This window comes from Clytia hemisphaerica, unplaced genomic scaffold (assembly GCF_902728285.1).
Source record: "Clytia hemisphaerica strain Z4C2 unplaced genomic scaffold, Clytia hemisphaerica genome assembly, whole genome shotgun sequence".
Lineage (NCBI taxonomy): Eukaryota > Metazoa > Cnidaria > Hydrozoa > Leptothecata > Clytiidae > Clytia > Clytia hemisphaerica.
The window spans coordinates 344,238-416,326 of NW_027104471.1; the positions used below are offsets into that span (position 1 = coordinate 344,238).

General features: G+C 35.8%; 1 protein-coding gene and 1 long non-coding RNA gene across 2 annotated transcripts; one reads left to right on the forward strand and one right to left on the reverse strand.

The window, feature by feature from the left end:
* The first annotated feature begins 28,091 nt into the window (after positions 1-28,091).
* On the forward strand, positions 28,092-40,911 carry LOC136821260 (uncharacterized). Its single transcript, XR_010848712.1, has 4 exons — positions 28,092-28,253; positions 37,191-37,449; positions 37,612-37,856; positions 40,742-40,911. It is a non-coding gene; the product is annotated as an uncharacterized lncRNA (long non-coding RNA).
* On the reverse strand, positions 38,906-40,301 carry LOC136821210 (uncharacterized). Its single transcript, XM_067077444.1, has one exon. It carries the CDS (start codon positions 40,223-40,225, stop codon positions 38,906-38,908), a length of 1,320 nt encoding a protein of 439 aa, XP_066933545.1. The 5' UTR covers positions 40,226-40,301.
* Positions 40,912-72,089: the final 31,178 nt, after the last annotated feature.

Genomic DNA, 72,089 nt, shown 5'->3' on the forward strand with positions numbered 1-72,089 from the left:
GTACCTTGTAAATGGATTTTTTGTCAAGTTTTTCTACCATTTTTAGTCCAAGTCTACCATTTTCAATAACGTAGCCTTGGAAACACTCTAAAATAGAAAATAAAAAAAAATGACGGAATTTTATTAATCTTTCAAAAATTGACGTCAAATAAAAAATTTGCACTAGTAAAAAAATAGAAATTGAAAAAAAGTCTGAACTTGAAGACGTGCTTTGGAAAACTGGTCAAAAATGTACTTGTTTCTTACTAAAACTTTCAACCTTATATTCGTAAGTCAATGCTCTTTTATTTTGAATTCGCATTACCCAAGCATAGTAGATTCTAGATTTGGATGGAATTAACCTTGACAGATGGATACGCATGCGTAAAGATTAAAACACTGTCTAAAAACTCTGGAAAACGCTGGTGCATGCAGCAGAGTTAGACGAGGATCGATCAGGAAAATCGAAAAATGCTCGAATATTTGATTAGTGGTCGTGCTTAATCAACATTCTTGCATAAGCCTTATGGTATGTAGGATAGACAGGAACTAGTAGTCGTGCTAGTATTTTTGAAATTATTATTAGATATTTCAATCCAACCAGAAGCTCTCTGGTAAACTTTTATACTCTGCGTTGCAAGTCCGATTGCCGTTTCCAGTTTAACTCGATCGATTTCAGGATGTTTTATGCTTGGCAATGCGAAACTTTTTTCTCTCATTGAGCCTTTGAAATCTTAGGTCCATTTGTTTCTTACCTCAAAACCTCCATTTTTGCCATGTTTTCCCCAAATGCCACCATCATGTGAAACAAATGGAAACCGTGTTAAAAATGCAAAAGTGTACTATTTTGCGAACTCTTAGTTACGTCAATAATAGCCGCATAAATTATGTCGGAAATGTAAACAAACTAACAAGAAAACGAAAGTGAAACGCATCGTAACTAAGCATTCGATTATTGCCGCCATTTACAATAACATTCTTCCACTTTTGACCCAGAATGCAGAAACAAATGCGAATTTCTTTTTGCTTGGAAAAGCTTAGCATACTTCCACTTTTGACACAAAGAACACAAATGATCAATGTAAATTAAGGTGGTAAAAATGTAAGTATTTTTTAACACTTTTGAACACGTTTTGATGAAACAAACGGGAAAAAGGTGGCATAAGTGGCATAAGTGGCATAAGTGGCATAAATGGTGCTGAAACAAATGGACCCCTTTTATCTGCGAAAAACCCATATAGACTTGGTTGGATTCAAAGTCTTTAATTTTTTACGATTTGAAGTTTCAAAATCGAGATTTTCTCCGGATCGTTAGGTTATTTTTAGCCTCAATAGATAACTTGGTGCGTCAATGCATTATAAACCTATTTGTAATGACAAGAAATTTCATTTCCAAAACATCTTACGTGAGCTCTACGTTTGTTTAAAATTTTCCAGACAGATTCTATAAGTTTTCTTAAAATTTCGATTGAAATTTGTTTGAATGGAAATCGTAAGACTAGTTTTATTTCATAATTGGAGACTGAAAGTGCCTTGAAAAGGTTTTCATACCTTGAAAATGGGTTTTTTGTCAAGTTTTTCTACCATTTTTAGTCCAAGTCTACCATTTTGAATCACGTAACGCTGGAAACACTCTAAAATAGAAAATAAAAAAAAGTGACGGAATTTTTTTAATTTTTCAAAAATTTACGTCAATAAAAAATTTGCACTAGTAAAAAAATAGAAATTGAAAAAAAGTCTGAACTTGAAGACGTGCTTTAGAAAACTGGTCAAAAATGTACTTGTTTTTTACTAAAACTTTCAACCTTATATTTGTAAGTCAAGGCTCTTTTATTTTGAATTCGCATTACCCAAGCATAGTAGATTCTAGATTTGGATGGAATTAATCTTGACAGGTGGATACGCATGTGTAAAGAGTAAAACACTGTCTAAAAACTCAGGAAAACGCTGGTGCATGCAGCAGAGTTAGACGAGGATCGATCAGGAAAATCGAAAAATGCCCGAATGTTTGATTAGTGGTCGTGCTTAATCAACATTCCTGCATAAGCCTTATATTTTGTTTAGGATAGACAGGAACTACAATAATGGTCATAATATATTGGCACTTTTGGCTAATTTACAATTTTTCGAAAATTGAAGTTCGAGCGAGAATGTCAATTTTTAGGCCTTCAACTTGATTTCATCGATTATTTCGATCTGGGAGGGATTTATTGGTTTCTAGGCGATATTTCAAGCCCTACTGGACCATTTTTGAACTTTTGGATCCTCAGATCCTAAGGTCCTAAGTCTTAAGTCTAGCGTTAAAACTCAGAGTTAAAACTCTACCATTCGAACCTACTTTAGAGCACTTACAAATCGATTGTGGTTTCAAAACACCCCGGTGAATTTCCCTTTTGTGCCAAGTATTTTGTCCATCATTGTCTTTGAAAATTAAAAATGCCGATTTCTACTCTGCGGGGGGTCTAAAATTAGGAGAAAACCCCAAAAATGTGAAAAATAACCCTTTTCCGACCATTTTGAGGCATTTTCATTAGGTCAAAATCAATTTTTTGTGAAATATTTAACTTTTTGAAAAGGTCCAATTTACGAAAAGTCAAAAACGTGAAAATTTCAGAAAATTTTAACTTTTTTTCAAGTTTAAGCCCCTAAAATTGACAAAAAGCGGATTTTGAGCCCGAAAAATTGCTTGAAACTTGAAATTAGACCCCCCGCTGAGCAGAATTTGGCATTTTTCAGTTTCTCAGACAATAATGGTCATAATATATTGGCACTTTTGGCTAATTTACAATTTTTCGAAAATTGAAGTTCGAGCGAGAATGTCAATTTTTAGGCCTTCAACTTGATTTCATCGATTATTTCGATCTGGGAGGGATTTATTGGTTTCTAGGCGATATTTCAAGCCCTACTGGACCATTTTTGAACTTTTGGATCCTCAGATCCTAAGGTCCTAAGTCTTAAGTCTAGCGTTAAAACTCAGAGTTAAAACTCTACCATTCGAACCTACTTTAGAGCACTTACAAATCGATTGTGGTTTCAAAACACCCCGGTGAATTTCCCTTTTGTGCCAAGTATTTTGTCCATCATTGTCTTTGAAAATTAAAAATGCCGATTTCTACTCTGCGGGGGGTCTAAAATTAGGAGAAAACCCCAAAAATGTGAAAAATAACCCTTTTCCGACCATTTTGAGGCATTTTCATTAGGTCAAAATCAATTTTTTGTGAAATATTTAACTTTTTGAAAAGGTCCAATTTACGAAAAGTCAAAAACGTGAAAATTTCAGAAAATTTTAACTTTTTTTTTTCAAGTTTAAGCCCCTAAAATTGACAAAAAGCGGATTTTGAGCCCGAAAAATTGCTTGAAACTTGAATTAGACCCCCCGCTGAGCAGAATTTGGCATTTTTCAGTTTCTCAGACAATAATGGTCATAATATATTGGCACTTTTGGCTAATTTACAATTTTTCGAAAATTGAAGTTCGAGCGAGAATGTCAATTTTTAGGCCTTCAACTTGATTTCATCGATTATTTCGATCTGGGAGGATTTATTGGTTTCTAGGCGATATTTCAAGCCCTACTGGACCATTTTTGAACTTTTGGATCCTCAGATCCTAAGGTCCTAAGTCTTAAGTCTAGCGTTAAAACTCAGAGTTAAAACTCTACCATTCGAACCTACTTTAGAGCACTTACAAATCGATTGTGGTTTCAAAACACCCCGGTGAATTTCCCTTTTGTGCCAAGTATTTTGTCCATCATTGTAGTTGTCGTGCTAGTATTTTTGAACTTATTATTAGATATTTCAATCCAATCAGAAGCTCTCTGGTAGGCTTTTATACTCTGCCTGACAAGTCCAATTGCTATTTCCAGTTTAACTCGATCGATTTCAGGATGTTTTACGCTTGGTAACGCAAAACTTTTTTCTCTCATTGAGCTTTTGAAATCTTCTATCTGCGACAAACCCATATAGACTTGGTCGGATTCAAAATTTTTCATTTTTTACGATTTGAAGTTTCAAAATCGAGATTTTCTCCGGATCGTTAGGTTATTTTCAGCCTCAAGAGATAACTTGGTGCGTAAATGCATCAGAAAGCTATTTGTAATGACAAGAAATTTAATTTTCAAAACATCTTACGTGAGCTCTACGTTTGTTTAAAATTTTCCAGATTCTAGAAGTTTTCTTAAAATTTCGATAAAAAGTTGAATGAAAGTCGTCTCAGACTAGGGTTTTCACACCTTGTAAATGGGTTTTATGTATAGTTTTCTACCATCTTAGTCCAAGTCTATCATTTTGAATCACGTAACGTTGGAAACAATTTAAAATAGAAAAAGAAAAAAAAGGAGGAATTTCTTAATTTTTCAAAAATTGACCTCAAATAAAAAATCATTCAGAACACAAATAGTGACAATTTATTAAAATTCCAAGTTTGTTTCTTACAAAAAAACCAAAATTTCATGCTCAAACACGAATATTCTTTCATATTCAAGACTTTGTGGGCAAAAAAAACATCTATATCATCAAAAAATTGAGTAATTTGGCTAAGAACATTAATGTGTGGTTATTAATAACAGTGATTTTTAAAGATGCGTTTTTTGCAAAAATCTGGTTGAACCATCTTTTACCTACTTTCATTCAAAAAATCAAAAAAAACAATGACCCAATATTTCACAAAGTCCAAAAAAAAATTTTTTATCCGTTTTTTGGCTGAAATTCACTTCTTAAAATTTTTTTCCCCTAAAATCGATTCCGTCACAATCGAGGGTTTATAGTTATGCATCTTGGTGCAAAAGATCATAACGAATGAAAGAGCCAATCTCGAGAATGACTATGTATAAAGTAATTTGTAATGTGCTTATGAAATAAATATCTAATTTGGCCAATTTTTCTATAAAAACACGTCTAGCAACCAAAATTTCATTTCTGAACACAATATGACCTTTCATACGGAAACCGAGAAGGGACATCCAAACTTTCTTTTTTTGTCAAATTTTTTTCTTTTTTTGCTGACGTTTTTCCTTTTTTGCCGACTTTTTTCCTTTTTTTGATTTGAAAACTTTTTACTTTTTTTTGTCAACTTTTTTCCTTTTTTGAAAACTTTTTTCTTTTTTTTTTGCGGACGAAATCAATATATTTGTTTTCTAAATTAATATAGGATTTTCCGAAAAGGAACCAATGAAACTCCTGTTCAGTCATGTTTGCCTATTAAATAAGGGACAGGTGAATTGAATTTCTTTCCCAAAAATCTTGGAAGAAAATTAGAAAAAGGTAAAATTCTAAAGTAAGAAGAAACTGACAGCGCTATAGTGGAAAGCCCACTTTGGAAGTACCCAATTTATGCTTAAACAAAGGATCGAAGGGATGAGTTAATGGGTATTAGGCAGTAAAACATAAATAAAGAAGATAAATTATTGCTTTCGTGAGGAATCAAAAACAAAGAATCTCCACATGGAAATGACCATTTTAATCTACCTCATAATGCTGGCTAGCTTCGTCTTCTCGGAGAAGCAGCAATTATCCTTTCGTTCAATCGGTATATTCTCCAATTGTTCCACATCTACAGATATTGACAATCTACATTTGGCGACAGATACCATGATTAAACAAACCATCGAGGACGTGGTGAAGAAAACTAAAATATTCAAGCATTCTGATTTCGAATATCATTCTTATTATATCGAGTGCAACAACACCGACCATTTGGTTGAAACTTTAATAGAAATTCTCTTAAGTGAGAGATATCATGTGCCATGTGAGGAAGGAAGAAACTGCTCACAACCAGACATTGTAACTTTGTTTTCGTACATGCAAAATGACTTTATGGTGAACCTAGTCAATAGATTGTTAAGCTTGACGTGGTACCCAAAGATGTGCCTACCAACCAGCTGCGATGATAAATACAGGTTTGAAACAGTTGATGATTACTCTAAATACTTACTTCATGTCACTCGAAAACTGAATTGGAAGAATCTAACCATGCTTTCTTTTTATGAAGATCACCCGACACCATCTGAAGAATATTTTATCAACAGTTATAATTTATTTGCTGCTACCAAGGAGTATTGTCTGCAAAGAAAATCCATTGATGTCAATAATGTTTCTTTTGCAGAAGATATTTTTCCTCATTTGGATTCTTGGCGGCGAAGAGAATCAGCTTTAATCCTGTTTGGTTCATATCAAACACACCAACAAGATGTTATTCATTTCTTGGACAATTTCGGTGGCAAATACAATAACACTTTCATCTTGGCCCATGATCTTCGTCGAAGCTCAAGAACATACAATCTTCAGAATCCAGGTTATTGGTTTAGTATGGAGAATCTACAACGTAAAGAATTCTCTTTTATGTATTCAAAACAAGTTGCAAAAGTTTCTTTGGATGTTTTACTTTCAATCGGGTACAGTGAAATATTAATCCAATTTCTGGATGATGTATTTGAACTCTTTAAAGGCGAAATGTCACTTCAAAATTTATCCAAATTAGAGCAACTGTTTGGGTTTTGGTTGAACAGATTTATGCGAAACCCTGACTACACTATTCCTTTAAATGAGTTGTCAGACGATGTTAATATCGATTCAAAATGGTCGATAACCTCAGCTTATACAACATCTGAAAAGCTTTTGGGAGACTTTAATCATGCATCATTAGGATGTCCCAAACTGAATTGTACACCAGGTTATTACAAAACTTATGGTAAAATCTTCCAACGAGAGAAAATCTTTGACACAAAACATGGTTGGAAGTGTCAACTGTGTCCAAAAGACCATATCAAAGTTGGGTATGGTGATGGGCGTTGCAGACCATGTCATGGGATCAAGAGCATTGATAATGGCTTGAGAACAGAATGTATCGATCCGTACACAAATCGATACTCTAAATTAAATGCAGCAGAAAAAATGATCATTATTTCCTTAACAGTGTTTGGTGTCTTCGTAACATTCTCCACTTTGTTGATTTTTGTGAAATATCGTGACACCCCCACTGTCAAAGTAGCCGATGTTTATTTCTCATATTCCCACCTGCTGACTATCGCCATTGCCATGTTGGTGAACAATCTTCTCTACATTCAAGATGAGCTCCTCGCTTCCATCTCTTTAGCAAAATGTATCAATTTAACTTTCTTTTATACCCTGAACATGGGGTTCGTGTATACGAAATCACAAAAACTGATCGACGCTTTCACTTCTACCGTGAAGTTGACAGGAGGTGAAGCCAAAAAGACGGTTGCAGTACAAGTCTTCACAATCATAATGTTTATATTATTCAGCAATGGTGGTCTATATGTTCTCATTGATATGGAGGAACCCCACATATCTTTTGAATTGGACGAAATCAACATGATACGACACAACTTCAGCAACACTTACATGTATTTGAATCTCATCATTGGATTTCTAATTATTCTCCAATTGATTTGTTTGGTTCAAGCGTTTCGTGGACGACATTTACCAGGACCTATGAATGATGCAATGTCCCTTGTTTATGCTACCATGTTGACTACAATGACCCTTGCTGTCAGTTTCCCAATTGGAATTTTTCGTGAAAAAACTGATCGAGAATTTTTGCATTGTTTGCTGGTTTTTTTCAATTGTATCGTTTATGTAGTTTTTCTGTATGGTAAGAAATGCTTTATCATAATGTTCAGGCCCCACAAAAACACACGGAATTACTTCAATCAACAACGAATGAAACAAATGATCGTCCAATCTCAAATGTCTTCATCAAACATCAAAGAAGTACCGTGAAAAGCACAGCTCAAAATCATATATTTACGCTGTGCCGACGAATCGAGATTCTATTCATCGCGCAATCAGCGAAGACAAAAGTCACCATGACGACCATCCAAGATCTTGGATGAGCGTCATAGTCGATATTTTTATTCCCGTCGTTGAAAACACAACTTACAAAAAGTCATCAATGCTTTGTAAAAAGTATGGTAATATTTGCTCTTCATCTTTGATTTTTTCAACAGTGATTAGACTGACACATGCGCGATAAAATTTCTATTATTTGTCTTCAGAGGTTACTATTTTCTTTGAAAACTTAACCTCTGATACTCAGGGTATCAAAGAAGTTGAGCTTTTTTTTCATTAAAGAAATAATTTGTCGTAAATATAAACCTTATATCTAAATATTTGAAAACACTATTTTAATGAGAAATATAGTAAATATATGAAAATAGATATGATACTTTGCGCATCTCGCATTTTTATTAATTTCGCCTAGCGAAAGTATTACAATCAGCTTTCGCGGTGGTGGTTGGGTCGCGGGTCGGAAAAAAAATTAGAAAACGAAAGTACTTGATACGGTGGACGAACTCACTAAAATTAATTTACAAATTACACGCTCGTATAACCACGGACGATTTTCTTAGGTTTTCTTTAGATTACGTCATATATCTTTGTGTCTTTAGCTTCACAGTTTTTGTTTTTTCTTTATTTTCTTATAAGCATATAATTTATAAGAATCAAATCAATAACTCTCGATAGACGGTGATATACCTTTCGGTAATTAGTTCTTACAAAATAAATAAAGGACGGTGCACAATATGAGCTCATTTATTTTTTTTATAAGCATATACTTTATAAAAATTAAATCAATACCTCTTGATAGACGGTGACATATCTTTCGGTAATTAGTTCTTACAAAGTAAACAAGGGATGACACATAATATGAACATATCTATTTTTCTTATAAGCATATACTTTATAAGAATCAAATCAATAACTCTTGAAAGACGGTGATATACCTTTCGATAATTAGTTCTTACAAAGTAAATAAGGGATGGCGTGCAATATGAGCATATTTACTTTTTATGAGCATATACTTTATAAGCCTCGTTGTTCTTGTGAAATTGTTTCATCGAGGCTCGATGTAAAGTAGATTTCAGATTAGCTTCAATCTCTAATTTAAGTCGTCTTGTTTCCTATCAATTTAGCTTCGTACCAGTTGACACAATAAAGTATAAGCCCGAGGGCTAGAAGCGAATCTTTACCCTTTCTCAGGCAAGAAAAAGTGTAGCTTTAGAATATGCGCCGTATTTATGATGACGGATTGGATTTAGCGATTTCTTTGTTTTCGAGTGTTACATTTTTTTAAATCTAGAAAAATCTAAAAGATTTTACTTGCAATCCGGAATTTGTATAAAAACCACACGGGCCGCTCAAGGCCGTACAACTTTAGTAAGATTTAGTGGCTTCAAATCCTGACAAGGAGTTTGGTTCGGGCTTGTACTTCATTGAGTTGACATTTAGCCGCGGTTCTATTCCGAAATTATGTCCAGTTTTGATTAATTATATATTACTCCAATTAATGATAATGACACAAAACCTTAATAATGACACTTTCTGAATGAAAAGGTTCTGTACCATGTTTTATACCAGCTTAAACAAATGTTCTTTAATTTCGATATGCCCAGCAATCTTTTTTCAAACGAGCCTAAAAACAGCCAAATTCTAAAATGTGATTTCTTGATAGAACTAACTTTCGCGAATGACAAATTTGACCATTATTTCAAGAGAATTACAAATTTGACCATAACATATGGGCAAGATGACTTTCTGAAACTATATATTTATTGGCTCTTAATGATATAACGAGTTTTTAATGATATAACGAGTGAAATCAATGCTCAATAATTGGTAATTAATGGATTATCAATGACTTCTAAGCAATGAATCAACAATCATTTCTAGTTCATGGGAACTCCTTAAACTTACTATGAAGGAACTTCCTTTCTCAATGATTTTCAGACAAATTTTCCTGAGTACTGAATTACGAGTGAAACGAGAGTGGATGGTTAATTTAATATGTACTCAATTATTATTCACCATTACCATACATAACAAAAGAAGAAACTGAAATTGTATTCAGGATTTTGAAAAGCAGTGTTTCGTATGAGGAGTTCCCTATGGGCAAGATCATTTTCTGAAACTATATAATTATTTGCTCTTAATGATATAATGACTGCCCGGGGGGGGGGGTACTTAGGCAAAATGGGTGCCGGGTATGTGCGAGCCATAAGGGTACCTTTTCTCATTCCTCAAAAGTCTCTCAAAGGGGTACAAATTCAAAGGTTAGTCTCTGAAAGGGTCCCAAAATCACGAAAATCAAAAATTTCTCTCTCAAAGGGACATGATTTCCAAATATTTTGACCAAAATTTGGTGAAAATCAAACCAAAATTTGGAAAAAATGGACCAAAATTTAGAAAAAGTCTCTCAAAGGGTCCCAAAATCACCAAAATTTTGTCTCTCAAAGGGTCGATTTTCGATTTTCGGCTCGGACATACCCGTCACCTCGCAAACCTAGTACCCCCCCCCCCCCCGGAATGACTGTAATCAATGCTCAATAATTGGTAATTAATAGATTATCAATGACTTGTAAGTAATGAATCAACAATCACTTCTAATTCATGAAAACTCCTTAATACTTCCTAGGAAGTAATTTATTTTCTCAAGGATTTTTCAGACAAAATCTTTTCGAGTACTGAGTTACAAGTGAAACGAAAGTTGAAGGTTAACTCAATTATGTACTCAATTTTTACTAACCATTACAATAGATAACAAAAGAAATTGAATTTGTTTTCGGGATTTTGAAAAACAGCGTTTCGTATGAGGAGTTCCCTATGGGCAAGATCTTTTTCTGAAACTATATAATTATTTGCTCTTAATGATATAATGACTGTAACCAATGCTCAATAATTGGTAATTAATAGATTATCAATGACTTGTAAGTAATGAATCAACAATCACTTCTAATTCATGAAAACTCCTTAATACTTCCTAGGAAGTAATTTATTTTCTCAAGGATTTTTCAGACAAAATCTTTTCGAGTACTGAGTTACAAGTGAAACGAAAGTTGAAGGTTAACTCAATTATATACTCAATTTTTACTAACCATTACAATAGATAACAAAAGAAATTGAATTTGTTTTCGGGATTTTGAAAAACAGCGTTTCGTATGAGGAGTCCCTATGGGCAAGATCATTTTCTGAAACTATATAATTATTTGCTCTTAATGATATAATGACTGTAATCAATGCTCAATAATTGGTAATTAATAGATTATCAATGACTTGTAAGTAATGAATCAACAATCACTTCTAATTCATGGAAACTCCCTAATACTTCCTAGGAAGGAACCTTTCGCAATGATTTTTCAGTCAAATTTTTTCGATTATTGAGTTACAAGTGAAAGGAGATTTGACGCTTAAATCAATTTGTACTCAATTTTTATTCACTATTACAATAGATAAATGAAGAAATTATATATTTGCACTTAATTAATGGCATGACGAGTGTAATCATTGCTCTATAATTGATAATTAATGGATTATCAATGACTTGTCAGCAATGAATCAACAATCTCTTCTAATTCATGGGAACTCCTTAATACTTACTATGAAGGAACTTCTTTTCTCAATGATTTTTCAGAAAGATTTTTTCGAGTACTGAAATTGTTTTCAGAATTTTGAAAAGCAGTGTTTCGTAAGAGGAGTTCCCTATGGGCAAGATCTTTTTCTGAAACTATATATTTATTGGCTCTGACATAACGAATGTAATCAATGCTCAATAATTGGTAATTAATGTATTATCAATGACTAGCCGTATGCGCAGCGTCGCACGCTGCGTGTCCCAATCCAGAGTGAATCACTAAACATCTAAAATATTCTAACGAAAGAAAGATAACCGCCGATTGATGATTTGATTTTGATTTTAGGAAATAAAGGAGAAAAAAGATAACATTGCATTGCAATTTTAAACCACAATTAAATAAATGGCTTTAGCAAAAGTATATTTTAGATCTTCTTAGCCATCGTGGCTGGCCATCGTGGTTGGACATTCGAGGGTGACTTTGAAAGACTTTAAAAAGTTTTGAAAGTAATAGGGAGCCGCTATTGTAAACAGAAAGTTTTAAAGAGCATCTGAATAATGACAAAAAAAAATTGGGAAGAAGGTTGATTTTAACCCATTAAGCTCCAAACTTGGTGAATAGAAAATAGTATCTTGGGGTCTCAAAGTTAGTTTAGTGGTAGGAAATCTGCTAAAGGTGCAAAAAGATGATGGTTCAACGCCATGAAGAGGAGGCTTTGTAGAGCTTTGTTAGATTTTCGAAAACTTTTTACAAAACGTTGTAAACACACACGTTTAAGCGTATTAATATATAGACTGGTAAGCAAGGAATCATCAATCACTTTTAATTCATAGGAGCTCGTTTTTACTTACTATGAAGGGACTTCTTTTCTCGAGAGTTTGTTGTTTTTAACGCTACCCAGCATGCCAAATCAAAACAAAAAAATTCTCTTTGGTTCTAAAGCTTGGGTGTTCCGGGTAGTTTTTTTCGTGTTGATAAGGTGGGACTTGCCCCATTTTACAAACATTGTAATTGTTCATACGAGTTGATTAATTTTCAAAGAAAGTTTCATGCTAATCACTTAATTGCTACTGACTTGCTTTTACGTGTGATTCTTTAGTAAGAATATTAATCGTAATTCTTTGTTTTTCTTTTTGGCCAGCACAATAACTGTGATGAGTTTAAAAACAGCACTGCAACGGATGACTTCACCAAGAACATCGACCTAAGAATTATGGAAAATTTCAATGAACAAATCTTACAAAGCTTTTAGGAAGTGACACCGAGTAACCTTCGTGTTTAAGCAGCACGTAAAAGCAAGCATGTTGATTTGAAACAAACATTGGACAAGCGAAATTGTTTGCTTCAAATATATTCACTAGTTCTTACTAGATTTAAGTTTTTTGTAGAAATGTTGACTTTAGAGGTTGACTTTTTGTTCATACCTAAATAGAATTTAAATTTTTTGAGTGTTTTAAATGGAGTGTTTTCTTTTTATGTAGATCTTTGAAGTATGAACTGATTACTCTAAATTGGCTTTTCTTGTCAATTCAATTCATAATATTCGATCAAGTGAATGCAGTTCAATGAAATCCAAAAGATTTTCAAGAAATCATACCTGATCAGCAGCATTTCCCCTACGAAACTTTTAATGTAAGGTTTCTGAAACTTGTTTGGTATTGGCAATCAATGTACTACTCTGACCTAGTGCTAACAACTCCTGGTGCCTACGAATGGATGTATACCTTCTTTGGGAAAAATTTATAAGAAACAAGGAAGGAAATCGACATTTAAGAAACAATAAAAAGAATTCAAGACAAAATAACAGTAAACTTTTGAGAACCTTCATAGTGCTAGGTTCAAGGCTAATACACACTGGCACCATAGTATAAGAAAGCCGCAGCTGAAATGAGTACAGCTGAATTTCTGTTATTCTATCTATGTCGTAAGAACGAATTTTTTTATGGTGCAGTGACAACTTCCATTGTCAATTTAATTTGACTTTTAACAAACTCCCTTGCTAGACGTAATCTCTTGATAATTCACGCATTCATAAGATCAAAGTAAAAGAAAAGACTCTTGATTTAAAAGTACTAGAACGTCAGAATGTCAGTGCTTTAAGAACTTGAAGAAAATTGAGTGCCTCGAAATGCCTTCCAGATTATTTTGAAAAAATCTTACTGGTATTAGGAAATAAATATTCAAGCTGCATTCTGTGAAAATTTCATTCAAAAAACAACAGTATTGAGGTGACAGCAAGCATTCAAAGTTTAACATTTGAAAATTACTTCTTTTAATAAAATGTGTGTTATTTGGTCCTAAATTTATAAAGATTTATTTGGAATTTATAAAAATATACTTCAAATAAGGTGATAAGAGAGGACAGTGAGAGAAATTTGAGACTTGAAAAGTAATTGTTCTTCAATTGAATATTATGAACACTTTTGATGTTAAGGATTTTGTTAGCTTCGACTTAGTTCTTATAAATCACGGAGACACAGATAGAACATCCATTAACGACAAAAACAATAGCGTCATCATTCCAGTCGCGGCTTTCTTATACTATGCTGGCACACAACGACGAAGTTTTCTCCAATAAGGTACGTTGTTTCAACGTTCATCTTATAAAGACGTTACGAACGTTAGATAATTGAAACAACGTTGTGTGCCAGGTGGGCATTCCTCCAAGACAATTATATTCATTGTGTGGACCATAAAAAAGTCGCAATTTATCAGCCAAGGTATTTTTATCTTCACGATATCTTGGATACCGAATCCTAAGTAATGAAAATTACGAATCCAAAGGATAATCTTCTCGGGACTCATTATGAATGATCTTGTGACCGTAATTTATTTCCATCTGTTATTTGTGCAGTACCTCCAGAATAATTATTTAAGGCCGCAGACTTATATGTAGCGTTGCAGCCCGGCAAGGATTTCGAAAAGAGAAGTTACAGACCCCTGTCTCAGTGACCCATTGTGAAGTTTTGAAATCCACCGGGGTGACGAAGCATAAAGAAATAACACCACCGTATTTGGGGTGAGAACTATAAACCTGATTTTCATCCGGGAAGGGAAAATATTCATTTTCAAGCATTATTCGTAGATTTTATTAAACTATTCTTACCCAATTCAGGCCCGTTGGAACAACTGTAAAAAAGGGAGGCTATGTATGAAGGCTTTAAATGAGATTTTAACTAGAAAAAAATTTCTAGGGATTTGAGAAAAAAACTCTCATTTGCTCAAAAGTGGGGAGGCTGAACACAGATATCTGTAAAGTCGGAAGGGCTCTTCCAAGCAAAAAAAGTGAATATCGCAAAAAATATTGCTGCTATCATTTTCAAAAATCGGCGATGCTTCTTATTGGTCAAGCGCTGAAATTCTATTGTAATGTCACGTGACCTAACCTCAGCACACTTTTCAGCCAAAGCACGAAATCCAGAAGCAGCCACCGACCTAAAATTTGCAAATATCTGTTCTGATTTTCCAGCTGGAAGGATTTCCCCAAAATTAAGAACAGTTCCTCGTTTTCCAGTGGAGAAATATTTACTTCAGAACAGTTATATTTTTCCAGCTAGGAGGTAAAAAAACTTTCGAAACAGGTCCGAAATTACCAGGCGATTGATTTTATGCGATTTAACTGTTCTTATCTACCAGGGCTGACAAAATCTCATAAGAATAGATCGCTAAATTCCAGCTCGCTCGCCGACTGAAGAACTTTTAAGAACAGAAACTTAATTTCCAGCTCCAGTTTAAATATCTGTGCGAATAGATCGACAATTTCCAGATGTTCTACACAGATGGAGAATTTTCAGCTGACACTCCAGGCAACCACATTCAGAAGGAAAAGAACAAATTTCAAAGACTTTTTGACTTTTTTGAAATTCCCTCAGAACAGACAGGAAACCTTATTTTTTGGATATCAAACTATTTTTTCATAAGAACAGATCGTATTTTTTCAGCTGGTTCCAATCTTTAGTAGAACAGATCATAATTTTCAAGCTGGTCCCAATCTTCAGTAGAGTAGAACAGACCACTTTTTTCCGGTAGACTTTTTTCTTTAGTTCGCTAAGAACAGACCGCCATATCCAGCTGGAACGTGCCTTCAGAACAGATATTTTGAAGTCCCTCTTCGGTTGATGTTTTCGGACATCCTAGCCCTTTCGGGCTTTATAAATTTATGGGCTGAAGTCTCCCCCAGTCTCCCTTAATCACAATTAAATGACCGGGGGTATAACAAAAAATTTCCGAGAAAATTAGAAAATTACAGTCAGTTTTGACCAAAGCCAATAGACGAACGTCTATTGACTTTTGACCAGGTTTTCTCATAAATCCAAACGGCGGCCTTGAGTTGAACCGAAATTAGGTCATTCGAAATTTTAGTAACTTTTGGTAGAATTCGAATTAGATAGTGATATTATAGTTGTTGAAAAGATAGAGAGACTATTTTTGCTGAAAATGTGACCCTTAGAGATACTTTTTGAATTTTTGTTTTTCGATTTTTGAAAAAAGTCATACCCTTAGAGAGACTAGAGAGACTTTATTATAATTTTTTCTCTGGAAATCAAAAAATTTCCTAAAAATCTTGAATTTTTCGACCCTTAGATAGACTAATTTAAAACTTTCTGATTTTTCCGACCCTTTGAGAGACTCACCCTCGACTCCATGGCTTATCTAACCCCCTTACGCTATTGATGATTCTGATGGACACGTTGACGGGGGATATAAGCCCTGGTGCACTTTAAAAACGAAAGTACTTTTAGGCATGTACGCGAAACGTATGTCGATTAGCATAATCCCGCCATTTTACAAATTCCGAGAATTTGAAAAGATCAAAACAAGCTAAATATGTAATGAATGGCTGATGTAAATAGTAAATTTAAAAGTCAAAGACAGATTCTCAACATGAAGAAGTTGAAGTATGAAGAACTCTTGGCAAACCAATCAATTGACAAAATTGCAAAATGTCATTTAAATGAAACTTGATTGGCAGAGAAAGATACTACGAGACCTTGATAAGCAGTCTATCCTGGTCTATCCCTGCACTGAGCGAACTGGAACTGCTTGTAAAACGATTTTTTACAGAAAGACAAAATGACTATGGAAAATAGTTTAAAGATTCACTCGAGAAGACCCTCTGCTGTCCACATATAATTGTTTTGCTTGAACTGATTTCCAACAGCAATCTTGCATGTTTCTTTATAATCTGATCACTCGTGATGAATGACTGATGTTTATACATTTTGGCATCTATCTTGTCCATGACACCATGGGCATCAGGAGTATGAAAAAGAAAAAAGCATACATCTCCATTGTTTGACTGGTAGTCAAAATGAACTGATCGGTGAAGAAGCTTTTTCAGAAAAACTTGAGACTACGTACAATACAAACTCACTGCAAAAATGTTCTGGTTATGGTTTATACAATTATGTGAACAATTCTAATCAATTGATGAATGTGTAAAAGCAAGAAACTTCAAGTATTGAAAAAGAAATAAATCTGTTTCTTTAATGTTTACCATGAAACAATTCTTTAAACATATCCTATTACCAGACTGAAAATTTATTTATATTGACCGTAAATGTCAAAAAGTATACAAACTAGTGTGGTACAGTGTGTATATTGGACTGAATTTGACAAAAAATGTTGAAGCTGGAAGTAGTTTTTTTATCGAGATAAAATTTATGCAAACATATAAATAACAAATCTGTCATCTAGATTATCAATATCAATTATGACATGTTAGACTTTTTTGGATTTCAGTTGAATTTATTCTGACCTAAAGATTATGTTTCACAGTCGTCATCATGTGCTGATTTGCTACATAACAAAATTTTTGGAAAGTTTTCCATAGAGTCTTCAGTTTTTAACCTATTTTGAGGATAAAATCAAATAGGAATACAGTCTAAAGTAACATTGACAGATTTTTTTTCATAAGCTGTATTAAGTGTCAAATTTTATTATTTTATAGATGAATATTTCTGGACATTGTTTCAAAAGATAGCAATCAACTACATTTTGGTCAAAATTCTAGAATAGAACTTTAAGATTATATATGTCTTTTCAGTTCAAGTTCTGTTATTTTGATACAAAATGATTGAGAAATTTACTACAAAAAATTGAATATATATCTCTGTTTTTTTTTGTAAATGTCACATTTTCTTTGGAGCAAAGCTGTTTCATTTTAAAGCATCTGATACTTTGAAGCTGAAAGGACTGATAAAACAAGATTAATTTTTGGAACTTTTTTCAATCAAAAATTAGGAACCATATAAGGCAAAAATAAAATTTGGAATTATTGTACTTTACCTTCACTGTTCTCGAGACTTGACAAAATTGATAATAATACCTTGAAGGAAGAAATTTTGGCAGGAATTCAATTTGGCGGGTGGTTGAAAAAGTTTTTTCAGAGGAATTTAATTTGACGGATTGCTAGAAAAAAGAAATTAGGGGAGAATTTAATTTGGCGGTTGAAGGAAATTTTTGGCCAAAAATTGTTACCAAATAAGCAAAAACCTGTTTTTAAGGCCTGAAATAGCACAAATTTGGAGAATACACGAGATAAATTAAATTTGGCGGGAATTTAATTTGACGTATGGCGGAATTCCTGGTAAATCCGCCAAATTTTATTTCTGTCATAATTTATTCCTTTAAGGTAGTCCTTGATTACAACCGACCTCTTTTTAATATTGAAATTCAACAAAATCTAATATTATTTTCAAGCCTTTCCCATGAACATTTTTCATAGGACCAGTAAATATTTCTAACTTTTTTTGTTAATTGAATAAAACGAAATGTTCCAAGTTTATTAAAGTTTCATGTAAAATGTATTCCTGCAGATTTCTTTTGATCATCTGCCAAATCTCTAAAAAACTTATTACGCCATGTTTTTATTATCAAAACCCTGAGTTGAAAATCGTTTAAAGATTCACAAGAAAAATCTTAAAAATGGCACGTATAAAGATTCACACAAGAATATCAAATTCATTTTACTAGTCAGAAAACTCATATTACTGTAATTAGAATTTAACTTCAAACTCTATACAATGATTCATAGCTAGCATTAAAATTTTCATAAAATTTCAAATGGGTATTTTACATAATTCAATGTGTTCTCTAAATAAATAAATAAATTCTTAATGAATGATGATATAGTAACAGAACAAAATTCACCAAAATTAGTTATCGCCAAAATTGAAAGAATTGCTTCCTCACCCTGCCTCACCATAATAAGGGCCCCTAATAAGTTCTTGCCAGAATTAAAATTTCCAGTGATTTTCCTAAGGGGCCGTCCACATAGTACGTACACACTAAGGGGGAGAGAGGGTGTCTTCTCAAAAGCATATGCTTGCATACAGAGGGGAAGGGGTCGAAAGAAAAGTACGCAGAAAAAAAAAATTTACAGCCCTTTTTTTGCTTGTAAAATTGGTTGAAAGAGAATAAAAAGAGAATTATTATTCGCTTGTTCCTTACAAAATATCAGCTGTTTCTCTCTCATAGGAAAAGGGGAAAACCCAAGCCTTTTGAATTTGATTTTTTTTTCAGCCAGGGGGGGGGGGGTGTGAATGAAAAAAGTTTGTACTCACCAGGGGGTATAGCTATTTGCATCTGCTTGCCTATAGGGGGAGGGGTATATATACTCAATTTTTGACATTTTAGTGGGTACGTACTATATGGACGGCCCCTAGTAACAACAAAGTTCTATTTGAAACACTAATCTTTAAGCATAAAAGAACCACTTTATATACTACGTGCTATTTGCCCAAATTAGTTTTTGCAAAAATTAAAAATTGGATTTCTCTTCAAAACCACATTTATAAAAAATTCTATTTTATTCAGCTCCTTGCCAAAATAAGTTCTCTCCAAAGTAATTGTATTCCCCAAATTCTTATTTTTTCGCAATTTTTGCCTCTTGCTGATTTCACCATTTTATCTCCAATTGTCCCTTTTTGTTAAATAATTGTTTTTCAGTGAAGTGAAAGTAACAAAGATCAAGCATTTTCACTCTTAATTGTTACACAGTCCATCTGTCCATAAAGTGTCCATCAATCTTTTCTTTCTTATTATTTAAACCAGTTAAACATCATACAGTGGCCAAATGTTTAAAATTAACTTCAACTGACACTGATGACTGAGCAATGCATTTAGTTATTTAGCATCCTGGAAAACCAGGGCTAACAAATAGTGCAATCTCTCAAAGTTTTTATAGCTCATGCTTATTCCAATCAGCCAATTAGTCACAAAAGCAAGATGTAATGATGATGTTGAGGACATGATACTTTTCATGTTTTTACACACAAAAACATTATGTTGTTGTACAAAAATCTGATTGAATTCATCCTACTGCTACTGTCACTGTCGTTCATCATTCCCAGCTGTGTTGACATGATATGGGTGGATAATTGGAGTTTACGTTCTTGAGGCTGGATATAAAAATTCTATCGGCTACTTTTTGGATGAGCAGCATCAGCCAGAGTCAGCAGCAAAGCATTAGAGCTGTTGAAAATGTTTTATTTATTTTTCACATATCTAAAAGTGAGAAAGAAAGCAATAATTTCAAGGTTGAAATTTCTTTAGATTTGCTCAGTGTGTTTAAAGCCAGTTAATTTATAGTTTTAACTGTTTAAGACCAGTTCACAGCAGTTTTCTGCACCAACCCTAAAACTTCACCACAAAAAAATATCCATATCAGAGAGCCAAATTTAAAAAACAGTAATTGGAAGTTGAGACTTATTGCAAGGCTACTAATTTATTTTGAGCCAGTAAAAAAACATTAAAAGACAGAGGAAAGCCATTCTCTTTCAAAACAACAAACACAGTCATTTTCTACTTGCATTTAGCTTCCAAATGTCCAAATCAACATTATTTTCTTTTCCCATGCCAAATGGTCATACCGAGAAGAACTATTTACAGCATTTTGATATAAATTATTTTAGTAAGTGTGCTCGCAGCTCGGCTGTACTTGTCTTCGCAACATATTGCCCACACTCAAGCTGCCAGAGTCCAAAGGTCGAAAAATATCAAGATTCTTGATATTTTCTCTTCTAAAGTACCAGGGCCCTAAACGATTCCTCCAATTATACGGTACTGGCCTCTTTAAGTCGCAGAATCGTTTATCGGCCCTGGCTCGCGAGGGTGTGAGAGACTTTAAAAGGTGAAAAAACCGACCCTTACCGTCCGCACATACCCATCATCCATTTTTGCCTAAGTACTCCCCCCCCCCGGGATTATCGGTTTCCGCTAATGTAAATTTTCAAAAGAAAGGAAAATTCAATTAATAGATGATATCGGATTTAGATAAATGCAATGCATTCTGGTTTCTAGGGACTCTCAAAGGAATTATAATAGATCAACAAGATTCGCACAAATGCGACTAAATATTTCCCCCTTACACTTGCAGATGGACTCATTGAGTTTAAAGCCCGAAGGGCTAGAGTTCAATCTCTAACCTTACTCAGGCAAGAAAAAGTGAAGCCTTAAAAATGCGCCGTACTGCAGTAACTTTCGAATTATTCATTATTTAAAGGTCTGATTGTAGCAGTTTAAGATTTTGAAAAAAATGAAAACTCGACTCCAGGCCCAAAAATCAAAATTTTCAAAAAAGAAATATGGTTTGTCTCTTAGCCAATCAGATTGCTTATATTTTTCAAGTTCAGGAAAGGAAAACAAAATTTTTCGATATTCGATATAATGGAGGTTTTTTTACATGAGTTTATTAGGAGATTTTCATGCTGCCACCGAATTTGTTCGAGTTAAGGAGACGTTCGAGTAATAGAGGTTCGAGTTATGGAGACTCTACTGTATTTAAAAAAGTAAGCTCATCTCCAGGATAAGATGATAAAAACTTCGGGCATTACGATACGCTTATAAAAAAGAGTAGGCTAAAAAAATAGAAAAAAGGGCTCGGTACTGAAAGGGTTAACAGCATACACTCTTTTTTTATAAGAACAATCAGGCTTAGACTGAAACAATAGGTCTATTATTCTAGATTATAGAAAAATTAAGAACAAGCTTAGGCTTAACTCAAATTTCATGGTTCTTATAAAGAAAGAGCGTAACGAGGGTTCATAACAAGAAAATGTCAAAGTGAGGAACGCTGCATATTATTGTAGTCATGTGTTTTAAAAATTACACTGAATGTAAACCTCAGATTAAGCACAAAATGTATATTAATATATATATGTATATCATGTATATTAAAAAATGTATAACAAAAGAACAGTAAAGCTAAGTTTGTTAAAAATCAAGGAAACCAGCACAAATGGGATAGGCCAAATCAGCAGTTTTTATTGGAATCATAAAGCAGTGGTCAAAGCAGCTTTTTTCTGTGAGACGGAAAATTTGTCGATAGAGATATTTTGGTACTATACAGTAACACCCGCAGGCCCCACCATGGTTGGGGCGGAGGGCCAGAAAATTTTCAGATTTTTTACCCCCTAGATTGGCTATAAAGGCACTAAAATTTGTTAATTATAATAACACAGAATGTTCTTAAAATACCTATCATGCAGCGAAAATATATGTCCTCTAAAATAGGTTGAAAATTAACAAGCAACATGCTGAATGGACCTACTATTGGTATTGAGCAAACACAATAAGTTTTAGAACAATGCAAAAACGTCTGATTTATTTTCTTTTATCATTGTGTAACTTGGTCGTCTTATTTTGAAAATTTACGACGAAAAAATTTTCCGAAAAATTACTTCGAGAAAAACATCATATTACAATTTAGCATTGCACTCTATCTTTCTGACAAAAATCAGGAAAAACTAATGAAGCAATTTTGCACCAAGTCCAAAAATCCTTATTTTTAGGTAGTTTTTGGCCCAAATTTGCCCCCAAATTGTTTTTCAAAATCGGGCTCCGTCACTTTTTAGGCATTGCTATTTTGTATCATTGTGCAAAAAATGAAAAAAAAAATAATGAGCCGATCCCGAGAAAAGCTGCTAACAGGAAAATGGTAAAAGGGAATTTCCCCAAAAAACTAAAATCCGTATTTTACGACGAAAAAAATTTTCCGAGAGAAAATTACTTCAGCCACATTTTAGGGTACCTTGCACTCTATCTTTCTGACAAAAATCAGGAAAAAACTAATGAAGCATTTTGCACCAAGTCCAAAAAACCTTAGGTAGTTTTGGCCCAAATTTGCGAAAATCCGTATTTTACGACGAAAAAAAGAATTTTCCGAGAAAAATTACTTCAGCCACATTTTAGGGTACCTTGCACTCTATCTTTCTGCCAAAAATCAGGAAAAACTAATGAAGCAATTTTGCACAAAGTCCAAAAAAACTTATTTTTAGGTAGTTTTTGGCCCAAATTTGACCCCCAAATTTTTTTTCAAAAATCGGGCTTCGTCACTTTTTAGGCATTGCTATTTTATATCATTGGGCAAAAAATTAAAAAAAACTAATGATAGTAGGGGGAAATTTGTAAAATCGCTCGATTTTTTTAGTCAAAGCACTTGTTTACATTTTTGGAAAGCTAATGGGTAGGGGAATCAAAATAACTGGGTGCCAATTTTGCTTCGGACACTTTGGTGTGATTTTCGGACAAATACGACAGTCTCGGGCAAAAATCATAGGGTGAAAAATTAGTGAAAATTTTAGCTTGAGAAAACGGAAACCTGTTGTTATTTTTGGAAAGCTCTCAAAAAATTAAGATTAGTGATATATTGTGAGTTAGGTGATTTCAGTACCTACTCGAGATATTGAGCTTCCGAAAGCGCTAAAACTGGACAAAACAGCTGTTTCTGGCTGAAAAACACTGAAAAACACTGTTTTTAAGGATTAATATCTCGAGTTAGGTAAAGAAATCACCTATACTCGCAATATATCACTAATCTTAATTTTTTGAGAGCTTTCCAAAAATATATAACAGGTCTCTGTTTTCTCAAGCTGAAATTTTCATTATTTTTTCTCCCTATGATTTTTGCCCGAGACCGTCGTATTTGTCCGAAAATCACACCTAAGTGTCCGAAACAAAATTGGCACCTAAGTTATTTTGATTCCCCTACCCCTTAGCTTTCCAAAAATGTATAACAAGTGCTTTGACTAAAAAAATCGAGCGACCTCAAAAAAACGAACAAATTTCCCCCTACTATGAGCCAATCCCGAGAAAAGCTGCTCACAGGAAAATGGTAAAAGGGAATTTCCCCAAAAAACGAAAATCCGTGTTTTACGACGAAAAAAAAATTTTCCGAGAAAAATTACTACAGCCACATTTTAGGGTACCTTGCACTCTATCTTTCTGCCAAAAATCAGGAAAAACTAATGAAGCAATTTTGCACTAAGTCCAAAAAACCTTATTTTTAGGTAGTTTTTGGCCCAAATTTGCCCCCCAAATTTTTTTTTCAAAAATCGGGCTCCGTCACTTTTCAGGCATTGCTATTTTGTATCATTGTACAAAAAAAAACAAAAAACTAATGAGCCAATCCCGAGAAAAGCTTGTAACAGACGAACGGACAACGGTCAAATTAAAGGACCTCCCGGTAGGTCCAAAAATATATGAACGTCATACTATGTATATACAAGGCCATCAGCCATCATAAACACAGTTTTAATAAGAGATTTCTTTCTGATGGAATTATTCTAGAGATTAAAATCACTATTTCTTGCTAAATAACCATTTCTAACTGAGGCGGAAAACTTTGACAACAATTTCTGTGAGACGGAAATCCGTCTGAGACGGAAGAACTTTGATCACTGATAAAGGCAAAGGTCAAACAATTGCATTGTGACCGTTTTGTCATTTTTTTGGCAATGACTTCTTTAACCCTTTGAGTGCCAGGGTCCTTTTTTCTAAGTTTTTTTTTAAAAATTGCTAGTTCAAACTTTAAGGGCTTATATCTTCTGATCTAGAATGAATTAGAAGCTCGTATATAGCTCGTTGGATAGCTTAGAGTCTCCTCTTTCTTTTGGGCGCCTTCGGCGCCGCCCGATTTAGGAAGGGCGTGGTGGGCGGCGGCCAAGGGGGGGGGTAGGTTAGGGAATTAAAGCAGCCAGGCCCGCTGCGCGGACCTGACTGAACTGATGGAAAGGTGCCCAGTGGTAAAACTTCAAATCGACTCACTAGAAGACAGAATAAAGTAAAACAGGGCCAAATTTGGAGGTTCTTGGATCACTCGTTGACCAAAAATAGTCAAAAAACGGTCAGAATCTCAAAAAAGTGAATTTTTGTCAATTTTTTGCATTTTTTTGACTTTTTCGCTTAAAATCTCGCTGGAAAGACTCACTTTTGAAATTTTTTTTGCTTGACCATAAAGGACAATCTAATTCCTACGAGTTTGACCAAAAATAACGATTTCTAAATCAAACTGGGCATTACAGGAGGGCTTCGCCCTCCTATATAGCCCATGTCGTATATATACGACATCGGCACTTAAAGGGTTAAGAAGAGATGCTTTATTCTATCGACCTCTTTGTCAAGAATATATGTCAACCTGAAATATCGGACAATAGTTTTTCTATCGACTTCTTTTATTTGTCGAGAATGTAAATCAATCTGCTCAAGCAGACAAGGTTTATATTTTTGCCGTGTACGAAATATCGGACAATAGTTTTTCTATCGACTTCTTTGTCGAGAGTGTAAATAATCAATCTGCTCAACAAGCAGACAAGGTTTGTTTTATCGACCTCTTTGTCGAGAATGTAAATCAATCTGCTCAAGCAGACAAGGTTTATATTTTTGCCGTGTACCTCTTTAGTGATCATGCACTGTTGTTTACTCACACTGTTGGTGATCAATGCTTCCTTAATCACCAGCACACTGTATGGCACTTTTAGGAGAAAAAAAAAGAAAAAAAGAAAAGAATATTGCATCCAAAAATTTCAAAAATCCTTAGGAAAAAGATCCCTGAAAGTCGCTTTTAAAGCTGTCTGACTGTCTGAAAAATAACCAGAGAGAAAGTTTCCAATTCCGTCGAGTTGACAACCAAAACAGTCCAGAACATGCACCACATGGTGAGTTAAATTTCCTCAATAAAAATCGCACATTGATTAATCCTGACTAAAGGTTTTACACTATAGACAAGAGTTCCGCCTCACTGCACAAATCGATCGGGAGAGGCGTGGGCGTTATTAAAGGGGCAATCCGCCACCACATAACATGGTTTGTTATTGTTTTTCTAAAACTCGATTACTTTTAGGGTGCATAGGGGAATTTCCAGTTGAGGCGGAGTGATCGAGATAAAAATATCACGTGACTTTTGACGGGAAAAAAATCAAAACAAACTTATGTGGTGGAAGGCACAAAAAATTATCTTCCTTTCTCAGAAAAAAGCAATCATTTTGTTTCAGCTGAAGGTAACCTGATAACAGCTGTTCATAATTTTCTTACGTGCACGGTAAACCTCTGAAGGCACTTGAAAATTATACATCTGATCTGAGGAAAATGTCCTCCCGCGGAAAATTTCACAACAAGAATCTTGTTGTGCGCCAGAAAGTCAAAAACTGATACAGCGCCCTATTCATTCACAATCACGCAACTTTGTTGTCATCCCCAGTCCTTATAGACGAACGCGGTCCTTACGATTTCGAAATTGCATTTTCGTCAGATCGTATGTTTTCACCCAGTGGGTTCGACTGACAATTCCTGCATTAAAAGCCAAGATGCAATATGTTTATTAAATACATGCTCACAGTATCTCTAGTCAGAGAAAAAATCACACATTCAAACGTGTCTTTAGTCAGGAAAACAACCAAAACACGTACCAAAACAATCACACAAGTTTCAAAAGTTTAGAAAATCCACAAAACCTCTGACCTCATGAATGTAAGAACCAAGAATTAAAGACTTTGTTTTGGGGTCACTAGGTAAACAAATCTCAAATAACTTGTTCCAGAGACATTGTCCATATAAGAGTTTGTATTTCAAAGCAAAAATATTTCTCGTACTGCCCATTTTTCTCATCAATTCTTCAACTTGAACCAGTTTCACATCTCAATAGAATGTTAATACCATTTTGCCAATCATTTAATGTCCAAAGTTATGGGGATGTAGCGTTTTCTTCATGTCAAGCAAATGTCTCTGAAATCTTTAAGTTGGTGTGGTTTGGTATTCGGAAGAGGTAATCCATGGATATCTTTGTAATCAATGATGAAAAACTCTTGAAATTACTGATGATTACAGTTGAAGTGTTAGCCTCACATTTCATGTAATTATTGGTCGCCAATTAGATGAAAATTGTATGTTTTATGTTCGTCAGAAAAGAGTTATAACTTTTAAAGAGCCAAGAGTGAATTTTCGTCCATCTTGTATTTTGATCTGAATTGTTCGTGTCTTGATTACTCAAAAACATGCGCGTAACATCAAGGTAAATCCGTGCGATTTTGTCTGAATAACTAAGGCAAATGAAAACAAAAACAAACTTCGCAATGTGGTGGCGGATTGCCGCCCCCTTTAAGGGCGCAAAAAGGGCGTAAGTAGCCAAGGATCGGAGAAATGCCTTTTTAACTAATATTTCCCCTTATAGCGGGGAAATATTCAATTATAATAGATTATAATTCCTTTGAGAGTCCCTATAGGCTGCTGGCATCCACTAACGGATTCGTGCTCCTTATAGAGGATGCTTAATAAGCGATATTTCCTTTGTCCAGAGATTTGCCGCCTTTAGCCGATATACGGCTAAAGACATTTTTAGCTGGCGAGTGTCTACAAATATAACATTACGTAATGTTTACATTTTCTGTGAGGCACCGAATCATAGATTGGAAAATATATTTGGATTTCGAAAAAAAAGTAGGCGGAAGGAAGTTTGCTTCTTTTTCTTCCTCCTTTCTTGTTTAATGTGGAGATTTTGTAAAAGATTAGAAATTAAATTTATTGAATTTAAGTGCCCTGATGTATCTTCTATGTGCACCAACAAAATTTTGCTTCATAAAACTACATTTTGATGCTTGAATCTGGACTTGTATGAGTGTATATTTTTTTACCACACTGGATTCTTTGATCACTTTGGCTCCAGATAATTGTTTTGTCAGTTCTACAGATATGTTGCAGATTATTTCAAGGTATTTTAGTTATGTATATACAGTACATTTTGGGGGTTATTTATATATTGAATATTTCTGACATTACTTCTTTATGATTCTACAAAAGGGAGTTTTGTTGTTCCCTATTGTTAAATGTTAAAACAAACAAAAAACTTTTCTTCAGCTTTGGCATTCCACTTTTCGATACTGTGTGGCCTTTGTGTTTATCTTTTTCGTGTACTTAGCTTCAATCCTTTTGAAGAGATTGGAGTGTTTTTGGTTGTTTTCTTTCACTTTTTTGTTCATATTTGTATTTTTGAGCTTCGACCGAAGAGCTGAAGCAAAAGTTTTGATAAATTTACAGACCAGATATCTTATAAAAGCAAAAGTCAAAAATAAATCTACAGACTGTACAAAATGCGCGCATCAGATTGTTTTTTATCTTTCTTTCTGTTTTGTTTTTCTGGTCTGGGATTCGAATTTCGAATGTAAACATTCCATTGAAAACGTTCGAAACGGTCGTCTTTGCGCGCACATCAATGTCAATCAAATTAATTACTCGCTAAGATTCTGTAAAATACATCGAACCGAATCGGAAAGCGGTTGGTAGATCATTAAGCAGACCTATACTACCAGGGGTTTTGTAGAGGTCTGCGATTCAGACTAGAGTCCCTAGAAACCAGAATGCATTGTATTTATCTAAATCCGATATCGTCTATTAGAGAGAAAAGAGCAATGCATATTATGTCGGACAAAATTATCTCCCTAGTCTTTTAAAATTCTACATCTAGAGAATCGAAAGGACCACGTGTGAAATCAAAGATGGCGGTATAAATTTTTGTTACAAGAGAAAGAATTGTCAACACATGGAATTTTTATTTTATATCAGGTGTTTCAATCAGACTGTCAATATTTGAAGGAAAATTGCTCCACCTGTCTGGCTATAACATGAAAATCACAAGGTGAATCTTAATTCTTATTTTTTATGCCTGTGGATTTGGATTTTATTATTTTTTAACCAGAAAATTCAGTGCAGTGAGGATGGAAAAAATGCACAATATTTTGCAGTGAGGATTTGATTATCTAATAGTTTTGGGCAGGGGTAAAATAAATTTGTCATTTACGGTTTATATATTATTTACATTTGTCTTTGTTTATTAACTATTTTAATTAAGTACTCATTGTATACGGGCCTCACTGCTGTTCCCCTCAGGCAATATCGTCGATTCTGTTGAGGTCACGAAATTGCCGAGTACAGACATCGAAAAAAAAAATTCAAAATGGCTGCCGAGCGAGCACTGACTAAAACAAAAAATCAGGAGTTTTCATTTGCCTACTACAGCAGAATAAAAGACAGAGAAATGCAGTAAAATAAAAAGTAAACAAACCTTGAACCTTTTGTTTGTCAAAATAAAGAAAATATTCTAGCTGCAGTAATGTTTACATTCAGAAATAAATCCATTGTCCACCAGACCTACAACAAGGTTTCAAACCACGCTGCGGCATTACTAGTAGGGGGAAAATTGTAAAATCGCTCGATTTTTTTAGTCAAAGCACTTGTTATACATTTTTGGAAAGCTAAGGTAGCAACTCCAGAAGATTTTTCAAGTTTTAATTTTTTTTTTCAAAATCTATCCTATCTTGTAGAGCTTTGAAAAAGAAAGAAAATGAGGGGTCATAGGTCTCCAGAGGATAAGTGGTTGTAAAGATATTCAAATTTTAGTGTCAAAAATTTGACTAAAAATGTCAAAAAAAAGAATTTTCCAGTCATGCTTCTTAAATTTTGCATATCTCTTTTTCTAGTGTAGCTAGAGACCTCAAATTTGGAGGGAGAATTCTTTGATGGTGTTAAACTATTATTATATAAAAATATTTGTAAAATGTTTAGTATATTTATCAAAATAACGAAAGATATATCTTTTTTTGAAAAAGATATTGCATTGTTTTATTTTTGTTTTTGAAGAAAATAGCTTGGAAAAGGTTGAAATGAGTCAAAAAAGGTGGTAGGACCCATTTTCAAGGGGCCTCTGGAAATGGAGGAACAAAAACTTATGAGTAAAGAATAATTTTTTCTGAAAGGAGAAACCCCAAATGAAAAGAAAATCCATTTCGGCAGAAATAAAAACTTTTTTTAGGGACATTCCCATGCTAAAGAAGCAAAAAAGTTAAAAAAACTACATGAAAATGAAAAAACTAGAATTAGCGATTGTGATTTTTGAATTCCTCACCCTTTTTCTGATAAACATACAAAGTTTCAGCCTCCAAATACATTTTCCTCCGTTTCCAGACGGTTCTTCGATAGTTGCTAATTTTTTTTCTCCCGTTGGCAAACAATTTTCAAAATGTTGCAAAACGTTCGGCATTTTACCAATTTGCCGTCTAGCCCGTGTCCACAGTGTTATATACCGCTGGAAAGCTAAGATCACAGGCTTTCATTTAGTAAAAACCGGAACGCTTTAGCATACATAGAAATAAAGTTCCAAGGGTTATAAGTTCACGGAAAAATGAAACATTTGGTTTGATGTCAACGAAAGTTGCATGACTTCTGGAGTCGCTAGCTAAGGGGTAGGGGAATCAAAATAACTTGGGTGCCAATTTTTTTTCGGACACTTTGTGTGATTTTCGGACAAATACGACGGTCTCAGGCAAAAATCATAGGGTGAAAAATTAATGAAAATTTTAGCTGGAGAAAACGGAGACCTGTTGTATATTTTTGGAAAGCTCTCAAAAATAAGATTAGTGATATATTGCGAGTATATATAAGTGATTTCAGTACCTAACTCGAGCTATTGAGCTTCCGAAAGCGCAAAAAAACGACACAAAACAGCTGTTTCTGGCTGAAAAACACTGAAAAACACTGTTTTTAAGGATTAATATCTCGAGTTAGGTAAAGAAATCACCTATACTCGCAATATATCACTAATCTTGATTTTTTGAGAGCTTTCCAAAAATATACACAGGTCTCCGTTTTCTCAAGCTAAAATTTTCATTAATTTTTCACCCTATGATTTTTGCCTGAGACCGTCGTATTTGTCCGAAAATCACACCAAAGTGTCCGAAAAAAAATTGGCACCCAAGTTATTTGATTCCCCTACCCCTTAGCTTTCCAAAATGTATAACAAGTGCTTTGACTAAAAAAGTCGAGCGACCTCAAAAAAAACGAACAAATTCCCCCTAGTATACTGGCAATGAATTCTGACTTAAAAAATGTTGGCCCAGTTCCCTGGAAAGGGTATGATTACACTTCCAATGTGATCACAGGCTTTCATTTAGTAAAAACCGGAACGCTTTAGCATACATAGAAATAAAGTTCCAAGGGTTATAAGTTCACGGAAAAATGAAACATTTGGTTTGATGTCAACGAAAGTTGCATGACTTCTGGAGTCGCTAGCTAAGGGGTAGGGGAATCAAAATAACTTGGGTGCCAATTTTTTTTCGGACACTTTGTGTGATTTTCGGACAAATACGACGGTCTCAGGCAAAAATCATAGGGTGAAAAATTAATGAAAATTTTAGCTGGAGAAAACGGAGACCTGTTGTATATTTTTGGAAAGCTCTCAAAAAATTAAGATTAGTGATATATTGCGAGTATATATAAGTGATTTCAGTACCTAACTCGAGCTATTGAGCTTCCGAAAGCGCAAAAACTGGACAAAACAGCTGTTTCTGGCTGAAAAACACTGAAAAACACTGTTTTTAAGGATTAATATCTCGAGTTAGGTAAAGAAATCACCTATACTCGCAATATATCACTAATCTTGATTTTTTGAGAGCTTTCCAAAAATATACAACAGGTCTCCGTTTTCTCAAGCTAAAATTTTCATTAATTTTTCACCCTATGATTTTTGCCTGAGACCGTCGTATTTGTCCGAAAATCACACCAAAGTGTCCGAAAAAAAATTGGCACCCAAATTATTTTGATTCCCCTACCCCTTAGCTTTCCAAAAATGTATAACAAGTGCTTTGACTAAAAAAGTCGAGCGACCTCAAAAAAACGAACAAATTTCCCCCTAGTATACTGGCAATGAATTCTGACTTAAAAAATGTTGGCCCAGTTCCCTGGAAAGGGTATGATTACACTTCCAAATGACTTTTTTTTACAATAACATTTGTCTTCTCACAAATCCAAAAATATAGGTTATAAAACCAACACGGGGTCAACATTCTTTACAACAAACCGTCAGATCAAACTTTATAAAGATCAACCATGTAAATGTCACTTTTTTTCCTGATATTTGGATAATGTTAAAACCTTTCTGTATATATTTGTTTCTTCAAAACCATTTCCCTTTCCCGCAGCAGGCTTTAAATTTCATGTTGACCCCCGTTTTTTTTGCGCGGTAATCTAGAAAGGCCTTTAGTGCATATAAAGAAATGATTTCATTGGTTTAAAAAAGTCAAAACATCAAGTTATACATAGTGTCCTCCCCCCCTGGATTCAGGGGGGGAATGGGTTTTGAGGTCAAAAGGACGTATAGGGGGGAAAGAATTTTTTTTGAAGCCAGGGGGGGGGAACGTGGGAGGGGGGAATGGAAAATTTTCATTCTAGGCATGGGGGGGAACTCACCAAAATCAATTCAAAATTGAAAAACATCTGGTTTTATGAGATGATATAGCATAATGCTTAGTTTTATTAATATTATGGTTTAAAAACAACCATCCTTTCCATATATTCTTGAATTAGAACTACCTTAGGGAAAAAAATAAGCGTGAAGTTCATCAAATTACAGCTTTTTAATTTTATGCTTGAGGGGGGGGGTACAGAGAAATTTTTGGAGGTAGGGTGGGGAAAAATGAGGGGTGGGGGGAATGGAAAATTTTACTTCTAGAAATGGGGGGGAAAAGACCCTGAAGGACACTATGGCTATATCACGTGATCAGAATCATGATCGGACTAAACGGAAGCCGTGGTCATTGTCATATGATATTTTCCCGCGTTTTAATTCGGCAAAGTTTAGTAAACTCGACCACATATCAATGTTTTGATTTTTCAAGTGGGGATTTCTGTAGAATGATAAAATATGGCTTGGCTGGAATGGACACCATAACAGCAGTGGCCTCGAGTTACAAAGATAATCCAATTGCCTCCAAGAGAATGTAGTCATGTTTAATGTTTGGAACTTTGTGTACTGATAAGGAGAAAAAGTTAAGATAGTAATTATCGACTTAGATTTTACGAAGAAAGAGTACTTGTCATTTTTACCTTACCTTTGATTACCTTTGATGTGTTTCAGCAAATTCTCTGCTCACTCAACCCGTGGGGTCCGGTGTTTGACCATTTCAACAATTGAATTCGAGTCAGCCATCCTGTAAGGGAGATAGGCAGGGAGCAGTGGCTGGTCGGGAACATCTTGCAGAAATTGATCAAGTTGTTTTTTGAAGGAATTTTTGGAACATTTGGTCATGTCACGTATTTTTCTTGGTAACACATTGAATAGTCTTGGACCGGTGTCTGAAAGGCAGCTCTTCCAAATGTTCTTGTTTGTTGTATTCACTGGTTTGAGGTGGCATTTTCTTCCCAGGCGTTGGTTTGTATATGAATAAATACCGCCTTCCCCTTCACCATAGTTAAAATTTGGCACCAGTTGTTCGATTATACACCATGTATATATAATTTGGTATCTTTCGCGTCTTCTCTCGAGACTGTACATGTTGAGGTGCTTGAGCTTCTCCCAATAATTCAAATTGGGTGGAAGTTGGATCCCTTTTTGCATCAGGGATCGCTTTGTAGGAGACCATAGCTGGGAGCAGTATTCCAGATGTTGAAGTACCAATGTCTTCCAAAGAGTGATCATTACTGATTTATCTCTGGACTTGAAGGGTCTGTATATCCAGGCACTTATACCCTTGACTCTGTCAGTGATCGTTTGAATGTGCATTTCATATGACAGGTTGTTTGATAGCAAGATACCCAGGTCTTTCACAGCACTTTTTATTTCGATTGGCTGCTGTACATCTGATTTGTAGACTGAGTGTACTTTCAGTTGTTCATTTTTTCCGTATGCAATGTGTTCAAACTTTTTTCCATTGAGCTCCATATTGTTGATGGATGTCCAGTCATAGACAACGTCTAGATCATCTTGAAGGAGACTCACATCTGCAGCGCAAGATATTGCCTTCATAAGTCTTGTGTCGTCAGCAAAAGATGAGAGGATGGAATGTTTAATCTTTTCGTTTATGTCACTAATCATTACCAGAAACAAGAGGGGGCCCAGAACTGAGCCTTGTGGAACTCCGCTTGTAACTTTCGCTTCATCTGATAGGAACGTGTTTATGGAAACTTTTGGTATCTCTCAGTAAGGAAGGATTGTATCCAGTTCAATAGTTGTCCTTTGATTCCATTGATTTTTAGCTTGTTGTAGCAAGATGTGATGGTCCACCTTGTCAAAGGCCTTGCTGAAGTCAAGGTAGATTACATCAACATTTTCATTGTTTTGTAGGTGAGATATCAGTCTTTCTACATGAGCCAATAGTTGACTCAAGCAAGATCGCCCTGGTCTGAAACCATGTTGTGTTGGATTGTATAGGTTGTTTTCTTCAAGGTGGATTTGCAATTTCTCTCTGACTATTTTCTCAAATATTTTTAGTGGTAATTGATGTCAGCGCAACAGGTCGATAATTCTCTGGTAAACCTTGATCTCCTTTCTTGAATATTGGTGTAATGTGGCTTGTTTTGAGAATTTCAGGTGTGATTCCTTTGTCAAAGTTGTTTTGCCATATCATCTTAAGTGGCTTAGAAAGTGATTTCTTGCACATTTTGAAAAACTTTGCTGGCAAGCCATCTGGTCCGGCTGACGAGTTGGCTGGAATAGTGTCAATTTGTTGGATGAAATCATCTTCTGTGAAAGTAATTGCTCAAGGGTTGAGGAGTCTTTTGTCTCATTTGAATTCAGAAAACTGTAGTCTGTTTTGGGAGTGGTAAATACTGAACAGTATTGCTTTTGTAAGATGTTTGCCATCTCTTGTGAGTCAGTTGTTAATTTGTTGGTGGTTGGATTTTTCAGTGGGCCAACTTTAGGTTTAGTTTTTGTGAATCTTTTTGCATAGGAGTAGAAGTATTTAGGATTGCTTTTGATTTTGAGTGAGGCATCCAGCTCTGCTTTATCGCGTTCATTTTTGTGGGATTGCTGTAGCATCAGTTCAATGTCAATTAGTTTCTGATTTGTTTTATTGGTTTTGAAATTCTTTTTGGAGAGTCTTTTACGTTTTCTCATAAGAATACGACGATCTCTTGGAATCTTTGAAAATTTTTTTGGAGGTTTTCTCTTTGGCGAATGCTTTTTCACAATCAGAAGACATTTTTCAAGGAAGTTGGCATATTGACGATTTGGGTCATATAGATTTGTGTCCAGTTCTTGAGACCATTTTGTCATGAAATTTGGACACATTGTTGCAAAATTGAAATATATGAGTGACAGAGCCAAATTTTCAGCTAAAAAAAATTATCCATTCATAAGAGAAATACTGGAAATATGCAGAAAACCCGTTTAGAATTTTCTCAAGATTTTTTTCCGATTTTGTATAGAGATTTGATTTTGTGGGTTGTGTTTGGAGTTTTCTTTCTCTTTTAAATTTTCTTTTCTCAATAGCAATGCCCAAGATTGAGCTTGGTTTAATCTTCAAATGAATTAATTCTTTTAGCAGGAGCTATCTTAAAATCTCTGGAACATAGCCAGACAAATGTTTTCTATGAAATTTTTACTTCTGATATGAAACAGCAATCAGTGAAAATTACACTATTTTGTGGCTGTTATATGGCCAAAATACACAATTTCGAATTGAGTTTCAAAACTCAATATGGAAAAAACATTATTTTGTGTCAAAATATTTCAAAAAGATGAAGATAGTGAACAAAATCAGAATGTATTCTCTCTATGATGATTGAAAATAAATTCAATTTAATACATTCCTTCTTATTACCTTTCATAAGTGGCCTAGAGGTGGTTTTGAAAACATTTTAGTGCTTGCACCGCGTATTTCAGCCAACCAAAATTGTTTACTCTGAAGTGACCAAAGTGCTTGGAATTTAGCCTGGCAATATCTAAAATGTGAGTTAGCTCAAACATTTCATTAGAACAGTATTCACCTCGTAAGGTGAAAACACTTATTTTAACCAATGTTGAAGTTTCTCAAAGAAACAATATATTCCTTTTGACAAGGAAGAAAGCCTCGTGAATTTTTATTAGAAGGTTTGATGTTGTGAAGTAAGGAAGCAAGCAAGCTAAAAGTAGAAAACGTTCTGTAAATTATTCTTTTTCAGTTTTATATATCTTTTTACACGTCAATAGGGCTAAATTTTGAATCTAATTTTATGATTGACTGCGGATCCCAATCAAAAATAGTGCCCAACAACAACAACTTTTTTCGTTAATTGAGCTAAAAATGTGGCTTCAACTCAAAATTTGTATCTTTTTTAGAAATGTAAGCCACACAAATTAGATAAGAGATCTTAGAATGGGCCATTCTTAACTTGACAGAGGAAAGGTTGAATTTTTCAGGAAATTTTAAATGTACATACTTTCTAGCTGTTAAATGTAGTTTTTTGTGGCTTACCTTTCTATAATTTTTAATGTGACTTTGTAAGCCACAAAATTGTACTTACAACAAAATTTTTGTAATTTTTTACACCTACAGGTGTTAAACTTTAATGATTGAGTGCCAATGTGAGACATAATATTTCACCTCTATATTTCACCTATCCACCTATATTCACCTATATTCACCTATTCACCTATACATCCCTTGTGTAAGCCACATTTTTGCCCACTTAACAAACTGTAAGCCACAAATCAGTGCAGCTAATAAAAAATTCAGCCCTTTGCTGTCAATGCTGAAAAGAAAGTATATTTCTGACTGTTTCCATTATTGAAAACTCAGCCTTCAAAATTTCTTGGTAGGGTCAGCCACATGACAAGTAAGCCACATTTTTTGCCCACACTTCATTTGCTTGTATCTCCCCTTTCAGTAAGCCACAGAAATTCGCCCTTTATGCAATGGATAGCTAATTTCCTCAGCTTAACCACCAAAGCAATCCTAAGTGTAAGCCACATAATTTTCCCAAGTTATGGTCAATTTAGTGGCTGTAGAAGGTAAAAATGTCACAAAACAGGGGTTTATTTTTGATTGGGATCTGCGTGACTGAGAATAATTTTTAGTTTTTAGGTGACTTAATCTTGTTACAGTCAGATCACCTCATAAACGTGTTAACTTTCTAACGAACAAGTGATTTTAAACACCAAACATTTTTTACTCATCTTGGGATTTAGGCCTATAACGCCTTTTGCCAGACCTGATTTGTGGCGGGTCCTCTTTCATAAAAAAAGTCTCAAAATACCATTTACTTTCGAACCAATCACATTTGGTTGTGTCCCAGCGAAATATGCTACGAATCCTAAGGCTTGACCCCCTACTATCTTTTGGAAATTGTACCCTTTGCATTTTGCTTGTATTATAGTGTTATAATTTTTAATACAAGTAAAGGTTCTTTTTTGGAAAAAATTGGTCCAATAGACCTTTTCATAAATTACGTCATGAACATCACTTGCCTTGTATTCAAACAATTTCCATAGTCATTATGTCCCTTGAGACATTAAATGATTTTTTAATGAATAGAACGTAGTTTTAATAAAATCTGCTGGGAGTTAATTTCAAAACGAGGCAAGTGATGATCGTGAAGTAATTTATGAAAAGGTCTATTATCAGGAGAGACAGGGGAAGAATAAAAGAAATCTTACTCAAGCTCTTTCCATCACATTTTTTCTATTGCTTATTTCACCTTTGCCTTTTGAAAGTCTTTTTGATCGCCGGAAGAAAATGCATTCTTTATCCACACGAAGCACACTTTCTATGAAAGAAAAGCTGACGGAAAAAATAACTTAGGTTGTATTTTTTATTTTCAGTATCCAGAACTACCCGTGTATGGTGAAATATTTTCGGGCTCGTCCCCACTAACTGCAAATGCACGTAGATATGTTTGTTTTGCGGTTTCTGCGCCATTCACCCTCTCACTTGGTGGCAGTATTGCTCATGTACCCACATCTATCACTTAGAAGAATACAGACCAGTGTGCTGCAATGGCCAATTCATCCGAAACGAATGCACTATGTAGGATAACTCGTGTATAAAACAGAAGTAAAGTCGTTTATAGAGGAAGATGCGGTAAGAGAATTTAATTTTTCATCAGGTCTCAAGTCACCAGATCCGTAATTTGAAGTGTCTGATAGGCCAATAATGTTTAATGTCTTCACATTTTTAATCATTTTTAATCATCTTCAAACCATCTGAGAAACTTGATGTGTTTTTTTCGTTCCTTTTTCGCAGATGTTAAATTTGAAAGGGAGATACGCCAAGACAGACGGCCATTACTTTTTGCACCCAAAGCCTGAGTCTATTGTTGCGATATGGATTATTTAGAGTCTAAAGACTTCGTCACCTTGCTTAGTCGCCCTGAGCATAACATGGTGTACATTTATGAGAAACGAACGGATCTCAGCAAGAAGTTCGAATGCAAAAGACTGGTTGGTGCTACCATTTACAACAAATCTGGAAAAACTCACTTCTCTAAGGTAGAGATTTTTTTGTCTTTGCATTTCTATCGAACCACTATTTCAGTACCTTGACTTTATCCATCTTCCTGCTGAGGATCAGCAGGGTTTAAGATTTCCTAAAGATTTTCACAAAAGCGATTAATTTTTTCTCGACGAAAAACTTTGCATGATTAAATTTTTCCCTTTGAAAAGATATCTTAAAGCTCCAGTCTTTAAGGCCCCGAATTTTACGCTCAAAGCGAAAGAGAGATACATGGTGTAGCTGTGAAGATTTTTGACTAATGACAACTTTCTTTTGTTCAAAATCATAATTGTGATTGTGACTGTGAGCCAATGTTAGAACTCGATTATTTTAGTCTAGCTTTTTTATTTGCCCGAATGTCAGTTCTCAACTTCAGTTGAGCTAGAATCTGACACTGTCTGTCTGTATGTCTGTATGTCCGTCCGAAAACTTTGGGGCAGCCTGGAGACTTCAAAAATTGTTCGATTTGGCTGAAATTTGGCACACTTGTTCCTTGGATGAATATCTGTGGGTGTCTTTTTTCATTTTTCAAAAATTTTGATTTTTGGGGCCTGGGGACGTGTTTTTCACCAAAATGAGGCTAAAACTTTGGAGCAGCCTACAGGCCTCAAAAATGGCCGGATTTGGCTGAATTCGGTACACTTGTTCATTGGTGAATATCTGGGGGTCTACAATTGGGCCTATGAATGATTTGAAGCCACTGAAGTTGAGCCCAGTGCGTTGCGCATGTTCGACTATTCAAGACGTAAGAGTTTCGACAAAACCTATATTCAGTCATGTTTCTAGAAAACCCAAAAATGGGTTCCTTTTTATTGAGGTAATTTTGTATATTCGACCCACTTGATGTAAATTTGTACAAAACAGCATAGAATCCATCGAACTACCCTTTAGTCTCGCGAACAACCAAATAAATTTTATGAAATATATCGAACACAAGATAAAAGTGGGTTTTTGAAATCATTATTGTGGAAAAAATAAGTTAAATATACTATTTACAAAATTTTGAGAATAAAAAAAAATACTGTTTTTTTTTGCAACGATAAAATCATTGCTGGGCACTTGGATAAAAGAAGTTGTATAATTTATCGCGCCATGTTGGAACTGCCTTAACGTTGCGGTGAGTTGTGATTTCATTTTGACTGATCAAAGATTCGAGTTGCGCTGCTCCGTTTTTCTCGGGATCGAGAGGTGCGAGTGACCCATTCGAATGAAAATGTTTAGCCTCGATACAGTCTTTTGTGATTTTGTCTTGGAGTTCAGCCTTGGTTTTCATGAGGCACATCCAATTTGTGGTTGCGTTCAAAGCTTTCGTCAACTCAAACTTTTCACATTTGGTCTTTTGCAAGTCCTCGTGAGCTTGTTTGGAGTTTTGACGAGCTTCGTGCAATTTTTGTTGAACATAAACCAATTCTTGATTGAGATCAGCGATCTTTGCAGACAACAAATCTCTCTCTTGAGAAGACTTCTGTTTTTGAACGAGGTTTTTCTTGATGAGCTTGCCCAATTCGGCTTTGATATTATCTTTCTCACCGCGGGAGATGTTCAAGTCGTTTTGAAGAGAAGCCAGTTCTTTATTGAGATCAGCAATCTTTGCAGACAACGAATCTCTCTCTTGAGAAGACTTCTGTTTTTCAATGAGACTTTTCTTGATGAGCTTTCCAACTTCGGCTTTGATGTTTTGTTTCTCACCGCGGGAGATGTTCAAGTCGTTTTGAAGAGAAGCCAGTTCTTGATTGAGATCAACAATCTTTGCAGACAACGAATCTCTCTCTTGAGAAGACTTCTGTTTTTCAATGAGACTCTTCTTGATGAGCTTTCCAACTTCGGCTTTGATATTATCTTTCTCACTGCGGGAGATGTTCAAGTCGTTTTGAAGAGAAGCCAGTTCTTGATTGAGATCAGCAATCTTTGCAGACAACGAATCTCTCTCTTGAGAAGACTTCTGTTTTTCAATGAGACTCTTCTTGATGAGCTTTCCAACTTCGGCTTTGATGTTTTCTTTTTCACCGTGGGAGATGTTCAAGTCGTTTTGAAGAGAAGCCAGTTCTTGATTCAGATCAGCGATCTTTGTAGACAACGAATCTCTCTGTTGATTAGATTTCTGTTTTTCAATGAGACTTTTCTTGACGAACCTGCCAAATTCAGTCTTGATTGAGTCGACTTCTTTGTTGCTCGTTGACAGATCTGAGCTCAGCGATTGAACATTGAGTTTCAACTTCGCGTTCTCAGCTGTGAGGTTTTGCACCATTCGTTGCAAACGTGCAACGTCTTGTGCATTGTTTGCAGAACCAATATTGTATTGATTCTCCTGATTTTTCGACAAATATTTGCCGGAAATGTCATTTCGAACATTTACGAATGACATTTTTGCGATGAATACACTTTCAAACTGATACGATTTAAACTGTTTATCTCTATTGCGCTCGACGTGACTATCACTTTCGAACACAAAACACAATTTGATAATTCCAAACTTCGAATTTTTAGATATCTTTCAATAAATGAAAATATTTGACGTCAAATAAAATTTTAAACTCAGTGACGTCAGTTTTCAGATAGTTTAACGCATGACGTTTTTTTATATCTCCAAGAAGAAAAGAAAAGAAAGAAAAGATATCATCGAAACCATGTGACTCCCGTACTGACCCTTATTCTGATATCTGAACCACTCAACTTAATTATATTCAAACTACTCGCAACTTTCTCTGAAAATTCCCAAACTTTGAGTTTAGAAATAGCTTGTGTGTGTAAGTTTGAAAAGTTTGTTTCTTGGACTATACAGGAAATAATAAAAAAATCATCCTGACACTTTTGATTTTTTTTTCTACTGTGATTTGTTGTAATAACGAGTATGATCATTTTAATTTTTTCATTAAATCAGCTATCAACGAAACAACGGAACTTGTGTCCGTGTATCCGTTGGGTAAATACTCGACAACCATCAGTGAAGATACGTATGATTATTGGGATTGGCAGCATCTACGTCGTTGTTTACGGTTGGGGACAAAGTCCCAATGGATCTGCCATCAAGGTACAAAATCAGTTCGTTGAATATTTCTTGATTATATCATCAGTTATTATATAAGTTGTAAGAAATTTTATTTGATTCTTCTGTGAATGATTTAAAACGAAAGTACATCGAGTTATCGACACTTCTATCAACACAAAGTCCCAATCGAGAGGCAAATCACTAGAATAAATCTCGTACACAATTTTATAAATCAAAAATAAATCAAAAATAAATCATAAATCAAAAATAAATCAAAAATAAATCATAAATAAATAAAAAATCTTTCGAAAATAATTGGCTTTTCAACTTTTTTTAATTTTTCATAAATCAAAAATAAATCATAAATCTCGTACACCATTTTTCGAGTGATTTGCCCCTCGGTCCCAATCACGCTCTTTAGAAACCTCAGTTAACCTTCTTCGTACGAGAGAAGTGCACTTTTTAAACAAAAAATCTAAATATTTCGCAAAGCTTAGACCTCGAGATATATTGGTTTAAAGTTGTTTTGGTCACTAGTATGGGCTAACCCGGAAAGAGTTACAAACATAAATTCTTCGAGTAATTTTGTTTGACAATCATTCATCTTTCTCTTTCTTTAGATATTCTTTGACGCGGATGACAATACGTTTGATTTGGTTTACTTCTTGATCGTGTCCATTGTGTAAGTATTGATTTTAGATTACAGTGTTTGGCCCCCAGAATGCAGGTCAAATTTACATTTTGCTCTCATTTTTTTCGGTTTGCGAATAATTTCAAAATTTCTTCACTGAATTTACCCCAACTACCTTAAAAATCTTTGCCGAAGAATTTTTCCCAAAAATACCATTTCAAAGTATCTTTTTTACCGGTCCAGGTGACGTCAGTAAGCGAGAAACAAATTTAGTGGCCCCCAGAATGCAGGTCAACATTTTTGAAAATTTCTAAACAACTGTTTTACAGGGTGAAAACAAAAAAAACACCCCTAAACTTTTTGACGTACCTTTTTTTAGATTCAATGTATATGTACGAAATTTCCAACGCTTATTTGCTACTAAATTTATTACATGTGTATAAAACTTCAGCCTTATACCGCAAGTATTTCTTTAGATATATAAGTTTGAAGGAAAAATACCAAAAGTACTGTTTTTACAAGTGAACAAAGATATTTTATTTTCTAAACTTTGAAAAAGGTCACCAAAAATAGAATGTAAAGAATTCGCTGCATTGCTATTTAAAGAAAGAAGACATTGCAGTAAACGGTAAAAAAAGACATGGCAGTGTGGAACTGTCCAAATCAGGGACTAGTTACCACGAATTGTTCATTTTTCAAAATGCTGTTCAGTAAAGAAGACAAAATTGTTATCAAACCATAGTATAAGAAAGCCGCGGCTGGAATGATGACGCTATTGTTTTTGTCGTTAATGGATGTTCTATCTGTGTCTCCATAGTTTATAAGAACTTAGTCGAAGCTAACAAAACCCTTAACCTTAAAAATGTTCATAATATTCAATTGAAGAACAATTACTTTTCAAGTCTCAAATTTTTTTCACTGTCCTCTCTTATTAGCTTATTTGATGTATATTTTTATAAATTCCAAATAAATTTTTAGGAATTTAGGACCAAATAACGCACATTTTATTACAAGAAGTAATTTTCAAATGTTGAACTTTGAATGCTTGCTGTCACCCCAATACTGTTGTTTTTTGAATGAAATTTTCACAGAATACTGCTTGAATTTTAATATACTAATACCAGTAAGAATTTGTGACATTGTGATCGTTCTAATACTTTTAAACCAAGAGTCTTTTCTTTTACTTTGATCTTATGAATGCGTGAATTATCAAGAGATTTGTTTTTATGAGCAAAATTACGTCTAACGAGGGAGTTTGTCAAAAGTCAAATAGACCTTTTCATAAATTACGTCACGAACATCACTTGCCTCGTATTCAAACAATTACCATGGTGATTGTGTCCCTTGTGATATTAAATGATTTTTTTTATGAATAGAAAGTAGTTTAGATAAAATCCGCTGGGAGTTAATCACCTTGGCAATAATTTCAAAACGAGGCAAGTGATGTTCGTGACGTAATTTATGAAAAGGTCTATTAAATTGACAATGATGAAATTGTCACTGAGCCATAAAAATATTCGTTCTTACGACATAGATAGAACAACAGAAATTTAGCTGTACTCATTCCAGCCGCGGCTTTCTTATACTATGATCAAACATTACCGAAAAGACAAGAACTATGGCTTAAGAGACTGTTGAGTGAATGGAAAAAGGTGGGTTGAGGTTTGATCGAGAGTTTTTGATTTGATTCTTATAAGTAAATGCTTATAAGAAAAATGAATATACTCATATTGAGCGCCGTCCCTTGTTTACTTTGTAAGAACTAATTACCGAAAGGTATGTCACCGTCCATCAAGAGCTATTGATTTAATTCTTATAAAGTATATGCTTATAAGAAAAATAAATATGCTCATAATGTGCACCGTGCTTTGTTTACTTTGTAAGAACTAATTACCGAAAGGTATATCACCATCTATCAAGAGTTATTGATTTGATTCTTATAAAGTAAATGCTTATAAGAAAAATGAATGTGCTCCGTCCCTTGTTTACTTTGTAAGAACTAATTACCGAAAGGTATATCACCGTCCTTCAAGAGTTATTGATTTGATTCTTATACAGTATATGCTTATAAGAAAAATAAATATGCTCATATTGTGCACCGTCCTTTGTTTATTTTGTAAGAACTAATTACCGAAAGGTATATCACCGTTTTTCAAGAGTTATTGATTTGATTCTTATACAGTATATGCTTATAAGAAAAATAAATATGCTCATATTGTGCATCATTCCTTGTTTATTTTGTTAGAACTACTCTCGGGTACCTAATAGCCGGTGGGTTGGAATAAGCGGGGGGGGTGGAAAAAATCTCAAAACTTAATAAGCGGGGGGGAGGGGGGTAAAAACAAAAATGTCCTGGGTGGAAAATTAGCCAAAAAATTAATTAGCGGGGGGGGGACGGCTATAAGTACCCGAGAGTAATTACCGAAAGGTATATCACCGTCTATCAAGAGTTATTGATTTGATTCTTATAAAGTATATCGTCCGTGGTTATACGAGCGTGTAATTTGTAAATTAATTTTAGTGAGTTCGTCCACCGTATCAAGTACTTTCGTTTTCTAATTTTTTTTCCGACCTGCGACCCACCGCGAAAGCTGATTGTAATACTTTCGCTAGGCGAAATTAAAAATGTAAGTATCAATTTATCATCAACTTCACGAAAATTTGAAATTTCAGATACCCTTGACTTTAGAAAATTCGAAAAGAAGAAACATCAGCGCATCTTTCTGTACCCCCTTTTGTCGACTTATCTTCAACCTAGCGATAAGCAGCACAGAAACTTGGGGGAAATTCGAAGAAAGAAAACTCTGTAAGATTTCTTAAAACCTTAAAATTATCAATTAATCCTCGTCTAATCGTGTCGAAGTTTGACTTTTTGGAACCACTCAATGGATGTCCTATAAATTAACCCTTGTCTGTCTGTTTGTTCGTTCGTTAGTCTGCCCGGGGGGAGTACTTAGGCAAAAATGGATGATGGGTATGTGCGGACGGTAAGGGTCGGTTTTTCACCTTTCAAAGTCTCTCTAAGAGTCAGAAAATTCAGGATTCTTAGGAAATTTTTTGATTTCCCGGAGAAAATAATTGTAATTAAGTTTCTAAGGGTATGACTTTTTTCAAAAATCGAAAAAAAAATTCAAAAAGTCTCTCTACAGGTCACCTTTTCAGCAAAAATTAGTCTCTCTAAGGGTCGGTTTTCGGAGGTCCCGTCCGCACATGCAAAATGGCAATGATACCCAAAATGTGACGATTGTGTCTGATTTTCTAAAAAAAGAATTTTCCGGCCGAAAATGTCAGAAACATGCCGGAAAAACGTTTTTTTGGCATCTTCTCGAGATTTCACCATTAGTTTTTTCTGATTTTTTGCACAGAGATGCGTAAAAGCAATGCCCAAAATGTAGCCGATTCGGATTTTTGAGAACAATTTTTTCCGGCCGAAAAATATCCCGGATATCGCCGTTTTTGCAGATTTTCATTGAACTTTTTCCTTATACTTCTGTTTTTTTCACACAAAAATATCATTGATAACAATGTCCACCATCAAGTATGATTCAATTGTCAATAAAACTGATTTTTACAACCGGAACTTTCTATTCCTTTTTTCCTTACTCCCCCCCCCCCATCAACAATCAATTCTCAGTTTCCAGTTCTTTCCTCCACTTTCTATTCATTTCGTAGGTGTGATATCTTTAATTATAGAAGGTCCTTAGTGTACACGCTCTTTTGATAATGAGGCCGTCTTTATATGTAGAAGACTTTGGTTTGCATTCAATACCTATTCAACGTGTCCAGTTATACTGCTATTTTACAATAGGTAGTCGATCAGGCTGGCTGTGGACCCTGTAAAAACAATCTCAAGATTGTCTAAAAGTCCTACATTACTGGGTTATCCACATAAACTATCGACTCTATCTCAATCTTGAGATATTTCCTGATTCTAATCGTGCTTGGGTTTTAGAAACCCCGTGGAAGAACTCCCCCTATTTGAACCTACCTCGGAGGTCCTTTAAATTAACCTTTGTCCGTCAGTCCGTCTGTCTGTTACCAGCTTTTCTGGAGATTGGCTCATTAGTTTTTTCTGATTTTTAGCACAAAGGTGCAGAATAGTGATGCCCAAAATGTGACGGAGCCAGATTTTCGAAAAAAACTTTTTCTGGCCGAAAATCCCGGAAATATGCATGAAAAACTGGTTTTCGGTATATTGTCGAGAAATTCTGCATGTAGCTTGTTTGTAACAAAGACGTAGAATTGCAGTGTGTTAAATATGAAAAAGCTCATTTTTCAAAAAAATACATATTTGGCACCAAAAATCTGAAATTATTCATTTTTTGTTTCTACATTGCCTTCATTAAACTTTTCTTATTTTTTTTATAAACAGGTAGGTCCATAAAAGTATCGCTTGTTACATGCAATATTCAACTTGGCCATACGCAACAACAATCATAAATAACGTTCGGCCAGATGAAGTGGCGGAAAATATATAATGTAAGTCGTGTCACTGGTTGTGCAACCTATTTGACTTTTTGACTATTTGACTCACAAGCTGTATATTTATGCTTGAACCTACCTGAATTAAAATGTTCCAATGCCCTCAAACATCTACGCCCTGGAGTATTGGGAAGGATTTTGCCCTAAAGTATCCCGAAATTACTAGAAGGTAACACATAATGTAATTGGGGGGGGGGGTCACAAAATTTGCAAATTATTTAGAACTGCAATTCAATTTACATTTGAATTACTCTTTTTTTGCTATAACAAAGTTTCAAGGGTCGAAGGTCAAGGAAAATTCTTGCATCTGTATGGGGGTCAAATCTCATGACTGAATCACAATTCAATCAATAATTTTGTGTGTTGTTGTCAAATACTGTAAGATAGTGTTAACTGTAGTATTGGGTTATTCCATTTTATTTTCCATTTAGGGGGTGGACGAACCTTTTCAAGTCAAAAATAATTTCTTAGAAATATGCGTACCCCCTGGATATTGGCAAAGTTAGCAAAAAAACCTGTGCAAATTCTTTTCATACCTTAATAATGTAACCATATACGAAGTAAAATATGTTTATACCCCCTTGAAATGTAAAATAATTTTTTACCTCCGGAAAAATGGAAAAACACTCTTTTAGACTCCCTCGGAATTCTGCTTGAATTACCCCCGTGAAATATTCGTCCAGCCCCCTGTATGGATATAATGGCTCGTTTTGGTCTGTAAAGTCTGTAAAGACTAGTACTGTACAATTAAATCAAACATTTTTCTTTTCTTTTTATATTTTCTAGTTTTAAGCATGGATGCTTTACAACTCACCAACCTTACAAAGATATACTGCTGATTATTCAAAATGGATCCAATGCATCCATCAAACAATTTTGTGATTGACTTTGTACTAAAGCATTTTCACTGTTATGATAACGTATGATGGCATTGCTGTGATCAACTTTAACTAAGTGATTGTCACAACACAACAATATAAGCTAAACAAATCCATAAATTTGGTAAATAAATTGTTATCTTCAACTTTTGCTTCACGTAAATTTGTTCGGATTTGAATTTATGAAAAAATTACATTTGTACTTTATTTAGCTAATGCATGTGCATGCTTGAGTTATTAAGTTGGTCAGGTGCAATAAGCTTTAGCATTTGTAAAAGGGAAACTGTTGTATTTTGTCTTTGTAATCTATGTTTTCTCTCAGAGACTTCTTGGTTGAACTTTTTGGAATGTGATGTCAAATTGAAGTTATTGGAAGATATTGTTTGGATTTTAACGTGAGTGGTTGTTATTTTGATGGTGTGGTGAAGTCAATTTTACAGAATTTACCTTGGCGATAGGTATTTTACAATTTTATTACTTAATCATTGCCCTTTGTTTATTTTGATTATGTTTTAACCATACTTTGATTCGTTTTTGTTCCACCTGCAAAATTGTTATTTGCAACACTTTGGCCTATCAGGACTAATCAGGACGAGCTAAAAGCGGAAAAATGTTACGGGTCCTTGTGTTATCTGCAAGGACTTATGGCTGTGATTTCAATTCTATACCCCTGTCTCACAGCAGGTATAAAAATTTCTATCGAAATCCCAATGGTGATAAAAATTCTATTGTTCCAAACTTAAAATATACAATGGGGGTGGTTCTGTTTGGTAGTTCCGGTATTTGTAGGAATACAAAGTGTCCCGTTTGCTTCCGTGTAGAGTGTAGACCGTAGTATTTGTCTCTCACCCTCTTTACCCTTTTTCATTTGCTTGTTCGTGCTCACAGTTCAACCCGTTTAATTTTTTCGATGTGGAAGAGTCACGTCCATGTCTTATGTCATCAAAAACGATTGTCTCGGTGACTTTGTGTCCACTTTGAAGCATTGTCAAAATGTGTTCCCCCATCAGTCCTGTAAGATTGTTTTGTCTTGCTTATTTTTGACAGTGTTGTTGGTTTCCTTTGGTCAAACTTAGAACCATCTTTCGAGTAGTCTATGGCGGTTATTGGAAGGCGATATTGTAGAGAAGCTTTCACTTTGTTTGCTGATTTTGATGTTTTGCAAAAAGTAAAATAATAATTGGAATGCTTCCGACTCCATGCGTTCGTCCGAAACTTTACTTCCTCTGCCTTTCTATATCCTAGCCATGTCAAAAAGAGTTTGACAGAAATAAATCATCGCATACATCTTTATTTCCTCGGAGCTTTTAGTCTCGAATGGCATGATCGCAGTGAAATGAAAAAAAGGTCGAATCTTGGTTTAAGGATAGAGAAAAACTGTAAAACAATTCCTATTCCTATCTTTTTGGAAGTTACTAATCATCTTTCCTCCAGTCTTTTTTTTCCAAAAGGCTAACAGTAATGCGACCGGCCATGTTGTCCACATTTAAAGTATTTTCCAAAACATTGGCAGTCCGCGCATTCGATACATGGTTCTTGAATGCATATCAAACTAAATCAGTCAATTTGTTTCAACTGTTCTATTGTCATTAAAGTTGTCCATGCCTTTGATTAAATCTTACGAAATGAGCGAGTTTCCAAAGAAATAGTATTTTAGTAAATTAAAAGATAAATCATGATAACGTGGGTGTTCCATATCGAAAACATAATATTAAGCCCACATAGCAGGAATGACATATATGAGGGATTTTGTTGTAGTTTGCAGTTTTCCTTTCAATAGTCTCTTTTTCTCGTATTCACTAGTTATTCTTTCAAGAATCTTTTGATGCATGGCTAGAACAGGGGGGGGGGGTCTTGCAGTTACTCCTTGACACTATGTGGAGTAACTGCAATTTTGGACATTTTCTACAGACACCACCACCCTTGCAGTTATTCCATAGTGTACTAACTGATTTTACCCTCAAAATTGGTGTATACCACCCCCAAAAATGCCAAATTTGGCAATTTTTTCACTGAATTCCTCATTTTTGATACCATTTTACTTGGGTACGTCTTATCAACGACCGTTCAAGAGTTAAATATCCAAGTTTGTTAAAATATCTTTCATGCCTTGATTGAAGAAAACATTTTGTGATTTTTTTTTGACTTTTGAAAAAAATGTTTTGAATTTCTTTGCTTCCGGAATTTTTAAAAACCTAAAATTTTAAGTTAAAAAATAGAAAAATTTGCTCACTTAGTACACCATATCCTACCAAAATCGACAATTTTGGGCTTAGGCACCACCCATGTTGCAGTTAGTCCACTGGTGGAGTAACTGTTTTCCCAAATTTTGGTTTATATACCACCACGGTAGTAATTGTCATAGTGTTTATATAATAACTGCATGACCCCCCCCCCCTGGCTAGAATGAAAATTAATTTCAGGTTTATTTTACTAAGCGTAATATGCTTTACTATTGACGGGGGTGGAGATTTTCTTTCTGAATACCTTAAAATTAAGTAAAAAGGTTGAAATAAAGCTACTTACAGCAAATTAAGAGACTTCTCTTTTGACTTCAGATTTTTTTCCCAAAATTAATAACAAGGGTGGGTAATAAGAGCTAATAAGGCCCAGGGGGTTTGGATAATGAATAATTAATAAGTGTGGGTTATTAAACACTGGAGGGTAATTTTCAGGGCAGTCAAAACAGATGAAAGAGTCCACTCTTTGAAACTATCAGTGAGTGGGTCTTTTTATGACATACCCGGAGTAGTGATAATTGATTGCCCTTTTTTTTCGCTGGCTACAATTCCAGAGGAAATGGCTCCTTGTAAGAATTCAGCGGTATTTACAATACATCTTGACATGAAAAAAGAATTGGGCTGGGCTGGGCCGAGCTTACACAAAATGTTGGTTTGCCGTCATCCGACCGTCCCTACTCAGAACTTGCCGACCGAAAATCTTTTATCACTATCCTTAGCAAAATAAATCTGTTTGGTCTACGGTCTACAGAATCAAAATGCTCTTTTTCCTTATCAGTTTTGTCTTTCAAGTCTATCCATCTAGTGTCTGCTGAATACTTTCCTCAATTCGTTTGCTATGAGCACTCCTGGAGCCTCTTTTGACTGGTTTTCCCAGTTTCATCAAACTGAGAATTTTTTGGGCTACCATCTTTCAACTCTGTTTCTCTTTTCTTCTTACCTTTCCGTTTATTTGTAGTGAGAAATAAATTTGTGCTTTTTTGACGCTACCCACTCTCTTCAAGAAACTTAATCAATCTTTTATCTATCTTAAAAAAGTAAATATTTAGGCTGCTAAATATATGCAAGCCTTCTCTATGAATAACTACATCATATATACAGAGTAATGATCTATGACTTTTGGAAGTCATTCAATAGTATGCTTCCTAAGTTCTTTTTCATTGGAAGTTGTGAGAATGTTAATTCTTTTTCAAATTTACGAACAAAAATGTCCGGGACTTTACCGGATTCATTAGCGATATCAAGAACGTCTCTAATATTCCATAGTAAATAAAGCTTCTGCATAAACACTTTCTCGCCGTCGACTTTACCTAAAAATACATTGTCCTTTCGTCCAGGATGTGTGAGATCTGCGTGGGAGGAGAAAGTCAATTAACCATTGTTTTTCTTCTTCACTCAAGTTATTTCGAGGTCTACCACGTGAAGTTTTCTTAAATTGAAATTTTACCTGATATATCTCAGCTAATTTCTTGATGACTTCAGCTTTTTTATGTGGGCTTTTTGGCAGGAGGTTGTTCACACGCGATATGCTACGGTGAAGCGATTGCTTTGTGGTGAAGGAGCTTTTTGAGAATTCGTCATTTATTATGAAACACATAATGGTATTTTATTGTTGGACGGAGTGAATAAGCCTTTACGTATATCCTTGGTATAGTCCAAGGATTCTAATTTTACTTCGGAAACCGTCAGAGTCTTCTGCAGAGGCTAAACCAAACTCTTTGGTTGTTCCATTAAATGTTCCATAAATGTCAGCAATGATGCGGCTCATTCCTATACCCACTTAGTTTTGTGATCTTTCTTTTATCTGCATCAGAAAGATGTTCGACACAAAGCAGATTTTTAAGGTCCTTGAAGACAGATCTGAATCCTTCAAAGAATGCCTTCTCTTAGATCAGTGCCAAGGAAGGCGGACGATTGAAGATTTGACAGTGCCATTTCGATGGCAAATCGAGTGAATGATTGATTCGATTTCTTTATGTGAAGAATAAGCAGGCCCATAGAACTACGGGTGCTGGTTGCTTGAATTTTTAAGCCTTAAGTTCTGATAGGCTGTGTCTGTCAGCCACATGTCGCACATTCCAAACGTTGTGTCGAAAACAAGTGGTGTAGCTTTCGAGGAGCAAAAACTGTTGATATCGTTAATCTGGACATCATCAAAACAAATAATGCTGTACTCTTGAAGAGTCATTTTTGGTTCATCTGAAAGAGGACCTTCTAGTGAACAAAAAATATTACTACTAAAAAACTTGAATCTATTGCTAAAGGCCACTGTCAATAGAAATAGTCATTTATCAGATTAGCCTGTTAAGGGTTGGAGAGCTTCGGGCACGCCCAGAAGCCATAAATAGGCCAAACACAATTTGGTCAAATAACCTCTTATTAATAGAAATTCAGGCTTTTTCGTAGTAATATTTTTTGTTCACTAGAAAGTCCTCTTTCAAATGAACCAAAAAATTTTGATTTTGACGATTTTTTGAATGACGATGACGTCATCGATGACGTCATTTTTGGATCCATCTCGTGTTATAGTTCTTCAAATATTGATTTTCAGATATATGTTGTGATATTTTTTGGAATCCTTGGATGAAAATCTTTCATTTAAGCCATATTTGAGCTTCTAATTTTCACTTTCATTTTCAACCTACAGCAAAAGTGATGACGTCACATTGGGACCAGTCAAATTCTCAAAACCCAGTTCACCATCACTTTTTGTGACCTTTAGGACCCAAATGATAATTTAAAAAAATTAGTGGGTTCCCAGCAGTTCCCCAGAATAATTTTCCCTGACTTTGGCTTTAAAATCCACCCTTTTCCCTGACATAAGTGTTGAAAAAGGGTAGTTTTTCCATGACTCGAGATGAAAAGAGAGCAAATTTTTCGTGTTAGTAAATAGTGTGGTCGTGTTACAAAAATACAGGCTGTTTGTAGGAAAAAAATAAGATCTAGCTGAAACTTTCTCCGGACCTTCTGTATAGGATGCTTATACCTCAGGAAAAATTCCCCTAAAATCCCACTGGTGGAACATCCCTTTTTTGGGACATCTCATTTTTCCCCAGGCAAAACCCTAAGGGCGAAATTTTTTGAAAATTTCAAACTAATTTTCAGACATTATCAAGTATACCATTCGAAAGCTCTCGAAAAACTATATAGAAGACTTTTAAACGGGTATAGCCGATTTCCTTACCTAACTCGAGATAATTCACGCAGAAGATGCTATTTATGGTCAATTTTGATCAAAGTGTGGCGAAAAGTGGAACTTGCGCATGAAATATCTCGAGTTAGATAAGGAAATCAGCTATACCCGTTTAAAAGTCTTCTAAATAGTTTTTCGAGAGCTTTCGAATGGTATACATGATATTGTCTGGAAATAAGTTTGAAATTTTCAAAAAATTTCGCCCTTAGGATTTTCCCTGGGGAAAATAGAAATGTCCCAAAAAAGGGATGTTCCACCAGTGGGATTTTAGGGGAATTTTTCCTGAGGCATAACCATCCTATAGAGAAGGTCTGAAGAAAGTTTCAGCTAGATCATATTGTTTTCCTGTAAATTATGCTAAACGACCACACTAAAAAGAATTATCGCGCTCTTCAAAAATAACCTGGTCAGCTTTACAACAGTCAAAGTGTGCTGATTTTAGTGGTTAATGGGATCATTTGGAGGACCCAGCATGGTTGCGTCCGACAAGAAAAAAATTGAAAAATGGAGATTCAAAGAATGGCTGAAAACCATCAAATTCAAGGCATTCTGGGAAAAAAGTTCCCTGGCTTTTCCCTGACTTTGGAGAAATTTTACAACAATTCCCTGACTTTTCCAGGTTTTCCCTGACTTTTTCTCAAAACAACCCATTTTCCAGGTTTTCCCGGTTTTCCCTGACCGCTGGGAACCCTGAGTTTGCTTCTAACAAGCCTGTGCACACGAAGGATGTTTTAAGAACATAGTTGCTCTCACTATAAGGTGTCTAATAAATGTAATTAGAATATGCTGATTTAATATAGACCATTTCACGGTCGCAATAAAGCATGGGGAATCAGGACAGATTGCACTCTAGTAACCACTTCCAGTTGACGCAAAAACTTTTGACTAAAGGGAAGTCGTTATTAGATTCCAGTGGTCCTGATTACCTATAACACATTGTAATCATGAAATGGCCAATTAGCAATCCCAAAACTCAAATCATGCTGAGTATCACAAATACTCTTGTTGTTATATACAAAGCGATCGCAAATTTTATACAGATTAATTTGGAGATAGAAAGTTATATCTCAAAACCTACCTATCTCAAGATATAAAGTACTTCCCTAGAGTAAAGGCATTGCAAAGATTAATGACTTACTTTCCCCCATCATAGATTTTGCCTCGAACCAGTTTTTGTCCAAACCAAAGAAGACTATTAGATCTATTTCAGTGCTTAATCTTCTGATGCATTCATTTGCATAATCGTTTACTTCCCCTTCCTGTCCCAGTATTCTTTGGACCTCTTTTATTATCTAATGAAAAAGAAATAATTATAATTCGACTTATAAACCTCACTGGACATAATTGCATTTATTTGAAAGATGTGATAACAACAGACTTTTTTCTTTGTAAGCTAAGTCTCGAGTCCTGAAATTAGTCAATTTTTCCCACTATCTTGTTAAGTAAAATCTTTTTAGATAATCTAAGCAAGACAAACGAAAGCCCTAGTTCTAATAAGCATAAAAAATATGGTATAATATCAGGGGTGGTCAAGGCAAATTTTTCAAAAGTGGACAAGAATGCTAAGCAACTCCAGCCCTGACCCGAAAATTAGAGTTGCTTATATATATTAAAAAAAAATATGTGTAACAAGGTAACATTTGTATTTAGCAAAGTTTTTGGATATAACTTCCATTATCAGGCTCAAAAGATTGGATGTATACCTGTGTGATGTTCCTCTTGAAAATTGGATATTTCTTCAGTATTTCAGTAATTCTTTCTTTCGAACCTTTCAATGGCAAGCAAGTAATGAAATTTCTTCTGTTTTGAAGGTCTTTTGACAGGTAAAAGTCCAGAGTTTCTTCATTTGGATTGTTTTTTCCCATTTCTTTTCGAAGAAACTGATAAAAACGCTCAGTGATTTCTTTGGACTCTTGATTGCTGATTAAGTCTTCTTTTTGGTTAATCGCTGTAACATTGGCTTCAGGATTTATGTCAACTAAAAAGAGCAATACGTACCAAACAATATGTACTAAACGTCCTTATGTCTAATTTTGGGAGGTTCGAATTCGGATCTTTAGTCAAAAAAGTTCCCTTAAGGTAAATGTTTGAAGGTAAAAAACACTGAGTGGTAAAGTTTGCCTGAAAGTTTGACTAACCTGTAGTTTCATTGTCTGTAGTTTCAGTGCAGTTGTACTCCAATGCTGAATCAGTTTCATATCCATCCTTTGCAACTTCATCTTTCATAGGATCATCAATCATTCCGATACCCGATAATTTTAAGGTGTCCTTGAGCCATCTAGACACTGTACAAATCTTAACTCTTTTATGAGGTTTGATGTGAGAAATCGAGAGTTGGGTTGACCCACTTAATGTTTTGGTTCTTTCTATGTAATCATCAAGAGCTTTTACAACACATAATTTTGGTTCTGGGTCAAATTTGATAAAATTAATTTCTGGTCTTGCTTTCTTTAGACGGGAAGTTTTGGTTACCCGTGAAAATCCAAAAATATATTTCTCAAATCATGAAGAACGGTGCTCAACGGTGAAGAAAATAGTGCTCAATAACAAGTAGAGCTTAATCATTTCATATATTTCTCTTCAAAAATTAAAAACAAACATTACACTGTGTTTCACGCACAAGGCGATCATCAGATGTGGATAAAAAATTTTCTACGAACAAATTATTATTATTATTTTTTTTTTTTTTTTCAAAGCCGTAAAAACAATTTGAAGTTAAGAAGGTGGAGCGGGGAGCGCGCGCGGAGCGCGCGTTTTTTATTTTGGTCGATTAGAGTGTAGCTTAAGCTCGACTCTCTCCCTACCTTGGAATAGGGCTCACTTTTCCTCCACTACAACTTGTTGCTGAAACGGTTTTGTTTATAGTAAACTTCAGCTTCCTTTAGTCGAAATGAGGTGTGATCCGGTGACATAGAGCTCCGAACCGACCAAACCGACCAAACTGGAGTTAATTTAAAAATAAAAAATTCTATCTCTTAGAACGAGGCGAAATAAAATAGTTATAAAATCCTATCCAGCTGGCTAGTTTTAGAGTTGTGACAAATAAAATGGGTCGACACATGCCCGACGACTCTGGCACTCTGGCCACTTTTTCCGCTTGTTCGTATTTCCGCATGTTGAGTCCGTTTAATCCGTTTCGGAAGGTTCTTTGTCTATGCTGTGGAGCGCACAGGTGCTTTTGATGACATGGTCATATATATTTGCCCGTTTAAACGCCCCACAACTCGAAGAACACATGAAGTATTTTACACTGTCGCCGTGTTAGGGCGGGCTGACAATGTACTTCAACTTGATCCGACGCGAAGCCGAGGTGTCGATCACATTCTAGTCTAGATTTGCGAAACTTGGTGGCGCGAACAGAAATCGGTCACGATCCACTTGTGGTTTACACCACCGAAAGTTTTTTTCAAGAAGCCGCAAAGATCATATTAAATGGTAGCAACCTTCAAAAAAGTAATAAGAACCGCAATGGAGACAAGAGCTTAGATGGTAGCAAAAGCCTTTTCCGGATCACACACGGGTCTTTACTTTTCGCGCAATTAAGGCTGTAAAGCCCGTATACCCCCAAAACTAAAGGAAAAATATGCGGTTTTTATTCAGTAATTTTTGCTATATACAGGTTTGCCTAACGCTAAATCTTTAAAGTCGACACGTCCGGCCCTCCGACTATTTGTAAAACAAAAAAGTATAAGGCAAAAATAAAAATTATATTAAAAATTTCTTCCAAGGCTTAGAAAGTGAACCCTGTGCTTGGATCAAAAAGGACACACTCATATTTGGATTTTTGTTCAGAAAGGAAAACAGACCTCCGCACAATTCTACAGATCTTAGAGAATAAAAAAAGGCAGGAGTCTTGTTTATTTTCGTATAAAAATTTGCAGCGTGATGACCACATTTGATGCATTGTTTCAACAGCAAAGCAAGAGCTCAAAAGGTTTGAGGGTTTCCCGAGAATTAGTTGCACAAAGGATATATTGGGTTCCAGGGGTTTAAGAAGATCCAAAATATCGTCCCGAAGTTCTTGAAAGGAAAGATACAAGAAGATATGTATCGAAGTCTCCTCTTCCCAGCACTTGGCACAGGTATTTTTGATGTTAGTATACCTGAACCATCTCGCCATGTTTGATTTACAAAGAATGGCAGGGGGTGCCCCGTCTCTCCCTATTTTCAAAAAATCCTGAAATTGGAGAGAGACGCTTTGTTCTCGAAGTGGTAAAAGACCTAACCCACCATGCTTTGGTTTTAGTTGGAAAATTTCTCTGGCTATTAGTTCTTGATTCCCAGGTTTTCAGATGTATGGGCAAATGATGCTCATAAGAAGTTTGATGTTTTGATCACTCGGCATGAAGACTCTTGCAACATGCCAAGCTTTCGATAAGATTAGAGTGTTAGTGATGTTAATTTTTCCTCGAAGGGAGAGATCTCTGGTGGCTAAGGAACCAACTCTCTCTCTAACTTTTCGAATGATCTCCCGCCAGTTTATGTCGGCGGATTCTTCGAGAGAGGGAGTGAAATAGACACCAAGAATCTTGGTGTCTGTCCGGTTCCATTTGATTGGAATATTGGGTAAAAGGGGATGGTTGACATAGATTCCGCGCGTTTTGGATGGACATAGACGCGCCCCTGTGCCGGACTCGTATTTTTAATAGGCCAAAAAGTGAGTAAACGGAGTCAGTATCCGTGACGATAGGATTAGTATCATCAACATACTGAATCCGCTTAATCACCTTTTGACTCCCCGGAACATTAGCTCCCCGGATGCCACCATCATTTTGAATAGCCAAACCAATGGTCTCAGCGACCAAAGGCGTAGAGAAACATAGAGAGGGGACATCCTTGGCGAACTCTCCTTTTTATTGGTATTTTTTTAGTTAGATGGCCATTGACATTCACCATAGAAACTGGGTGAGTGTACAGGGGTCTCACTGCGTCAATGAACAGTGGTGGTATACCCAACGCTGCCATGACGTCGAACATAAAACCCCAGTCCACTCTGTCAAAGGCCTTTTCTTGGTCTAGAGAGATTATATATAAAGGAGTGTGTTTATGATTGGAAAAAGAAATTAATTCACGCTAGTGGTCCTGGGTATGGCGACCAGGCACATCACACACTTGCTCCGGAAACACGATGTCTTCCATCACAGCTTTTAGGCGGTTTGCTAAGATTTTTGAGTCAATTTTTGCATCACAACATTGAAGGGAGAGGGGCCTCCAGTTGGTTAGACCTTTTTTGGTAATAATTGCTAGAGTTGAATAGTGAAACCAAGACAGGTGCCAGCTCTTCCGTAAAGGTTTCATAAAATTTGTAAGGAAGTCCGTCAATTCCCGGTGCTTTACCACCAGGTAATTTTCGGATCACGTCCTTAACCTCATCAAGGTCGATGGGTTTTTCAAGAGCTTCCCTTTTGTCTAATGGGAAGTTGTTTTTGAGTTGGTCGGGGAAGAACTGGCGGTCGTCAGGGTCCAACTCTTCATCTGGGGTGAAAAGATTTTCGTAAAATCATACACTCCATTTAAGATTATTTTGGTGTCTTGGACGAGCTCATTGTTGATTCTAAGTTTATCGAGATTTCTGGCGTCAGCGCGCTTTTTTTCGACAGAGTAAAAATATGAATTTGGTTTTTCAAAAGTTTCTCCAAGGAGCACGGCACTCCTTGCCTGTGCACCGCGCGCTTTCTCCAGGTTGAGGTAGTTCAGCTTTTTCAACAGTCTCAGCAAGATCAGCTTGAACGTCCCTGCAGACATAAATAAGAGGTCGTCTAGTTTTTTCTGTAGATATTTCTTGGATGTAGACAGGGTGAGGTTTCTTTGTTTTGCCACTGAGATTGCCTCAGCTTTAAAAACTTCCTTCAGCCTGTTCCACCATACAGATATATTCTCCTCAGGATGTATGTTAGCAACCTCAATAATGCTACATATGAGTTCCTCAAAGGAGGGCATTTCTAGAAGAGAGGTGTTTAATTTCCAGAAACCCTCCCCCCTTTGGTTCTCCCTATTTATTTGTAATGTAAGAAGAACAGGAGAGTGGTCAAAAGGTTTAGGTTTAGCAAATACCTGACGTTCGCGTGCTTGGATGGAATAGCAAGAGAAAAGGTATTTTTGGAAATGTGCTCCCAGGGAATTTCAAAGTCACCAGAGATCTTATGTAATTTCTGGATCGAATGGTCCTCTCTAAGGTCTTCCAATCTTTTGTCATGGAATTCCTTATTGAGGATGCAGAAGTTGCCTTGGAAGAAATATTTGGTAAGATTTTTTTTATATATATTAAAAGATTTTGATGATGTTTTGTTTTTTTTTCCAATGACTATTTTTGGTTTGTCATTGGAGTAGAGCTTTGTCCATTCATCTTTCGACCTGTGAATGTCGCTAATCAGCCAATAGGTGGAGAAATTTTCAAAAAATCCTGAAGTTGGAGAGAGACGCTTTGTTCTCGAATTGGTAAAAGACCTAACCCACCATGCTTTGGTTTTAGTTGGAAAATTTCTCTGGCTATTAGTTCTTGATTCCCAGGTTTTCAGATGTATGGGCAAATGATGCTCATAAGAAGTTTGATGTTTTGATCACTCGGCATGAAGACTCTTGCAACATGCCAAGCTTTCGATAAGATTAGAGTGTTAGTGATGTTAATTTTTCCTCGAAGGGAGAGATCTCTGGTGGCTAAGGAACCAACTCCCTCTCTAACTTTTCGAATGATCTCCCGCCAGTTTATATCGGCGGATTCTTCGAGAGAGGGTGTGAAATAGACACTAAGAATCTTGGTGTCTTTCCGGTTCCATTTGATTGGAATATCGGGTAAAAGTTTTTTATCAAAGGGATGGTTGACATAGATTCCGCGCGTTTTGGATGGACATAGACGCGCGCCTGTGCCGGACTAGTATTTTTTTAATAGGTCAAAAAGTGAGTAAACGGAGTCAGTATCCGTGACGATAGGATTAGTATCATCAACATACTGAATCCGCTTAATCACCTTTTGACTCCCCGGAACATTAGCTCCCCGGATGCCACCATCATTTTGAATAGCCAAACCAATGGTCTCAGCGACCAAAGGCGTAGAGAAACATAGAGAGGGGACATCCTTGGCGAACTCTCCTTTTTATTGGTATTTTTTTAGTTAGATGGCCATTGACATTCACCATAGAAACTGGGTGAGTGTACAGGGGTCTCACTGCGTCAATGAACAGTGGTGGTATACCCAACGCTGCCATGACGTCGAACATAAAACCCCAGTCCACTCTGTCAAAGGCCTTTTCTTGGTCTAGAGAGATTATATATAAAGGAGTGTGTTTATGATTGGAAAAAGAAATTAATTCACGCTAGTGGTCCTGGGTATGGCGACCAGGCACATCACACACTTGCTCCGGAAACACGATGTCTTCCATCACAGCTTTTAGGCGGTTTGCTAAGATTTTTGAGTCAATTTTTGCATCACAACATTGAAGGGAGAGGGGCCTCCAGTTGGTTAGACCTTTTTTGGTAATAATTGCTAGAGTTGAATAGTGAAACCAAGACAGGTGCCAGCTCTTCCGTAAAGGTTTCATAAAATTTGTAAGGAAGTCCGTCAATTCCCGGTGCTTTACCACCAGGTAATTTTCGGATCACGTCCTTAACCTCATCAAGGTCGATGGGTTTTTCAAGAGCTTCCCTTTTGTCTAATGGGAAGTTGTTTTTGAGTTGGTCTGGGAAGAACTGGCGGTCGTCAGGGTCCAACTCTTCATCTGGGGTGAAAAGATTTTCGTAAAATCATACACTCCATTTAAGATTATTTTGGTGTCTTGGACGAGCTCATTGTTGATTCTAAGTTTATCGAGATTTCTGGCGTCAGCGCGCTTTTTTTCGACAGAGTAAAAATATGAATTTGGTTTTTCAAAAGTTTCTCCAAGGAGCACGGCACTCCTTGCCTGTGCACCGCGCGCTTTCTCCAGGTTGAGGTAGTTCAGCTTTTTCAACAGTCTCAGCAAGATCAGCTTGAACGTCCCTGCAGACATAAATAAGAGGTCGTCTAGTTTTTTCTGTAGATATTTCTTGGATGTAGACAGGGTGAGGTTTCTTTGTTTTGCCACTGAGATTGCCTCAGCTTTAAAAACTTCCTTCAGCCTGTTCCACCATACAGATATATTCTCCTCAGGATGTATGTTAGCAACCTCAATAATGCTACATATGAGTTCCTCAAAGGAGGGCATTTCTAGAAGAGAGGTGTTTAATTTCCAGAAACCCTCCCCCCTTTGGTTCTCCCTATTTATTTGTAATGTAAGAAGAACAGGAGAGTGGTCAAAAGGTTTAGGTTTAATTGTAATGTGGAGGGGTCTGATGACATCAGAGGAGCTGAGATAAAAACGATCGAGTCGGCTCCTGGTATTTCCAGCCTTGTTAGACCAAGTGTATTCGTTGGATACGAAACGGATAGGAAAGGGTCACTTAGCTCAAGATTTTTTGCAATGGCCGAGAATTCGTCAACCCCCCTTGTAAATTGAGGAAGATGGATATTCCTCCCCACCCTGTCCCTGGATGGCATTTCAACAAAGTTAAAATCCCCTCCAAGAACAAGGGGGTCGGTCCCGCAGAAGGTGATTAATTTTTCAGAAAAGGATCTGAGAAAAAGAACCCTGTCCCCCGGAACGTCAGGCATGTACACACAAACGAGATTGATTTTGATTTCCCCCAGGAGGAGAACCTTCAAAAGTACATACCTTCCCTCTGTGTCCTTCTCTTCGGAGAAGGACATCCTCGTGAAGCGGCGGTCCCATCAGCCCAAAAGATATGATCTTTGGGCCAATGGGTACTCCAGTTAGGGAGCGGTCATAAAGTATCTACTAGGGAGGGGGGGGGGGGGGGGGGGGGTGGGGAGGATTCTAGGGGGGGGGGGTTCGAAATTTTTTTTGAGGGTTTAGGGGGGGGTTCCAAAACTTTTTTGAGGGTTTAGGGGGGGGGTTCCAATTTTTTTTGGGAAACTCAAGAGAAAATGTAGGAAGTCTAATTTCATAGTTTTACGTTTGAAGATTTCAAAAATTTTTCGGCCTTACGGCCGACGACTCATAATTTATCTTATTGGAGGATATATGTACATTTCATATTGGCATTATTTGGGCATCATCGCTTTGCCCTTTTGGTTTGTAACATTGAGCTAGGTGAGGGAAGTAGATTAGTGGCTCTCACAGCTCATCAGAGTGGTTTGAAAAAGTACTTCTTAAAATAAATTTGTCAAAACAAAGTGTCTTTTAGCTAAAATGGTGGTGAAAAATATTGAAATTTTCGCCCGTCGGCGCAAACCATGGTTGCGCCTCCTTAGCATCTGCTAATGTCAAAACACCTTAACATTTCAAATTACAAAAAACAAATTCCAAGTTTCTTGATTCAAAGATTCCGGGCGTTACTTTTAACCATACTGCTCTTACAGTTTAATATTTTCACTTAATAATGGAGGGCGCAAGTAAGGACAAAAAATACCAGGGGCGCCAATTTCATAGTTTGCACCCCCAGAAAATTAAGCCAGGTCGCTACTGGGGAAAATAAGCCGTATTTTTTTCCAAATTTTACATAAAAATCATAACATTCCTTGTGTAACTTCGTGTTAGGATCACTCAAGTGTTGGTTGTAACTTCTACACATCAAACTAGCTTTTTCCTTTTTGTCAGAGATGGGTAGTGTTGCTGTGCATCTATGTTCTCCAAGCATTTGCTTGATCTCTGGTGGACCGATGAAATTTTTGGTATTTATTTCCGGATATAGTGTCCACAATAGTGTTACAACATTGAACATGATTTTTTTGTGGTGAACCGGCTGCCATAAGAGCTACCACTTAGTAGGGGGAAATTTGTTCGTTTTTTTGAGGTCGCTCGATTTTTTTAGTCAAAGCACTTGTTATACATTTTTGGAAAGCTAAGGGGTAGGGGAATCAAAATAACTTGGGTGCCAATTTTGTTTCGGACACTTTGGTGTGATTTTCGGACAAATACGACGGTCTCGGGCAAAAATCATGGGGTGAAAAATTAATGAAAATTTCAGCTTGAGAAAACGGAGACCTGAGTTGTATATTTTTGGAAAGCTCTCAAAAAATTAAGATTAGTGATATATTGCGAGTATAGGTGATTTCAGTACCTAACTCGAGATATTGAGCTTCCGAAAGCGCAAAAACTGGACAAAACAGCTGTTTCTGGCTGAAAAACACTGAAAAACACTGTTTTTAAGGATTAATATCTCGAGTTGGGTAAAGAGGGTGTGTCTAGAAGTGTTCGTAGATCAGTAATTCTTTGTACTCCTGATCTTGGCAGATCCAGCTCATATGAGAAATTTCCTTTTTTCCTTCCAATTCTTGTTACGCTACCTTTCACTTTACCGTCACCCACTCGTTCAACTAGCTGTTCTCTCTCTTTCTCACTTGACTTTCTGTTCTTCTGTTCGGTTGTGGATAACGGTATTTTTTCCGAAACCCCACTTCCCAACCCAGCTTTAGTTGGGTTTTCCACAGGCTCCGGAGTAGTCACTTTTTGTGGGTGACTTTCCCAGGCAGAGATTGAGAACAGAGCTGATGGACTTCTCGCAATAGAAGTATTTTGCAGGGTCCGAAAATTTCAATGAGATTATATATGATCATCAAGATCGATAAAGTTTGGTGGCATGGTGCCATTTGTAATTGAGAATTTTGCAAGGAGGTTCGGGCCGTTGAACTCTCCTTGTTCTAAAGAATGGATTTTGCTTCGTGTGACGTGTTTAGTTGTCTGAATTTTGTTAGGAATTCCAATAGCTCTTTCTCGTTTCCAGTATAATTCCCTGGGACTTGTAGCAGGCTGATAGTCCATGAAGGACTCTTCAGGTCTCTTTTTCTGCTGATGGTGTACGCCGCCTGCCTTGTACCCGTGGCGTTGATAGGGGCGTTCAAAGATATTTCTTGCCCAAAGTTCATTCGACCGCAAGGTGTTATGTGCAGAGTCACTCTTAAGGTACGTGAAACATGTAATGAAAGAATATCTTCTTGACGTATCTTGCCCTCTAGCCTGTAATATACTATGGATTAAAAAAAGCATTCATCCTTGTGTTTGTATGTATTCTTTGGCAATGTTCCCTCGTACTGGAACATTTCAATTTCATTGTGACGTTTAGTTCTTATTAGTATCATTGTTTATATGTTAATTCTCTCACCGAGGTTCGTCTGTTTCTTCACCACGAACCACAAGTGATTTACCTCACGGAAAATCAGCTAGTGACTCGATATCTTCACTTGACTGGCCCACTAGCCCAGCCTGACAGTCCCAGTGGACCGCTGGCCGCACCAAGGGCCTTGATATAAAAGTAGAGCACTTGTGGTGCTACCTCCGGTCCAACCGGTGCAGGTTTCTTCTTTCTTTAATTCGCTTTTCCCGGCTCTCCAGCCGGGTCTTTAATTTCTGCACGATGCAGAACAACCGGGTTTCGGACAGTCTCAATTGCTTAATGGTACTATTATTGAGAAGTCAGCTCGATCTTAGTCATTAGGCCGATGCTAGAAATTCAGTAACAGTAGTACCCCTTCAAAGTGGCAAAGAAACGGATACAACAGCTATTTTTATTTTATCATGTCTGATTTATATTCCACTCCTGAATATCTTTTCGACGAGCATAAAATGTTATTCAAATGATATCGAAGGTTACAGTCTTTTATGTTTCAGCTGCAGATATGTTTAGACAGACTTTTGATCATTTAAAAAGATAAAAATAATAAAACTTACTCAAAATCGCCCCATTCAGCATCAAGTTTTTTAGAGTGATGACTTTTGATTTTGAAAGGACATTCGTTAACATTGGTGGTGGTCAATCGATGTTCATACTCGTCTAAGAATAATAAGACATACATCCAATTCATGATATATAGTATAGTAATATAATAAACAGTTAGAGTTAAATCAACTGTTTTTACAATATTGTCCTCTTTCAGGTATAGCATAGTAATATAATGAATGTGATATAAGTAACTTAAGCTCCACAACTTGTAGTGTCAGTTTTACGAAAATTAGACTTTATCAACGAATTTGTAATGCCATCAAATTGCTAAATTTCAGTTTACCTCTGACGACTTTGCCTTGATCCCCTTCTAGAAATCTGGGGCAGGGGGTGAAACTAAGGGAATGTGTTGAGTGTTTTATATGTCGATACTTTGATTTTGTGCCATGATGCATGCATTTTTTGTTTACAAATCAATTATATCTGTTATATTTGAGTAGGGGTATTTATTATTGTAAAAAAGAAAATTAAACTTGTCAGATTCAAGTCAACTTACTCGATTTGAGGCCCGGGTTTACTTTTTTGTTGAGGGCTGTTGGTCGATGCACCACAATTTCCTTGCACCTGTGTAAGTTTCCTAAAAAACAATATTGTACTAATCATTAGGTTTTGTTTTTGATGACACATCATTTTATTGCTGTCTTATTACAATACATGTTTTTTTTTTATAAGCATTGCACTTATAAGCATATCTAGGCTCAGATATGGGGAAAAATTAAGCATATATGGCAAGCATTACTTGAGCCTACGAAAAATGTTTTTTTCCTGATTTTGGCTTTTTTTGGCTGGAATTTTACCGATTTTCAGTATTTCCCTAAATTTTATGCTTTAGATTTAAGCATCCCCTCAAGCATTTTTCAGCCTTATTAAGCTTTCGACCTAAGCATTTCTGAGCCTGTTTTCGGATTTTTGTATGCTTATAAAAAAAAAACATGTAATGAGTCAGTTCTCTTAAGGTGAAAAAGATTCACGGTGCGACTTTTTGGGTGAATTCAACTCCAGTGCTAAGTGGTCATTTACAATTTCAAACTTCGAAGCAATCTGTCTCTTTAGTATTAGTATTGATCCATCCTTTAGACATTTAAGACATTAAGACATTATTTATCAATATCATTTAAACTTGCTGTTTTGGGTCATTCAATCTGTAATCTCGACATGCTATCGACGCAACTACAGCATGATTTTTCTTGTTAAACCTGAAAGGACAAATTTGAAATATTGTATGCTTTGAGAATATGGAGATATTAAACTGGAAAACTATAGTGATGACATTCAGCCGGATAAAAAAGGGTAGTTTGAAAGGTCCTGTGGTGTAGTCATTAACCTTTTTTGCTGCACAGACGATTGAGGTTCGATTCCCACTTGCAGTTGTTCACTTGTCAAATGAACAAATCTTTGTCCGGATTAACCCTAGTCTAGCAAGCTAGACGACTAATTCAGACATAGTGGAAATAAAGTCAAAAATAATGGAGGGAACAAATTTTAGTACCACAGCATTACAAACTAAATCGTATTATCATATAACGTCTATACTACTGTATTACACGCATTATAAACGAATCCAATCTAGGTTAACCCATGCCATGTGAGGGGGTTTGGGTAGTCAGTTCAAGGTAGTTCATTCAATTCATTGAAAGCGAGAAATGGGCCTGAGAACCATCTGTAACCTCAACCAAATAGAAAAATTAAAAAAAAAGTTTATCCTACGTTTTTGGGTGTTCTTTTAAGGAACCACGTTTCTCAATCACACGAGTGATTTTCCTAGAAAAAGAATTTTCTCGCAAAGATACAAAATACCTGCTCAGAAGTACATTTTGTACGAAAACACATGTACGTTTTAAAGAGCATATCTGTATATGCAATGACTTGAAGAAAATTGCAAGGTTTTTTAAAAGGTGATTTAAAATCCGTGACAGAAAAGCTCATTTCAAAATTGTACTGCATTTCAGTCTAAGAAAGTAAGAATACGATTGAAATAATCCACTATATTTTTGTTGCAATTCATAAGAATGCTCTGTCCTCGACTGCTTCTCCGGAGTGAGCCAGTGATGGTAAAAATAACGGTATGAAACTTGATGGGGATTGATATTCCAATGTTTTTTATGCCTGGAGAATTGAATTCCATTCTTTTAAAGTTGGGAAACTCAGTGGGGATGAAAAACTAACATGACATTTTGCAGTGAGGATTTGTTTATTTGAGTAAGGACGAAAATTGGAGTACAATTTTCCAATAGGGACGATTTTTTGGCCATTTTTTCCAGTGGGACGGGGGTCCCACTGGGTCTGTGAGAAGAGGGTGTTACAATATTCTTAAAAAAATATGCTGTGCAAACAAACAACTCACTGTTGAGGATCCATCAACCTAACATCACGGCACATCAACTTGTGCTCAACATTTTTCTGCTTTTTACCAATGCTGAGAAAGATTGATGTAAGTTGAAGGAAATCAAGAACGAAAAAAAGATATGGAAAAATTAAGAACCGGCTAATTGACCACTCTTATGGCATTGATTTACCACACTTGTTTTAAGGAAAAATTAAGAACAGGCAAGAGTCTCAACAACATCAGTAATTTGTGGTGACAAAGTGCTATATACCAAGGTAGGAACAGGCAAGAGTCTGAGAAAGAATTTACTGGTTTTTATTAAGAACGAGTTTAAAGACATCGTATCGTTGTAGGTATGATTTAGACTGGAAAGTGTGTCCAATAGTCGAAATAATTCAAATGTTAAAATCAATTAGCATTCCCAAAAAGTATTTAAATGAAGTTTTAGAATAAGATTCCTTTTCTCCGGCTCTTTTTGGATTTCTTCAAAAGTAGTTACAATAAAGCAATATAGGGCTTACGCGGTTGAGAAGGTTTTGACGTCTTTACATTAAAACTGGACTTTGATTCAGTCTTCAATGCATTGTTAATGGCTCTAAAAAGAGTCTGTTAAATGACGCGCCTTACGCGCCCACGCGCCTTACGCGCCTTACGCGCCCTACGCGTCCTACGCGCCTGAATTTCGACGCGCCTTTAAGTTTTGACGCACCTTCTTAGAGGATTTTTCATATGCGAGTTGCGAGTTACGAGTTACGAGTTGCATTTAGAACCACGAGTTACGAGTTACCAGTTGCATTGTAACAAAATAAAATCGCGAGTTGCGAGTTACGAGTTGCATTTTTACACACAAAATTCGTGAGTTTCAAATTGAAAGTGCGAGTTGCAAATTAAAAGTGCGAGTTGCAAATTAAAAATGCAAGTCGCAAATTAAAAGTGCGAGTTGCAAATTAAAAGTGCGAGTTGCAAATTAAAAGTGCGAGTTGCAAATCGAAAAGTCAGTAAGGGTGAAAAACATTTCTATTGATAAAAGAAAATGGTTATTGCTGCTCACTATATTATACATAAAAAAGAGCAAACATTCGTTTGGTTTGGTAGAGAAAGAAAAAAATGTACAAAAAGTATGTATTTACATTGCAAGAGTGTAAAGTACTGTAGAGAAAAGTGCTCCCGTGCGGGGGTAAGAGGCGAGGCGTTGTTACTAAAAAGGGTAACATAGGGTAACAGGGGGTAACAAGGTAACAGGCTGAGAATGGTGGCTCTGAGGGGTTGTTTCACCAACAGTAATTATAAGATCACGTGCAAAACGTGTACAATCATTGTCGTAATATTGGGCTTTTCCAGAAAAAATCCGTTCATGGGAGGTGGAGGATGAATTGTCCAGGGGTATTGAAAAAATACCAAAAAATTGTAATGTCCAGGGGGTAAATTCCAATGTCCAGGGGTAATTTTTTGTGTCCAAGGGGTTGATTTGATGTTTGTCCAGGGGTATAACCCGTGTCCAGGGGGTTTAAAATCAAAATGTCCAGGGGTAATTCATGAAAAAAATAATATATCCTCCACCCCCCCATGAACGGATTTTTTCTGGAAGAGCCCATTTTAGAAAAAAGAAAAATTCCCGCAAATTTTCAAAACTACAAACGCTCTAAATTTGGTTGGAAGGGTAGAGTTTTAACGTTAGAATTAAGACTTAGGACCTTAGGATCTGAAGATCCAAAATTGAAATGGTCCAAATCGACTTTCTCGCCCAAACTCCAAATTCGAAAAACGAGAAAACAAGCTAAATTCTCAATAAATTTTGACCATGATTGTAGAACAGCCCATTTGAAAGCTATTGAAGCTTGAATATGGTGTCAATTTCTATACTTTTGTTTTATCAGCATCAAATTTATAAGTGACAAAACCTTTGCTGGAGTTGCTTAAAGAAGCTTTATATTTGACCATCAGATCATTATTTCATTAAAATAAGTGGTTTTATCAAAATAAGGACAATGGAATATTTAATTAGAATTGTATCTCTAAAACTGCCTTTTCCAGTTTTTGCCTTTTGAAAATATTTATCTATTTATATCAAAGGCATCTCATTCGGTACAATTAAAATATTTGGTGTAATAAAGCTTGCAGGTATTACACTTAAGGGCCTTAAGTAGCTTGTCAAAAGATGTATGTGAGTGGTTACGCAACTTTAGTCACAAAAAGTAAACAGTTTGGCCGGGTTTTTCATGCTTTGCTTTGGGTTTTAAGTTTTTTTAGTCCTATTATTATTTATGATAACAGGCTCAGACTTTTTTTTAATTTTTTAACTCGCACTTTTAATTTGCAACTCTCACTTTTAGATTTGCAGCTCGCACTTTTAATTTGCAACACGCACTTTCAATTTGCAACTCGCGAATTTTGTGTGTTAAAATGCAACTCGTAACTCGCAACTCGCGATTTTATTTTGTTAAAATGCAACTCGTAACTCGTGAAAAGTAACTTGCAACTCCTAACTCCTAACTCGTAACTCGCAACTCGCAACTCGCATATGAAAAATAGGTGCGTCAAAACTTAATGGCGCGTCGAAATTCAGGCGCGTAGGACGCGTAGGGCGCGTGAGGCGCGTGGGCGCGTAAGGCGCGTGGGCGCGTGAGGCGCGTGGGCGCGTGAGGCGCGTGGGCGCGTGGGCGCGTAAGGCGCGTGGGCGCGTGGCGCGTAAGGCGCGTGGGCGCGTAAGGCGCGTGGGCGCGTAAGGCGCGTGGGCGCGTAAGGCGCGTGGGCGCGTAAGGCGCGTCATTTAACAGACTCCTCTAAAAACAACAAGAAGAAATTGTTTAATAATTTAGTTTATCTACAAGTTGAAAATAAAACAAAAATAAAACAAACGAAATATAAAAAAACGTAACTTAACTAGAAGCTAAAGTAAAAATTAGGAAAAAAGAACTTTGCATAAAGACAAAAAACGCTTTTTGAGTACAACGAAAAAACGATGGACAATTTAATCACACCTTTTCAGAAAAACCCCATTTCATTTTTTCTTCCAGTTACTTCTAAGAACGAAAAATTTGAATGGCTTACTTTTGCTTTGCCAATTTGATATGCAATGCAACATTTTCTTTTTGGCATTCTTTAAGTTGTTATTCTTTGACGTTTGCGGCGATGCCAGCCAAAAACATTTATTTTTATATTGCTGAGTTTCCTTAGATAAAAACTCGATCCGCTCGTTCGCTTTTTCAAGCTCAATATAAGCTAACGAAAGAACATCCGGTCCCTTTTTGCAAAATGCTGAGCACTTTTCAAAAACAAATCTGACGCCAAAAATCTGACTTTTTTGTTAGAATCACCTGGCTTTAAAGTTGAAAGTCACTCCTAACAAGCTTAACATCCAACCAAAGTGCAGAGAAATAGAATCGCGGCAGTCTTTTCAAAATTCTTTTCAATTTCATCCTGCTGCGAAAATTTATCTAATCAAAGTATTGAAGAACACCTGTTTTTGAAGAATATCCAAAATTTTCGAAGCCTTTGGATGTCCTGGGTTAACAGGGAAAGCTATGAAATCATTATGGTAGCCTAGAAGTGCGCATTTAAAAATCTAATCCAACTTCTTTGGCTGACTAGTTAGAGATGTATGTAAGGTGTCCGGAATTAGGCATTGTCCACAATTAGACAAGTGTACACTAAGGACGTCCCTATATCTCTTTTTGGACCTATCCCGGTGGAGTTCTTATAAATTAACCGCTGTCCGTTCGTTATGAACTTTTCTCGAGATTGGCTCATTAGTTTTTTCTGATGGCTCAAGCAGATTTTTGCAAAAAAAAATTTTCGGCTCAAAAAACACATCTTTATCTATAAGAATCACTATTTATAAGCATAAATCGATTTTCTTAGCCTTATTACTCAATTTTTTTGATGGAATAGATATTGTTTTTGCTCATGAAGGCTTAATTTTGAAAAATACACGCTCACCCTCAGCCAAAGTACGCTATTCTTTTTTTTTAAACCATGTATTTGTGTTTAGACATGTAATTTTGGCTGCTAGACGTGTTTTTATAAGAATATTGACCAAATTCGATATTTTTTCTTAGCACATTACCAATTTCTTAGATATTAGTTTTTCTCGAGATTGGCTCTTTCATTCTTTATGATTCTTTTGCACAAAGGTGTCTAACTATAGACCTCGAATGTGACGGAGTTTGATTTTGGAGAAAAAAATTGGGGGCGAAATTCCAGTCAAAAGGCAGCTAAAAAACTTACTTAGTTGACTTAGTTGAAAACTGGATCATTAATTCTTCCTGATTTTTTGCATGAAAGTAGGGTACCATCATCGGTAAAAGATGGCGGTGGAAGCAGATTTTCTGGCCTCGCCATAAAAATCACTGTTTGTAGGCATGCATTAATGTTCTTAGGCAAATTACTCAATTTTTTGATGAGATAGATATTCTTTTCCTTCCTCCCCTTACAGCAACTTTAGGAGCAGAAGTTGTTGATGTTGTTGTTATAAAAGGAAGAGATTATGTCTGTATATCAATGTCGTCGGCAACGGTAGTGACTACAGATCATCGGTTTCATTTGTTGTGATATTGCTGCCGGAAAAATACTGGCTTGTCTCTTTGGTTTGAAATCTTTATAGAAACCTTAGGAGCAAAAGAGTTTGCTGTTGTTTTTGTTGTCAGTGGAATGAATTCAGTCTGTATATCAATGTCTTCAGCAGCGACAATGTTGACTAAGGTGTCTATCAGATCAGCAGTTTCACTTGTTGTGATGTTCCTGGTTGTAGATTGTTTTTTGGCTGTCTTGTGCCATTAAAAAATTTCTCTTCTTCTTCCTGAGTGATTTGTATACACCGTCTTCTCGAGGTTACATGTACATGTTGGTACATGTTGGGTCCAGCTAAATATTAAGGTAAAAGGACGACATATTCACCACCGTGTCCTGCTTCTCCTTTACTTTCCACGTTATATTTTTCAAACATGTGTCCAGCTTTCTCCCAAGCTAAATAAGAGTTTTTCAAGAAAATTTTGAGCAATTTTTTTGCCACTGATCGGAATAACGGCGATTTTCCAGCACTTTCACCCGAATATGAATTTTCCTAGAAAACCATCACAATTTGGATATTGATTAAAGGTTTTAGTAATTTCAAAATTTTTTCTGCTTTTTGAATTGATTCTTGCTAAGTCAATTCATTCAATATTTCCGATAGCAAGTCCATTAACTCCTATCTGTTCAATGATGGACGTCTTTGTACCTCCAAATAAATAGTTCAGATTGTTCGTTGGCATATCGTTTGATGAAATTTGAGACGGATTTTATTTCGATGGTTTATAACATTAATTTCGTCTAAAAGACAGAGAAATAATTTTTAGCTCGTCCTGATCAGCACTTGAAATTTTTATATCCTGACTTCCAAATAAACAAGCGTACAGTTTTATTTTGCTAAATTTCGGGGCCGTCATTTTTTAAACTGCAGTATTTTTTTTAGCTGTTAGAAGCCTATTTTAAAGTTTTGAATTTAATTACTAAATCTTTGTAATCAGTTTTTAATGTATTGTTTTAGGTACTAGAATTTGAAAGAATTTTTATTGTTGTTGAAATATTTCTAAATGATTTTTTTTATATCTGCCGCAATTTTTATTTTGGAGTGCAATTTCCCATTGAATGGGATGAACAGTCAAGTCAATTTTCATTTTTTGCGGGTGAAATTGTAGGGTGCTTTCGAACTGGGGACAAAATCTTGGCAAAATTTTCCAGTGGGGTGGGTATCCC

Bases quoted from the DNA above. Each gene is read 5' to 3' on its own strand.
- LOC136821210 (XM_067077444.1), bottom strand. From the start codon at position 40,225: ATGTCATTCGTAAATGTTCGAAATGACATTTCCGGCAAATATTTGTCG.